Genomic DNA, 72089 nt, shown 5'->3' with positions numbered 1-72089 from the left:
CTGAGAGAACCGCGTCTCCTGCAGGCAGACCACGTCTACGGCCTGGGACTTCAGATGATGGAACACTTTGGACCGTTTAGCAGGGGAATTGAAGCCATGAATATTTTGGGAATAGATCTTCAGGGGTCTCAGAGCCATATTGGACACAGAAGGGTGAGCCGCAGCAATGAGTGACGAGCAGAGATCGCACCATCAAAGATCATGCCCATTCGACGGGCCCCAAGTCCGTGAGAAAAAGAAAGGAAGAAAAAGAAGAAAAAGGAAAAGAAAAGTGTGAAGAAAAACTGAAGCATAAGCACATAATGCCTCAGAGGTACAACACATAGTGGGAGCATCCTACCAAGGAGGATACACATGGGGGGTGGCCCTACCACTGGGCACATGGCTGCACCATGAGATCTAATGAAACATCCAGGAGGGGGGAGTGCAGCCGTCAAAGCTGCTGGGGGGAAATGGGAGTCTGTTAAAGATAAAACAATAAAGAAATAAGCCAAGAATACGTACATATAATGCACGCATACAAACAAACATACATATACAGACACACATACACACACACATACATTCATACATATGCGCACGCACACACACCCACATACAAACGTACATACATATACTCACACACACATACATACACGCACACATGCATTTATACCCGCACACACATTTGTGGTCACATACGCACTCACACACGCACTGGCATATACATATGTACGCATGCATACACAATACAGTGAAACAATTCGGAAAAGGGGGAGGGAGGGATAGGGAAAATTTGGGATAATAAAAACATGAACAGTATCCCAATAACTACGGTAACATAGCACAAATTGAGAGCAGAAGTGAACTATGACATAAAAATATACATTGCCCCAAAAGAAAAAGAAAAAAAAAAAAAAAAAAAAACTCCATACACACATGTCCCCGCATATACACACACACACACATACACATATGTGCACACATATATGTATACGTACACAGACATGCACACATACATACAAATCAAAAAATAATAATGACAATAAACAAATAATAAAAAAAAAAAAAAAATAGAAGCATCCACCACTGAAAATAAGCCACTGAAATACAGACCCACCCAATCTTAAACCACCAACCATGTGGGCCCACAGGTCAGAAGCGTCCCAGGCACAAAACTTGCTGCAGAGAAAAAGACAAACAAATATAAAAAAATAAAAACAAATCAAAGAGCGCAAGTCTCCAGCATTGACATAGTGCCAAGAAAACTATGATAAGGTGTTAATCAACCATTGAAATACAAATGTGTAAAGGTGGCAAGACCCGTGGATAAGGCAGTGGAAAAAATGAAATAAAAAATAATACCAAAAAACAAAAAATAAAAAATACACTCAAAAAAAATAAAAATAAAAAGGGGGAGGGGGGGGGGGCGGAAGTCCCGGGACATTCAATCCGGTACCAGTATGAATGGTGTAGTTCACGTCTCAAGTAAGGAGGAACCCGGGAGGGCATCATAGGTCAGAACTGTTCACACCATACAAGATGAGGTCCCAAACAAAATTGAAATTGAAAGGTATAACCAAGGGGCGTAACGCCCAACATTAGGCAGTCCAGACCGGTATACCGGCAAGGTCGGGCGATTCCCAACCGGCGGCCAAGCCGCACAAAAAAGTGAAAGGAAAGGCTTACCCACTCAAGTCTCAACCTGGGTTAGAACACGGCAATCCTGATTGTGGAGGGGTACCAGGGAGGGAGCGCTGACGGCTTCCAACTTTCTCCCAAATACGACCCAACGGGCTGGAAGGAGGATGTGCACTGGAATGCTGCGCCGGACTGTTAACCCGCGGGGGTAAAAGGTGCAGCGCCTCCAGAGTTGACTTGGCCTCCTCCGGGTTGTGAACTGTGTGGTTCCGACTTTTGTGGGTGAAGGTGAGCTTGAATGGAAAGCCCCATTGATATTTGATTTGATGATTCAGAAGGGTCGATGTGTAGGGTTTCATCAGACGTCGTTTTTGTATGGTGGAGGGTGCCAGATCTGCAAAAAGTTGATAGGGATGGTTCTGAAAGCAAAGATCACGTTTGTCCCGGGCCGCCCGCATAAGTGTTTCCTTTGTGCGGTAAAAAGTAAACTTTATTATAATGTCCCTGGGGGGGCCATCTGTTTTTTTCGGCCCAAGAGCTCTGTGAATACGATCAAATTCAAGACGCTCGATCGGCAAGGCGGGCACCAACTCCTGGAAAAGTGCCGTTGCGGTGGAAGTGAGGTCAACAATGGACTCAGGCAGGCCGCGTAGACGTAAATTGCCCCGGCGGGAGCGATTTTCAAAATCCTCCAGCTTCAGCAAAGCTATGTCGAGATCCTTTCTCAGATCAAAAATGTCCTGCTCATGGTTGTCAATTACAGTAGCAGCGGCGTCCATCTTGTCTTCCAGGACATTGGTACGAGCGCCCAGCTCCCTGATTTCTCTGGTCAAATGGGCTGCCAACTTAGATGTGGCTGCTGAAAGTTCACCCTGCAGCATCACTTTAAACCTGGCCAGTAAGTCGGCATCCCGCAGGGCTGGCGGCGGAAGGTCGGGTGATAGTTCTTGCAGGCTCTCAGACTCGGACAGAGCGTCCGGATCCCCGAAGAGGGGCGGCGGGGAAGACTCCATACTACAGACCGCGGCTTCCGGATCTCCGGCCAGCGAGAAGGCCGCAGCTCCGCGTGAGTTTGTGGATCTCGAGGCGGACGCTCTGGTGTTCATGGTCCGTCTCACCATATGCGACCGCGGGGTGGAGGGGAGGCAGAAGGTATCGAGGAAGGGGGAATAGGGCTCTCCTGGATGCTAAAATTATAGCTGATGTGCCCGGCAGTGGAGGAGCGAGGTTAGCACGCAGCCATCTCCGTTCGCTGCTCACGAGCGCCCTGCCAGTGACATTTAAACAGTAATCAGTGGTTATTTTTAGCTCTGATCGCTGTATAAATGTCACTGGTCCCAAAGAAGTGTCAAAAGTGTCTTATCTGTCCGCCGCAATGCTAAAAACCGTGGATCGCCGCCATTACCAGTGTAACACCTGGTTACTTTTCAGAACCGGTGCTAGTGTAAATTTAGAGGGGGTCAGAGAGTTAAGTGAGTCTGACCAGGTTAATTTGTTTAAATTTGGAGCATCTGGCCCAGCTTTGGCTGTGCTGTGGGTTCATGCTGTAGTTTCTGGTCACACCCCAGTCCGACAGGTGGCAGCAGCGGAGTCAAGGGTTTGGATGCTTTTTCCCGGCAGCCTATCAGGAGGAGGCTTCCTCGCTGTGCATTCTGGGGAGGGGTATTTATGGGGCAGACGCCATTTTCTTTGGTCTTCTTCCCGTGAGGCGCCGACCATTAGGGTAACGATTCCACGGCACCCCGGCAAATGGCCTTCCGGGCCGGGGGGTGCGTGTTACGCAGCGATCCTGGTTCCGGGACCACGTTGGTGCATCTGATCTGCCGCTGGGGACCAGTGAACGACTGGGACCCCAATCTGCTGAGGTCCTGAGCTGTCCGTCCTGATGGAGGAAGCTGTCCGGTGGAGATTCTGCCTGAGGAGTGCCAAGAAAGGCTGGTATTCCAATAGGGGCCTGACCATCCATGGGGGACCAGGAAAACCGGGTACTGAGAGGCTGGACGTTGTTCGCCTATCAGTCGGTAACCTAACTAAAACTACCTGAAGGAGATCCGGGTGTTGAATCTAATAGAGAGGATTCTGCACCATTTTGTTTCTTCAACCATTGGGAGGGTCTGTGGCAGAGACTTAGCCCCAAGTTCCAAGTGACATTCTGGCTGCCAGGCTTGTGAGAGAGGCATGTCCAGGTGTGCTAAACCCATTCCGGCTGGAGTGGCGAAGTAAAGTGTCGTTGGAAGCAGGACTGTTTCCCATCTACATACACCTGAATCTGTTGTTCACCATTTCTGCTATCCCTTCACCTTTTAATTTTTTGATTGTTTTTACCCGGCTGGGTAATAAAAGCACAGAAAAGACACCTATTGAGTGGACATTCCATTTACTACAACTCTCATCAAGTACCCTAGACGGCGGAGATACAGAGGTAACGTGCCACCCAAAACAAACCAGCAGCTCCTTCGGGGGGAAATAAAAATGCCATAAATCTATCCCCTATTTTGTAGACCCTATAACTTTTAGATCAATAAACGCATATTGCGATTTTTTATACATATGAATGCCACCTTTATTTACATATGAATGCTCCCGTTATTTACATATGAATGACTGTTTTTTACATGTAATCACAGGGTATGCAAGTGAGTCATCTGTACACAACAATAGGGCAGAGCTGGGCAGCATTAATAGCAGAACTTCACACTAAGATATCAGGACACAGCACAGGACTAAAACTTCAAGGGACAAGGACATTTAAACTGGTATAGTTAGCAAGTATGAGGCAGCTGCTTTGGGCACCACAGCAATGACAGGGCCCAGGGCAGCTTCCCCTTTTGCCCTGCCTTAAACATGGCCCTGCAGTCTGACCCCAAGCTGACATCACTTCCGCCCTATACCCACGGAGTCCCGGAAATTCTTCTCCAGTTCTGTGAGCACCTCCAGCGCCCATGGGACACCTATGCAGATTTTGCATTTGAACTGTATTTAAAGCGGGGGTTGACCCAAAAAAAAAATGTAACATTACATTCACCTGAGTTGTCAGAATGACAATTGGCTGTTTTTTTTTTTATTTTATCCCCGTACATACCGTATTTTCACTGCCGCTTCCGGGTATGTCTTCTGCGGGACTGGGCATTTCTAACTGATTGACAGGCTTCCGACCGTCGCATACAGCGTGTCTCGAGTTGTCCAAAGAAGCCGGACTGCGAGTCGGCTCTATACGGCGCCTGCGAAACCGACGTTCGGCTTCTTTCGGCAACTCGTGACGCGCTGTATGCGACGGTCGGAAGCCTGTCAACTCGGCTGAATGTAATGTGAAATACATTTTTTTTGGGTGAACCCCCGCTTTAATGTGAGTTCTAACATTGTTTATAAACTGCCCACTAGATGGCGCTTTTCCCGTTCTATACACACAAAAGCGGTGGGGTAAATTGCATGTGATTCGGACAGAAATCGCACCACATTCCTGTTCAAATTGTATGCTCTCTTTTGCATTGCGATTTGCGCCCTTTTTTTTGTATTTATGCAAACCACATCGCAAAGTGGAAGGAGAGCAATAACTACAGGTAGATATTGATGGTCGGACTTTGAGGCCAAGGAAGTATGTTAAAAATAAAGTTTTAATATCATCAATATAATACAAAAAAGAACATAGTCATAAAATACAAATACAACAAATGACCACTGTATACAAAATCCTTAGAAGTCGCCGACGCACGTTTCGCCGTGGGGCTTCTTCAGGACGATGACAAGGATTTTGTGGAATAGTGTGTAACAGAGAACAAGTAGTTATATAACAGGTCTCTCGATGTATGCATCCATAGGGCACGTATAGCAAACGGTATAGCACAACCGACAAGGAACTTGTCCTCAAATTTTGAAAGGATCTTGTAGTGACTTTGAGGTCAAAACAAATTTCAAACTTGAATTAGGCGTCACAGGTATAGTTACACATCATCTGTACTAAAATGAATGACCCTGCAGCCAGCTGGGACACCAACCTTCTCACAAACGACAGGATAAGATACCATCCGCACAAAGCAAGTCCCCACTATACTGGTTCCTGTGCTGGACATCAAAATTCGAGCCTATAAAGGTAGTATCAAGCGGCTGTCCGAGGGTCAAATATGTGTCCCAGGGTGTACACCTACGTTACACACTCATCGCAAAGTAATCGGTACTCAGCATTGGCGAATACTTAACTGAAAGTATTGGTACTTACCGATAAAACACTGGTATCGGTGCAACCCTAGTATATACATAATTACTTTGGTCCAAGCTGGATTAATGGGCCAGATCCACAAAAACCTGACGTAACTTAAAAAATCCAATTTAAGTTACACTGCCTTAAAGTTTCTACCTAAGTGCCTGATCCACAAAGCACTTATCTAGAAATTTCAGGCTGTGTAACTAAAATTCCGCCGGCGCAAGGCGTTCCTATTCAAATGGGGCGAGTCCCATTTAAATGAGGCGCGCTCCCGCGCCGGCCGTACTGCGCATGCGCGAAGTTACGTTACGCCGAGTTTTGAGGATCGCGACGGCTTAAAGTTGCGTCGGGGAAAAAAAAATGACAGCGGCATGCATTCCTGAGGGAGAACTCCATGCCAATTTTCAAAGAAAAAAACGGCATGGGTTCCCCCCCCAGGAGCATACCAGGCCCTTAGGTCTGGCATGGGTTGTAAGGAGACCCCCCCACGCCGAAAAATTGACGTAGGGGGTCCCCCTACAATCCATACCAGACCCGTATCCAAAGCACGCTACCCGGCCGGCCAGGAATGGGAGTGGGTAGGTACCCACGTGGTGGGTGCACGTGGGTAGGCACCCACCACGTGGGTACCTACCGGAGCATGATGGGACGGTGATGCCTATATAAATGTGATGCAAGGCGCGCTTCCATCATTACAGCGACAACAGGCGACGAGGCAACATCGGAAGAACAGAAGACCAGAAGACCCTGGCGTCACAGAAGACCGCGCCGGCTGCCTGTTTGAAATCGAGCTAACACACAAACATAGCAGGCAGCCAGCGCTGAAGAAGAAGGCACCGGAGAGCTGCACAAGAACCGGGGTTCGCCGAGTCAACAGCGGAAGAGGGGAGAAGATGGAAGAAGCCCCCCGGAGTCCGGAGAAGCCCCCCGGAGTCCGGAGAAGCCCCCCCGGAGAGCGGAAGACCCCCGGAGAGCGGAAGACCCCCGGAGAGCGGAAGAAGAAGCCCCCCCTGGTAATTGAGCTAATAACGAAGACAGGGGGGGCGTCCGGAGCAGAATAATAAAATATTTTAAAAAGCCTTGTGTTGTGTGTTTATTAACTTTTACTTTTTGCCTCCAGGTGAATGGATAGGGGTACGATGTACCCCATATCCATTCACTTAGGGTGGGGGGCCGGTATCTGGGGGCCCCCTTATTAAAGGGGACTCCCAGATTCCGATAAGCCTCCGCCCGCAGACCCCGACAACCAATGGCAAGGGTTGTCGGGAAGAGGTCCTGTCCTCATCAACATGGGGACAGGGTGCTCTGGGGTGGGGGGGCCCGCAGTGCGCCCCCCTGCCCCAGAGCACCCAACCCCCCCATGTTGAGGGCACGCGGCCTGGCACGGCTCAGGAGGGGGGGGGCGCTCGCTCGTCCCCACTCCTTTCCTGGCCGGCCGGGTAGCGTGCTTTGGATACGGGTCTGGTATAGATTGTAGGGGGACCCCCTACGTCAATTTTTCGGCGTGGGGGGGTCTCCTTACAACCCATGCCAGACCTAAGGGCCTGGTATGCTCCTGGGGGGGGAACCCATGCCGGTTTTGTTTTTACAAATTGACGTGGAGTTCTCCCTCGGGAAAGCATACCAAATGCCGTCGCTGGAATGGGCCTTTACAAGGTGTGACTAACTTTACACTTTGTAAAACGAGCCCTAATTTTACACTTGCAAAATAACACTTACGGCGCAAAAAGGAAGCTAGAAAGCTTTGTGGATCGCCTTAAGTGCTAATTTGCATACTAGCAACGGCATTTCGACTCGAAATGCCCCCAGCGGCGGATGCGGTACTGCATCCTAAGATTCGGCAGTGTAATTCAATTACACATGCCGGATCTTCTGTCTAACTTTGGAAAAAGCCTTTTGAGGATCGTTTCCAAAGTTACACACAGACTGAACAGCAGTTAAGTCGGAGTATCTCTTTTGAGGATAACCCCCAATGTAACTATGTATAAAATAATCATACCTGGAACCTATCTTTAAAAAAAATTTTTTTTTTTTTTTACTTTATTTTGGCATGTGGGCTTGGTGTGTATTTATATACCAAACCCACATCCTTTAAATAAAGTAAAGAAAATAAACAATTTTCCTAAACTGCTCCATTAGCAAAATTCAGAGCGACCGCTTTAGTAAAATTACTGCTGAAATCACTCCCCTTATCCCTACTGCTGATTGGCTATGGGAAAGGGTTAGGCGGATCAGAGGAGGATTAGATGTTATGCAACAAGAAAACATTAACCTGGAGCTGTAGATGGAACAAAATTTATGTTTTTTTAATATCTGCATCTGCTAAATCTGACCGAAAACATAAGAAGTTTAAAGCTTTCTGTAAGTTGGTAACCAGTTTAGTTTTACAATGGGAAGTTTTTATTAAGTGACGGAAATCAATTTTCCTCTACCTGAAGCCTTATATAATTTGCTTGTATAGCAGTATTACTGTACTTGGCATTTGGAGAGTTAATGTGTCATGGAACAAGGCAATTTAGGGATGAGAGACTCCCTCCTGACTTTCAGAAGTTAGAAAGGAAAACCAGGATTTCTGCCCAGATTGCTAGCTTGTGGAATAAAAACGTCCCTCAAATTCTGAACAGAAACAAGAAAAATGGAAGACCACCTAGGTAGACAATAATCCCAGATCTTTGATCTGCTTTACAAGCATGCTCTCACTTCCTAAGCACACCCAAACGTCATAATCCTATGGGGCTTTTTGTCCTGTAGTACACATGGAACACACTAGAGATAACTGGCATGGAGCCTTATTAGGACTCCAAGCTACAAAGCCCAAAAACCCCAACGCAGTCAGGTTACACCCTTGCAGCTTATATATTATAGCCTGTAGTTAGGTATTAGATAGTCAAAACAGCTATAAACAAGCAAGAAATAGATAGATAGATAGATAGATAGATAGATAGATAGATAGATAGATAGATAGATAGATAGGCTATAGACAAGCAAGAGATGGATGGATAAGCTACAGACAAGCAAGAGATGGATGGATCAGCTATAGACAAGCAAGAGATAGATTAATAGATCAGCTATAGGCAAGCAAGAGATAGATAGATAGATAGATAGATAGATAGATAGATAGATAGATAGATAGATAGATAGATAGATAGATAGATCAGCTATAGACGAGCAAAAGATAGATAGATAGATAGATAGATAGATCAGCTATAGGCAAGCAAGAGATAGATAGATCAGCTCTAGGCAAGCAAGAGATGGATAGATAGATCAGCTATAGGCAAGCAAGAGATAGATAGATAGATAGATAGATAGATAGATAGATAGATAGATAGATAGATAGATAGATCAGCTATAGACGAGCAAAAGATAGATAGATAGATAGATAGATAGATAGATAGATAGATAGATAGATAGATAGATAGATAGATAGATCAGCTATAGGCAAGCAAGAGATAGATAGATAGATAGATAGATCGATAGATAGATAGATAGATAGATAGATAGATAGATAGATAGATAGATAGATAGATAGATCAGCTATAGACGAGCAAAAGATAGATAGATAGATAGATAGATAGATCAGCTATAGGCAAGCAAGAGATAGATAGATCAGCTCTAGGCAAGCAAGAGATGGATAGATAGATCAGCTATAGGCAAGCAAGAGATAGATAGATAGATAGATAGATAGATAGATAGATAGATAGATAGATCAGCTATAGACGAGCAAAAGATAGATAGATAGATAGATAGATAGATAGATAGATAGATAGATAGATAGATAGATAGATCAGCTATAGGCAAGCAAGAGATAGATAGATAGATAGATAGATCGATAGATAGATAGATAGATAGATAGATAGATAGATAAGCTATAGGCAAGCAAGAGATAGATAGATAGATAGATAGATAGATAGATAGATAGATAGATAGATAGATAGATCGATCAGCTATAGACGAGCAAAAGATAGATAGATAGATAGATAGATAGATAGATAGATAGATAGATAGATAGATAGATAGATAGATCAGCTATAGACGAGCAAAAGATAGATAGATAGATAGATAGATAGATAGATAGATAGATAGATAGATCAGCTATAGGCAAGCAAGAGATAGATAGATAGATAGATAGATAGATAGATAGATAGATAGATAGATCGATCAGCTATAGACGAGCAAAAGATAGATAGATAGATAGATAGATAGATAGATAGATAGATAGATAGATAGATAGATAAGCTATAGGCAAGCAAGAGATAGATAGATAGATAGATAGATAGATAGATAGATAGATAGATAGATAGATAGATAGATAAGCTATAGGCAAGCAAGAGATAGATAGATAGATAGATAGATAGATAGATAGATAGATAGATAGATAGATCAGCTATAGACAAGCAAAAGATAGATAGATAGATAGATAGATAGATAGATAGATAGATAGATCAGCTATAGGCAAGCAAGAGATAGATCAGCTATAGACAAGCAAGAGATAGATAGATAGATAGATAGATAGATAGATAGATAGATAGATAGATAGATAGATAGATAGATAGATAGATATATAGATAGATAGATCAGCTATAGACAAGCAAGAGATAGATAGATAGATAGATAGATAGATAGATAGATAGATAGATAGATAGATAGATAGATAGATAGATAGATAGATAGATCAGCTATAGGCAAGCAAGAGATAGATCAGCTATAGACAAGCAAGAGATAGATAGATAGATAGATAGATAGATAGATAGATAGATAGATAGATAGATAGATAGATAGATAGATAGATCAGCTATAGACAAGCAAGAGATAGATAGATAGATAGATAGATAGATAGATAGATAGATAGATAGATAGATAGATAGATCAGCTATAGACAAGCGATAGAGAGATAGATAGATCAGCTATAGACAAGCAAGAGTGACATAGATAGAAATTAATGGAAAAGTATAATTCTATTTCCTTTAAATTTCTATTTTTCTTGAAACGTGGCACAAAATCAGGTATACGCTCATGTTCCTTGGCAGGGAAGGGTTACTGTTCACATTTCCTGTGTAATTCCCTCCGCTCTTGCTGGGCTGTAATTGCTTTCTTGATGTTAAACATTCCCAGGCTCCTATAACCTTGTAGCCTTCAAGCACTGGCCAAGCCTGTCCCAGGTGATCATGTGGGCGAGCCTCCTGTTTGTCAGGATAAAATCGCTCCTTCTTCCTGTCTAGAATGGTCTCAGAACGCTCGGCGCTGTTTCACCCTCTTAGTAATAAAAGAGCTGGAGAAGTACAAGATTCTTGGGCATTACTTTGAGGCAAGAAAAGAATGAATAATAACAAATTAAGGCCTTGTACGCCTGTATTTTCCTAGTTCACGTTCATTTCCTTTTCCAATAAACATAGCTAAGTACTGGATTTCCTTAACCCATTCAGAAATCCCAAATGGACTGCTTTACTTTTTCGCATTGATGATATTTGAATGCCTTATCTAGTGTATTCATATAAACAGTGGAGGATGGTACTCAGTATTTTGGGGGGCGGTGAACAAAACCCCCCCCCCTCACTCGCACCGCTGCCACTCACAAAAATGCCACCCCCTCACTCACCCGACGCTACCACTACCCGCAGGTAACGGGCGGTAAGGCGGCCTTACCTTAGGAGATGAGGAGGGGTAGGGTTGCTGCTCCTCGCTCCAGCCGAGGGAAGAGCCGGGGCTTATCTTACAGGCCGAACAGACGTAGCTTCTCTTCGAACAGGAAGTGGGTCCTGACTCTGAGATCCAATTGGCCGGGAGTCCTAAGACTCCCCTGCCAATCAGGAGCTGCTTCCTAATTGGCCGGGAGGAGAATCAAGAAGACAATAGCGAATATTATTCGCTATTGTCACATAAATTGGTAGGCTCAGGCCGAGTTACTTTGCGCCCCGTGCCCACCCTTTTTTTTAAGCCAATTAGAGCCTCAGGCTCTAACCATGTGCTTAAAAAAAAAAAAAAAACCCTAAGAAATCCATACGTCTGGTGCCCTGCATGTAGATTAGGGACCTGACGCACAGATAAGGGGGCGCCTCCCGTGCGCCCCCTATGGACGGGCCGTCACTGCACTTAAACAAATTGGATCTTAAAATTTGTGCCTGATTTTTAAAAAAAAAACAAAGGGGTTAGGGAAGCAATGTGGGTGCGGGATTGGAAGAATAAAGGGCAAAAATTCACTGCCATTGGGTGCAGCAGGCCCCTAAAGCTTCAGGTCCAGGTCTTGTGACCTGAAAACACCATGCATTGACATGGATGACAATGGCATCGGCAAAGGCAAATTGCTTTAAATGAAAACTGTGTTGACATCAGACATTGTGGCTCTGCTGTCATGCCCCCGGAACCAAAGTAATACAGAACATGGTGTTTCCAGCTGATAAGTAAGTGTTTAGATTTGGCCCCCTCCACGTGATCAAATCCCACCCACCCCCCACCTCCATCACTGTACTCTCTAATGGCTCAGTGATTTTATGAACCAGATTTAAACCTTTAGCTTAGGTCTGCTTTACTTCAAAAACACAGCAAGCCAGAAAAATCTATTTTATGCGGGCCTATACTGAAATGTTTAAACGCAATTCTGTGAAAGCTAAAAGCAAATGTCCTGTGTTCCATCCCTGTACCTAATCTATGTGGATTTCTAAATTGTTTACCTGAATTATGCATTCATGTGATCCTCTGCAGCGTCTTCTCCAATGGTGGGAACCTGCTGCTTTCTGACTCTCTCCTGGAACTTGCTGCTTTCTGACTCTCTCCTGGAACTTGCTGCTTTCTGACTCTCTCCTGGAACTTGCTGCTTTCTGACTCTCTCCTGGAACTTGCTGCTTTCTGACTCTCTCCTGGAACTTGCTGCTTTCTGACTCTCTCCTGGAACTTGCTGCTTTCTGACTCTTTCCTGGAACTTGCTGCTTTCTGATTCACTCCTGGAACTTGCTGCTTTCTGACTCTCTCCTGGAACTTGCTGCTTTCTGACTTTCTCCTGGAACTTGCTGCTTTCTGACTCTCTTCTGGAACTTGCTGCTTTCTGACTCTCTTCTGGAACTTGCTGCTTTCTGACTCTCTCCTGGAACTTGCTGCTTTCTGACTCTCTTCTGGAACTTGCTGCTTTCTGACTCTCTCCTGGAACTTGCTGCTTTCTGACTCTCTCCTGGAACTTGCTGCTTTCTGACTCTCTCCTGGAACTTGCTGCTTTCTGACTCTCTCCTGGAACTTGCTGCTTTCTGACTCTCTCCTGGAACCTGCTGCTTTCTGACTCTCTCCTGGAACTTGCTGCTTTCTGACTTTCTCCTGGAACTTGCTGCTTTCTGATTCTCTCCTGGAACTTGCTGCTTTCTGACTCTCTCCTGGAACTTGCTGCTTTCTGATTCTCTCCTGGAACTTGCTGCTTTCTGACTTTCTCCTGGAACTTGCTGCTTTCTGATTCTCTCCTGGAACTTGCTGCTTTCTGACTCTCTCCTGGAACCTGTCATAGGTAGCTAATATAACCTACATGTATATACAGCTAAACCTGCTAAGAACCTAAATGTAGTGCACGTGTTTATATGTGAGAGACAAAAGCAAAGTTATTCACTGTGATTTTATGCTTGAATGTCATATAACAGTTGTATGTTGTGTTCACAGAGGAAAAAGAAAAAATATGCCTTTAAGAATCATTTATTTATATGACAGTCAAGGTAAGCTCAAATTACACAGTAGATTTCATACCAGAAAGCATAGAGTTAAGCTTTTGTGACTCATCAGTAGCCTTGGCCAATCACAGCTAATCTCACATGGAGCAGAGTCTTGACCTATCACAGCTATCTTTGCATCCATTCTGTCTAGGAGGTTCCTAATATACATGTGCTGCAAATTCATTCCACATGAAGACAGAGAGCAGAGCAGACATACAGAGTTCATTTTTATGGAAGCAAGGGCCTAAATAGGTACGTTACACAAGTTACATATATGTTCTTATTGTAAATAGTGTGATCAGAACTGTATACTGATCTATTTGTGTGTTCACTTGTAGTTCCACCAAACAAAGTCATCTAACCGCCCTAACTGTAGTTCCACCGAACTAAGTCACATCCATCCATCCACTTTAACAAGCTAACCGAACTAAAGCAACCCTGCAAACCAAGTTGCAAACCACAGTTATACCTTTCAGAGAAATCCGAGAATGCTTTGATAACTTACAGAGAGAGAGAGAGAGAGTATAAATATCGAAGAAGAAATATATCCACCTTTTTATGTTGAATGACAAGATTGAATATTTGAACCGCCATTTTCTGTTATACTTATTCAACACGTGTTTTGTACATGGACTGTCTGCTGCAAAGCAGCAGTGTTATCTATGAAGAAAAGTGAAGTTAATAAAGAAGTTATTTTAAGCATTTGGTGTGCTCTTTAAACCTTACTGCTTCCATAGAACGGCAATAGAGGAATTTCAGAGTAATAGACAGTCTTGTTGGACTGAAAAGTCAGAGATATCACAATTCTTCTAATGCCACAGCGCATAAGGCACTTTATAGTGTTGCGCCTGCCACACTTGCTGCTTTCTAAATCTCTCCTGGACAGCCTTGTGTGATCCATACATGTTGGTGCGGCGCTCTCCTATTTAGGCTGCTAGGTAAATTTTGTTTTTGGCTACCCTGTAGTGAGTGGAGTTGTTGTTGTTGATCGATTAGGGTCTGATCAGGATTCCTGAGCTGAGAGTTTGATTGCCTCCCCTTTTTATCATGTCCTGACCAATCCCTGAAAGGAAGCATCCAGAAGGTGGCTGGGGAGGTGATAAATGTGCAGGAAGCCTGAGCAGATTGTCAGAGAGGGTTACAGTCTCATGAGGGGCTGTTGCCAATAGGAGATAGCCAGGCAGACAAGAGTTCACAGCTTGGGCCTCAGCATGTGTTGGGCTTTGGGCATGAAAATAATTGCCAAAGAAGTACCCTTGTTGAAGGGCACTGTCTTTGAGCCTTAGACTGAATGAAGGCTCCCTATTTTCTTCACAGAGGATTTGTCTTAGGATGCTGGGTGGCGGAGAGCTCCTGGGACACTGTGAGTAAAGACTTCACTGGGGCTCATAGTTGAGCAAGTGCCAGAGTGCACTGTTGGGACAACTGTTGCGCACAAGTTGCATTGTATAACATTCAGGTACGACTTTCATGCAACTTCTGAGGGCTAACATTGAAGTCTATGAAAGTTGCATGAAAGTCAGACCAAAGTAGTACATAAACTACCATTTTGACCATTTTGAGGAAGGGCAGATAATTAATGTAGCATTTTCTTCCTGGATCCATCTGCCCTTAGTTCAGGCGTGCAGGCAGGAGGGTGTCCTTGGCTTAGAAAACCCCTCCTCCTGATAAAAGAACAAAAAAGAAGACTTCTGGAATATACAGCATCATTTTAGCTTAGGACGTGAGTCTATTTACGCAATTTACCACGATCGTCGCCCTCATACGTCGAGATATGAATAGAGCCTCACACTTGTACGACTCTAAAGTTGAGCCGACTTTGGAGTGCAACTCTGGTGCAACTTTAATGCAACTTTGACGCAACTTTAAATGGGTGCAACTTGGATAGGACTTTGGCCTTGACCAGTGATAATGGACAACTGTTGCACACAAGTTACATTGTATAACATTCATTTACGACTTTCATGCAACTTCTGAGGGTTAACATTGTCTATGAAGTCTATGAAAGTTGCATGAAAGTCAGACCAAAGTAGTACATAAACTACTTTGACACTGCAGCAACTTTAATAAGTCACACATATATGAATGGTTATCATTGGAAAACATGGGGAACGACTTGTCATGCAACTTTGATGTCCAAAGTTGCATGACAAGTCACACAAGTGTGAATGGAGCCTTATGTTAGTAAGACTGTCACTTGTAGCAAAGTAATTATGTGCGACAGATTGTGTGCAGCAGATACAGTATGTAGGCTCAGATTCTTTTTAACCATTTCCATTTATGCCATGCCTAGAATTTAGTGCTGCATGTCTTCTCCATCCCAGGGTGTCCCTCTTACTTAAGGTCCACAGTTGGGAAATATGGATTATTATGTGAGGATTTTGTATGTTTTGAGTTCTGATTCAGCTTCACGTTGGAAATGCTTGTGAAAGAGTGAGTAAAAAGCAGTACCATTGCTGCGTTGTTCTGACAAACTCATTTCCACATCCATCGTGTGCTAGGCAGATGATAGCAAGAGAACATCATTCTATTTATCGGGAAGGAATTGAATGATCCGTGTCTCGGTTCACACTGCAGCAATGCGGGAACCCTGCAAATCCACTGCGGGTCCCGCATTGCATGTCTCCCGGTAGCCAGTGGCGGTGTGTCCATAAGGGGCGCATGGGCCCCCTCTCTCTTGGCACCGCTCTTTTCGGGCACCTGAATTACAGCGGCGGGGGTATTTTTTGGAAGCACCTGATTAGAGCTGTAGGTTCTAATAGGCGCCCAAAAAGGTGAACAGTGGGCGCAATGCATTCGCTGTTCGCTCAGCGTTGTGTTAGCAAAGCAAAGGAATTTGCTTTGCTAACACAGAACCACCTCTCAGCCAATCAGGTGCTCGGGTCTGTTACCTGTCACCTGATTGGCTGAAATGTCAGGCGATGTGATTGGACGCCTGATAGAGAGGACGGAAGAAGACATTGAGGACGTGCAGGACACCGCCGCTGATCCAATGCAAGACAGGTAAGTGCCAGGCGATGCACACTGGCAGCATTTGATGGGGCACAGTAGCGACAATTGATGGGCACACTGGCAGCATTTGATGGGGCATACTGGCAGCATTTGATGGGGCACAGTAGCGGCAATTGATGGGCACACTGGCAGCATTTGATGTGGCACAGTGGCAGCAATTGATAGGCACAGTGTCAGCAATTGATGGGCCCACTGGCAGCAATTGATGGGCACACTGGCAGCAATTGATGGGTACAGTAGCTGCGTTTGATGGCACAGTGGTGGCAATTTATGTTTTTTTTTTTTTTATTTGAGCACCAGCTGCCACTTTGGTCCGAATGCGATGCGAATTCAGCTATGCTATCTATATGGCTGAATTTGCATCGCACGGACATTGCTTGTGATTTGCAGCACGGTGCGAATCACATGCAATCTCGCACCATGCAGCAGTGTGAACTGGCCCTGTATTTCAAACCAACTCCATTGAGCTGGTTTGACCGGCAGAAAACAGAAAGGAAGGTCATTGACATTTACAAAAACACTTCATAAAACCGGGCCGCATTTACAACATCAAAGGGTTCAAAACAAGAACTGTCTGTGTTCCCCCATAGCAAACAATCAGCTTTGAACTAGATCCAAATGTAAACACTAAATTCCCAAATAAGCTTTTAAATGTTTTCTAACAATTTAAAATCTGCAGCTTTCATTAAAATAATACCTGGTAACCCGTTCATGAAAGTTCTTGTTCAGACACCCTCTGTTATGGGGTCAGAACTGTCTCCCAGTTGTTCTTTTGTATTGTCATATGTGCCTCTGGAGGGGGAAAACTATATTTTATGGTACAAACATTGTCAATGGTTCACATTGCTTTAGCAAGCTAAATTTCATATCAAGAGTTCAGATCTACTTAAAGGGGTTGTAAAGGGGAAAAAAATGTTTCCCTAAACAGCTTCCTTTACCTTAGTGCAGTCCTCCTTCACTTACCTCATCCTTCCATTTTGCTTTTCAGCCCAGGTTCACACTGGGTACGATATGGTTCGATTTGAGATGCGATTTCACTTGTGAAATCGCATCTCAAATCGGCGGCATTTGCCGGCAATTGTCGGCAATGACACCATCCTAATCGGTGTGACGCCGCATCTGCGGCGCTGCACCGATTTCAAAAAGTAGTTCCTGTACTACTTTTTTGCGATTTAGGGCCGCGATTTACATAGACATCTGTGCAGAAACCTGCACAGATGTCTCTTAAATTGTGGCCGAAATCGGGACTGCCAGCGGGAGTGAAATTGTGCGAGTTCAGCTGAACTTGCACGGCTTCACTCCCGCAGCCCAGTGTGAACCAGGGCTAAATGTCCTTATTTCTTCTGAGAAATCCTCACTTCCTGTTCTTCTGTCTGTAACTCCACACAGTAATGAAAGGCTTTCTTCCTGGTGTGGAGAAAGCCTCTTGAGGGGGCGAGCAGGAGTGTCAGGACGCCCACTACCACACAGCTCCTTTCTCTATCTGCAAAGTAGAGTGTCCTGACTTACCTGCTCACCCCCCCCCCCCCCCCCCAAGAGGCTTTCTCCACACCAGGGAGAAAGCCTTGCATTACTGTGTGTAGTTACAGACAGAAGAACAGGAAGTTAGGGTTTCTCAGAAGAAATAAGGACATTTAAAAGCAAAATGGAAGGATGAGGTAACTGAAGGAGGACTGCACTAAGGTAAAGGAAGCTATTGAGGGGGGAAAAAATCCTTTACAACCCCTTTAAATGGGATTTCCCATTTTACATATATTACAGATTTATCCATCCCTCTCTTGTAAATCTGAAAGGTAAAACATAAAATCAGTTTTAATGTTGTCGCTTACTCTAAATGAGTCCCCAGTAGGCCTGACTTCTGATGTCGATTGTTGGCAGGTAGCTGGAGTTGCAACTCATGGAAGACAGTCATTTAGATACATGCCCCCCCCCCCCCCCCCCTACTCATATTTATCATGCATTCTTGGAATAAAGGCCATTCACAAACTGAGTTTAACTGATTTTCAAAAGCCTGCTCACTGGTCCTTACATCATTTGTAAGAGTTAAAACCCCAACTACAGCCCCCCCTACCCTCTAAGAGGAAGGGGGTTCTTTTACCCCCTTTGGGATTCTAACCTCTCGTAAGATATTCACAACATTGGCTATAAGACTTATGCCGCGTACAGACGGTCGTTTTTTGTGATGAAAAAAAAACGACGTTTTAAATCATGAAATAAAACAACGTTTTTGAAACATCATTTTCAAAAACGACATTGCCTACACACCATCGTTTTTTCACAATGCTCTAGCAAAGCGAGGTTACGTTTCACCACTTTTTTCCATTGAAACTAGCTTCTGGGCATGCGCGGGTTTAAAAACGTCGTTTTTTGGTACACACGGTCAATTTCTGTGAAACAAAAAACAACGTTTTGAAATACGACACAAAAAATTCGAGCATGTTCGAATTTTTTTTTGTCGTTTTTCAGAAGACATAAAACAACGTTTTTCCCCACACACGATCATTTTAAATGACGTTTTCAAAAACGTCGTTTTTTTTCATCACAAAAAACGACCGTCTGTACGCGGCATTAGTGGTGCTCACTTTACCCATTCCTTTGGATATACACTATATTGTCAAAAGTATTGGGACACCTGCCTTTACAAATACATGAACTTACATGGCATTTCAGTCTTAGTCCGTATGATTAAATATTGAGTTGGCACAACCTTTGCAGCTATAACAGCTTTAATTCTTCTGGAAAGGCTGTCCACAAGGTTTAGGAGGGTGTCTATGGGAATGATTGACCATTACCCTGTCACATTAAAGTGGAGTTCCAGCCAATATTTATGTTTATTAAAAGTCAGCAGCTACAAAAAGTGTAGCTGCTGGCTTTTAATAAACAGACACTTACCTGCTCCAGCGTTCCAGCGATGCGCCGGCCGGGGCTCCACTCCTCTCCCCCCCTCCCCTGCCGGCGTCATCATTGTCACTGTGGGCACCCGGCCGTGACAGCTTTCAGCTTCACGGCCGGGCACCCACTGCGCATGTGCGAGCGACACTGCGCATGCGCGCGTGGTGCGGCCCGGCGCTGCGCTGTTTGATTGGACAGGCGATCGCCTAGGACCTGTCACGTGTCCTAGGCGATCGCCTACAGGGAGGGGCTGCCAAACGGCGATTAAGCTTAATCGCCTTTGCAGCCCCTCGGTGGAAGGAGGAAGTGGGACAGGAAGTCCCCTTCTCCTGAAGCCCCCACTCCCCCCCAAAAAAAATTACATGCCAAATGTGGCATGTAAGGGGGTGAGGAGTGGGATAAGCGGAAGTTCCATTTTTGGGTGGAACTCCGCTTTAAGCAACATAATTAGGGTTACATCAATACTAGTATCGGTGCAGATACAGAGCATTTGCACAAGTAATACTCGTGCAAATGCTCTGATGCTTAACTCAATAGCTCCAGGCTCCAGCAGTGAGGGAGTTGGAGGTCTGTTGGAGGCGTCACACGCTCATTCCTAGAAGTCAGTGGGCGGAGAAGACAGAGGGAGTCAGTGGCGTGTTGGAGGCATCAGAACACCACGACGACCACCCTGTATGCCCGCAGTAAGGCTTGTTAGTCGTTACACACAGCCAAGTTATGTTACACACAGCCAAATCAGTGATGCCTTTCAGTGCCCATCAGTGCCGCCTATCAGTGTCACCTATCAGTGCGCATCAGTGCTGCATATCAGTGCCACCTATCAGTGCTGCTTATTAGTGCCTTCTCATCAGTGCCACTCCATCAGTGCCCTTCAGTGCCACCTATCAGTGTTTATCAATGCTTCATATCAGTGCCACCTATCAGTGCTGCTTATAAGTGCCTTTTCATCAGTGCCCTTCAGTGCAGCCTATCAGTGCCCATCAGTGCAGCCTCATCGGCGCAAATCAGTGAAGGAGAAAAATGACGTATTTACAAATTTGCGCTTTAAAACCTGTCACATGATAAAAGTAATTGTTAATCGGTATCGGCGAGTACTTGAAAAAAAGTATCGGTACTTGTCCTCAGTCTTTAAAAAAGTGGTATCAGTGCAACCCTAGTCATAATTCTAACTTCAAATTCAACATATTTGATGACATTGGCATTAAGAAAGGTAGAAATGGGATATGATAATCTCCATCTACTTACTTGTTAGTTGTAGTTAACTGATTCCATGGCGCCTTAGTTTTATATCACAAGACCTAAGCTCTACAATAGGCCTCTGTATTGACTAATCTAATTTTTATTCTGGTAAATCTTTTTGAGTGAAGGATCCCCCATTGCATGAATATCGATGAAGAGTTCTTGAAAACCAAAGCAGAGGGCTGAACAATACTGAGGATTTTGTGGGTAAAGTACAGTATATATAATTATAAACGTACCAAGACAATATCATATCAGCTATTTCACAACAGCATGTTTTCATATCAAATACAGTCTCCTTCTTTATATACATTTATATTCTTATAGGACATACAGTTGCAATAAAAAGTATGTGAACCCTTTTGGAATGATATAGATTTCTGCGCAAATTGGTCATAAAATGTGATCTAATCTTCACAACAATAGACAATCACAGTCTGCTTAAACTAATGACACACAAAGAATTAAATGTTACCATGTTTTTATTGAACACACCATGTAAACATTCACAGTGCAGGTGGAAAAAGTATGTGAACCCTTGGATTTAATAACTGGTTGAACCTCCTTTGGCAGCAATAACTTCAACCAAACGTTTCCTGTAGTTGCAGATCAGACATAACGGTCAGGAGTAATTCTTGACCATTCCTCTTTACAGAACTGTTTCAGTTCAGCAATATTCTTGGGATGTCTGGTGTGAATCGCTTTCTTGAGGTCATGCCACAGCATCTCAATCGGGTTGAGGTCAGGACTCTGACTGGGCTACTCCAGAAGGCGTATTTTCTTCTGTTTAAGCTATTCTGTTGTTGATTTACTTCTATGCTTTGGGTCGTTTTCCTGTTGCAACACCCATCTCCTGTTGAGGTTCAGCTGGTGGACAGATGGCCTTAAGTTCTCTTGCAAAATGTCTTGATAAACTTGGGAATTCATTTTTCCTTTGATGAAAGCAATCCATCCAGGCCCTGATGCAGAAAAGCAGCCCCAAACCATGATGCCCCCTTCACCATACTTCACAGTTGGGATGAGGTTTTGATGTTGGTATGCTGTGCCTCTTTTTCTCCACACATGGGGCCAGATCCACAGAAGAATTACGCCGGCGTATCTATTGATACGCCACGGAATTTCAAATTTCCCGCGTCGTATCTTTGTTTTGTATCTACAAAACAAGATACGACTGCATTTGGGCTCGATCCGACAGGCGTACATCTTAGTACGCCGTCGGATCTTAGGTGCATTTTTCCGGCGGCCGCTAGGTGGCGTTTCCGTCGAATTTCGTGTCGAGTATGCAAATTAGCTAGATACGGCGATCCACGAACGTACGTACGGCCGGTGCATTTTTTTACGTCGTTTGCGTTCGGCTTTTTCCGGCGTATAGTTACCCCTGCTATATGAGGCGTACTCAATGTTAAGTATGGCCGTCGTTCCCACGCCGAATTTTGAATTTTTTGTCGTTTGCATAAGTCGTTCGCGAATAGGGATTTGCGTAGAATGACGTCACCGTCGTAAGCATTGGCTTGTTTGGTTTAATTTCGAGCATGCGCACTGGGATACCCCCAGGGACGGCGCATGCATAGTTGGAAAAAAACGTCATTTACGTCGGGTCAAGACGTATTTACATAAAACACGCCCCCATCACATACATTTGAATTGCGCGCCCTTACGCCGCCAAAGTTACGCTACGCCGCCATAACTTACGGTGGAAATCCTTTCAGGATACCAAAAAAATGTAAGTTACGGCGGCGTAGCGCAGCGTAGAGGAATGTGCCGATCTACCTGGATCTGCCCCATAGTGTTGTGTGTTTCTTCCAAACAACTCAACCTTGGTTTTATCTGTCCACAGAATATTTTGCCAGTACTGCTGTGGAACATCCAGGTGCTCTTGTGCAAACTGTAAACGTGCAGCAATGTTTTTTCCTCTGTGGTATCCTCCCATGAAATCCATTCTTGTTTAGTGTTTTACATATCGTAGATTTGCTAACAGGGATGTTAGCATATGCAAGAGACTTTTGTAAGTCTTTAGCTGACACTCTAGAATTTTTCTTCACCTCATTGAGCAGTCTGCGCTGTGCTCTTGCAGTCACCTTTACAGGACGGCCACACCTAGAGAGAGTAGCAGCAGTGCTGAACTTTCTCCATTTATAGACAATTTGTCTTACCGTGGACTGATGAACAACAAGACTTTTGGAGATACTTTTATAACCCTTTCCAGCTTTACAATTTACAAGTCAACAATTCTTAATCGTAGGTCTTCTGAGAGCTCTTTTGTGCGAGGCATCATTCACATCAGGCAATGCTTCTTGTGAAATGCAAACCCACAACTGGTGTGTATTTTTTTATAGGGCAGGACAGCTGTAACCAACACCTCCAATCTCATCTCATTGATTGGACTCCAGTTGGCTGACACCTCACTCCAATTTGCTCTTGGAGATGTCGTTAGACTAGGGATTCACATACCTTTTCCACCTGCACTGTGAATGTTTACATGGTGTGTTCAATAAAAACATGGTAACATTTAATTCCTTGTGTGTTATTAGTTTAAGCAGACTGTGATTGTCTATTGTTGTGACTTAGATGAAGATCAGGTCACATTTTATGACCAATTTATGCAGAAAGTCATATCATTCCAAAAGGGTTCACATACTTTTTATTGCAACTGTACATTCTCTCCTTTGGTATATGATGTTTCTAGACTGTGTACATCTGTTCAAACAACACACTGGAAGCCAGTGACATGAATAAGTATGTGAAACATCTGCTTCTGAGACCCACTGCTGTACAACAGCTGCTTATATATCCATGTCCAGATAAACGGCAAGAGATTAAAAATGATATACAGTATATACGTGTTTGTGCTAAATACTCTTACATATTCTTATGGAGGACATTAACCATTAATTATTATTTATTATAGAAGAATACATAAACACCCACAGGCAAAGATTTTTAGAGGAAGAAAAGGTTCTGTTTACTGGGGGAACCTTCCATGTAGGACTATAATTCATATTGCCACCATACTACACCTATGATATCATCCCTTTCTGCAAGCCCCATCTCTTGTGTCTTCTGATTTTTTTTGGTAGAAATTGATGCTAGAATGCACATTTGGAAGCTGACCAAAAACAGGGTCAGATGGTTTAAAGCATTTTTTTAATAAATAAAAGGTGCAGTTGTCCTTTAGGCTGGGTATACACTGGTATGACATGACAGCCATCCTACTTTGGATCTGACTTTGCCCTGCGACTTGAAGCCGGCATACGTCCGCCCCATGACGTCACCACCCAGGGCACGATGGGACAGTGACGTCATAAGGGGCGGGGTCACCGGATGACATCACCCGGTGACAATGCCACTTGCCTATATAAGTTGTTGCAGACCGCGCACATGGCATAACAGCGGGAGAGAGCGTGATGTCAACATCTGAAGTAGAGAAGAGGGAAGACAACGGAGAAGACCGGGCCACCGCTAGTAAAAGAGCAGGCAAAAGATAGCGGAGGAGCCCGGCAGAAGGCACCGTAGAGCAGGAGAACAGGAGAGCCGGAGAAGAGGCCGAAGAGAGTGGAGAAGTCGGAATAGACCCTCGAAAACAAAAAAAAGACCCCTGGAGCTGCCTAATAAATTACTTTAAAGGCCTGTCTAGTGTGTTTTTTTTTATTAACACTTTTCTCCCCCAGGTGAATGGGTAGGGGTACGATGTACCCCATACTCGTTCACATAGCGTGGGGGACTGGGATCTGGGGGCCCCCTTATTAAAGGGGGCTCCTGGATTCCCGCAGACCCCGACAACCAACGGCCAGGGTTGTTGGGAAGAGGCCCTTGTCCTCATCTACATGGGGACGGGGTGCTTTGGGTGGGGGGGCCGCAGGGCACCCCCTGCCCCAAAGCACCCACCCCCCCCATGTTGAGGGCATGCGGCCTGGTACAGTTCAGGGGGGGCGCTTGCTTGTCCCCACCCCCTTTCCTGACCATTCTGGCTGCGTGCTTGGATAAGGGTCTGGTATGGATTCTGGGGGGACCCCCACGCCGTTTTTTCCTCTTAAAATCCATAGCAGACCCAAGGGCCTGGTAAGCTCTTGGAGGGGGAACCCATGCCGGTTTTTTATTTAAAATTTGGTGTGGAGTTCCCCTTCAAGATCAGATGAAATAATGAAGGGAACCGGATGCAGACTATGCAGGGACCAGAAGGAGAAGGAGTAAGTTCATAATACTACTTTGCTCTAATTGAAGTTTTTGCAGCTGTACCTCTGAAAAGGGCAGCATGGCGGTAGGTGTAATGAATACTAAAATGATATGATCTTTCTTATGATAATTCCTTGAGTTCTCCTTTAAAGCCCAAAAAACAAACAAACAAACAAATACTTGGGGGCAGACCCTAAAAAATGCATTAAAGATGGTGGAGCCATAAGTCCAGGTCCCTTGGGATTAGGCACTGCACCCAATCCCCCCCCCCTCCCATATAGAGGAGTGTATTTATCCCATAGCATAGGACCCACTAATAATGGGGTACTTTGACGCAGTAAGTGGGCTTAAGCACCATATAGCCATATGGTGTGACCAAATCCCCAATTTTTTTTAAAATGTTTAGGTGTTTTAAATAGCCTTGCAGGAGTTTAATGTCCTTTTTGTAGTGATGCCTGTAGGAGGGAAAGACGAGTGGGGCTTCGTTCCCCCGCATTGCTGGACCATGGAACAGGTCATGCCGCATACACACGATCAGTCCATCAACACAACGACGTGCTGAAAAAAAACGAAGCTCAATGCTTCCAAGCATGCGTCGACTTGATTCTGAGCATGCGTGGATTTTTACCGATGGACGTGCCTACAAACGATCGTTTTTTTCCCATCGGTTAGGAATCCATCGGTTAAATTTAAAACAAGTTGGCTTTTTTTTTAACCAATGGTTATATAACCGATGGCGCCCACACACGATCGGTTTGGACCGATGAAACCGGTCCATCAGACCGTTCTCATCAGTTTAACCGATCGTGTGTACGCGGCATAAGTGTCTGATTATTAAAAGTCAGCAGCTGCAGTATTTGTAGCTGCTGATTTTAACATTTTTATTTTTTTATTTTAGTAAGAACTCCGCTTTAAGGTAAGTGAAATGGGAATTTAAGTGTGAGGGAGGTTGGGGTGAATATAATCCTAGAGATGGATGTAAACTCTGAACTGGAATTAGAAGGTAAGCCTAAAAAAACTCACATAGAAGTAACATGCAAAATCCAGAATATTGCTGCACTCCTTGGTATCTTTATCGAAGCATTAAAATCAAATCACAGGTATGACAGAAACAAGAAAGGTAACGCGTTTCATGCTAAAGTCAGTGCTTACTGAAACCTCATATACACATACATTGCATGAAATATATATATATATATATATATATATATATATATATATATATATATATATATATATATGCATGATAGAAGCATGCTGTATACTTTTTCCTAAGAAATTACAATGTAAATACCTTTTCTTAATCAGCTCCAGCTGCTCTGTGTCAATAAGCAGCTGGTGGGAGTGAGCTCTCTCCCGTCAATGGTATGTGTGTAGCGCTACCCCCGAAGGAGCTGCTGATTTGTTATTGGGATCAGCATACTGAGTTACCTTAGTGTGGCGTATGGGTGCAGTTGGAGAACAAAGCAGTGAGCGAAGGTCCAGACAGTGAATAAAGGGTTTTCCAATGCTTTATTCCAGGCCAAACACGGCCAACATCAACATTAAATGGGAAGAGCAGGTTGATGAAGAAAGGGGAGACCCTTGCAGTGTCAGGCCCGGGTATTAATTGAGCAGTCTTAGCTCAATAGAGTACCAAATTATTATTCGTCGCCACTCTATTTGGAGTGGGTAAAGTGCCCCCAGACAGACCCCTCTCACAAGCCTGGCAGCCGAAGTGTCACTTAGGATTTGCTGGGAGGAACAGATCTCTCTCACAGACCTGGCTCTAGGGCCTCTGCCACAGGCCAATTACTTTAGGTGAGCTAGATGGATAAATGGAGCAAATCCTCCCAGTAGGTTTTAGCATAGGTCACCGCATGACAGCAAAACGTACCTGTCAACATTCCGGTCACTCGATTGGTTCGTTCAAGCCCTGTTGGACAACCTGCCTCCGGGTTCCCCTCAAGCCGACCCCCCAATCGAACGGCACCCAGCCTGAGATCCTCTCAATAGAACTGGGGACCCAGTAAGTCACTGGAGTCCCTTTTTACCACCAGATGAGGGTTTGTGTAGACTGGAATTCTGGCCTGGTGGGCCGCGCTGGCGGAAACTTGCGGATACCTATCACAGATATACCCCTCCCAGCAGGCTTTGCGAGTGAGAATCTTCTCTGATTGGCTGCTGGGGAAAGTTGCTCTGCCAGAACCCCTCTGGTGCCAACTGCTGGCCAGGGATGGTATTGCATCCCTGGAGCACAGACTGATCCAGTGGACGTTTCTGGAGTGACAGAAGTCCCAATTTTAGCAAATTGTGAATGGGAGCAAGGTAACTCTCCCATTCCCCACTAACTTTAGCGTAGTGCCCATACTAAAAGTAAGGGGGCGCTACATGTGTAATTCAGTACCGTTGTCAAACCCCTCATTGACACAGAGCAGTCAAAACTGTGCTGTCACGTGACTGCTCCAAAGCTATTTAAAGTGGAACCCTGATCAAAAACTGCGAGGAGGCAGGCAGGCTCTTTATTGCACAAGAGACATGCAATTTCTCTTCTTTAATAAAATACACCTACCTGCCTGCTCACTGTCTTTTCCGGCATGTAAACTGAACTGTGCATGCGCAGCTTACATCACTAGCACGGCCCCTGTGTACCAGGAAAACTGACACCTGCGTCAGTGAGGGATGGGGCCCATTGAAGGAAAGTTGCATTTAGCTCCACTTTAAGGGCTCGCTCACACCAGATGCTTTGAGACTGCGCTGGGTATAAGACAGGGCAAATAGCCTTGTTTCCTATCAGGCAAGTTTACATCACTGCATTGCAATGGTGTTCACTGACATGCAGTATTTTTTTCAGTACAGAATGGTGTGCACTGGGCTGCGGCAAGTAGAACTTAAAGTGATTGTACAACCTCAAAAATACCCAGTGAAGTGACTGACCTGGTGATACACAGAGATGAAACCACATAAGTTGTACCTGTTTATCTGCAGTGTTCTCTTCTCCACATCCGTTTAAAGTGCTGAACTATAAAGCTTGTCTGAGAGTTCAGAAGAAAAGTGGGTGGAGAGCTGAGGTTACACTCTACAGAGCTCAGTGAGAAGAGTTCTGAGAGCTGATTGGAGGGAAGGGACACATCCCCCTCCACACCCTGCACAAAGGATAAGAGCTGAGGCTGTCAATCGGCTGGAGGTCCCTCCCCAGTCACCATTTTTTTCTCTCAAAAACTTGTCAGAAGTGACTCATACTAATAGCAGAGGGAGGAAGCAGTAGAGAGAAATAATACAGTGCTCCTATTGAGACAAGTACACACTATAGAGGGATGTGCTTTGTTCATATTTCATATCTGAGGTTTACAACCATTTTAATGAAATGCCTCTTTGTAACATTTAAAAATAAATATGCATAGAGAAAAAAAAGGAAAAAATGTAATGGTGTGTTGCACCGAGATTGGCATTTCACACTTTTTACACGACCAGCAGCCATGCATTCAATGCAGCTGCTCCTGTAAATGAGCCCTAAAAAGGTATTTACACTGTGATTTTCATAGAAACAGTATATGGATAATAGGAATGTTTTGGGGCTTTAAATTAGGTACATGGGACCATACAGCTCCATCCCTAATCTATACAAAAAGAGGGGGGGGGGGTTGAACTTTAGATGAGGTATATGACATGGCTTAATCAATTGAGTCAATGTTAAAAAATGTATGTTTATTTTATTAAGAACGATGAGTACCAGTAACAACAGGTAAATACATAGACATATCATTGACATGTTGCAGACCATATATACATCAAAATCATAAGCAATAACATGGCACACATGCATGGTAAAAACAGATGTCCTCCATATCAAAAAATCACTTGAAAAGCAAGATATTAGATATAAACTGGATGAAAAATGGGCATTTCAAATAATCTGGACACAGTGGGCTAGATTCTGGTACATCCGCGTATCTCTGCGGCGGCGTAACGTATCCGATTTACGTTACGCCTCCGCAACTTAGACGGGCAAGTGCTGTATTCTCAAAGCACTTGCTCCGTAAGTTGCAGCGGCGTAGCGTAAATCGGCCGGCGTAAGCCCGCCTAATTCAAATGTGGGACAGGGGGGCGTGTTTTATGTAAATGTTGTGTGACCCGACGTGATTGACGTTTTTCACGAACGGCGCATGCGCCGTCCGTGGAAATCTCCCTGTGTGCATTGCTCCTAATTCGCCGCAAGGACGTATTGGTTTTGACGTGAACGTAAATTACGTCCAGCCCCATTCACGGACGAGTTACGCAAACAACGTAAAATTTTCAAATTTCTTTGCGGGAATGACGGCCATACTTAACATTGGTACGCCGCACTTACGCCACCATATAGCAGGGGTAACTGTACGCTGGGAAAAGCCTAACGTAAATGGCGTAAATGTACTGCGTCGGCCGGGCGTACGTTCGTGAATTCGCGTATCTAGCTAATTTGCATACTCGACACGGAATTTGACGGACGCGCCACCTAGCGGCCAGCGTAAATATGCATTTACGATACGACGGTGTAACACAGTTACGCCTGTCGGAGCTAAGGGAAATCTATGCGTAACTGATTCTAAGAATCAGGCGCATAGATACGACGGCGCAATTCAGAGATACGACGGCGTATCTGGAGATACGCCGTCGTATCTCGGTTGTGAATCTGGCCAAGTTAATCTATAGTATCCAAACGTGTTTTGTGGATTGGTACCAGATGCATTGTTGTTATATTGGCTCTATATAGAGCTGTATTAAAGCAACAAGTGTTTTTTTTTTTTTTTTTTTTTTTTTTATACTGGCTTTTGAAATTTACAAAATGCAGACATTTAATTAAAGGTTTAGCACTTGAAAACACTTTTTGAAAGATAAAAAGATGGGGCCAGATCCTCAAAAGAGATACTCCGACTTAACTGCTGTTCAGTCTGTGTGTAACTTTGGAAACGATCCTCAAAAGGCTTTTTCCAAAGTTAGACAGAAGATCCGGCATGTGTAATTGAATTACACTGCCTAATTTTAGGATGCAGTACCGCATCCGCCGCTGGGGGCATTTCGAGTCGAAATGCCGTTGCTAGTATGCAAATTAGCACTTAAGGCGATCCACAAAGCTTTCTAGCTTCCTTTTTGCGCCGTAAGTGTTATTTTGCAAGTGTAAAATTAGGGCTCGTTTTACAAAGTGTAAAGTTAGTCACACCTTGTAAAGGCCCATTCCAGCGACGGCATTTGGTATGCTTTCCCGAGGGAGAACTCCACGTCAATTTGTAAAAAACAAAACCGGCATGGGTTCCCCCCCAGGAGCATACCAGGCCCTTAGGTCTGGTATGGGTTGTAAGGGGACCCCCCCTACGCCGAAAAATCGACGTAGGGGGTCCCCTACAATCCATACCAGACCCGTATCCAAAGCACGCTACCCGGCCAGCCAGGAAGGGAGTGGGGACGAGCGAGCGCCCCCCCCCCCCTCCTGAGCCGTGCCAGGCCGCATGCCCTCAACATGGGGGGGTTGGGTGCTCTGGGGCAGGGGGGCGCACTGCGGGCCCCCCCACCCCAGAGAACCCTGTCCCCATGTTGATGAGGACAGGACCTCTTCCCGACAACCCTTGCCATTGGTTGTCGGGGTCTGCGGGCGGAGGCTTATCGGAATCTGGGAGTCCCCTTTAATAAGGGGGCCCCCAGATACCGGCCCCCCACCCTAAGTGAATGGATATGGGGTACATCGTACCCCTATCCATTCACCTGGAGGCAAAAAGTAAAAGTTAATAAACACACAACACAAGGCTTTTTAAAATATTTTATTATTCTGCTCCGGACGCCCCCCCTGTCTTCGTTATTAGCTCAATTACCAGGGGGGGCTTCTTCTTCCACTCTCCGGGGGTCTTCCGCTCTCCGGGGGTCTTCCGCTCTCCGGGGGGGCTTCTCCGGACTCCGGGGGGGCTTCTCCGGACTCCGGGGGGCTTCTTCCATCTTCTCCCCTCTTCCGCTCTTGACTCGGCGAACCCCGGTTCTTCTGCAGCTCTCCGGTGCCTTCTTCTTCAGCGCTGGCTGCCTGCTATGTTTGTGTGTTAGCTCGATTTCAAACAGGCAGCCGGCGCGGTCTTCTGTGACGCCAGGGTCTTCTGGTCTTCCGATGTTGCCTCGTCGCCTGTTGTCGCTGTAATGATGGAAGCGCGCCTTGCATCACATTTATATAGGCATCACCGTCCCATCATGCTCCGGTAGGTACCCACGTGGTGGGTGCACGTGGATAGGCACCCACCACGTGGGTACCTACCGGAGCATGATGGGACGGTGATGCCTATATAAATGGGATGCAAGGCGCGCTTCCATCATTACAGCGACAACAGGCGACGAGGCAACATCGGAAGAACAGAAGACCAGAAGACCCTGACGCCACAGAAGACCGCGCTGGCTGCCTGTTTGAAATCGAGCTAACACACAAACATAGCAGGCAGCCAGCGCTGAAGAAGAAGGCACCGGAGAGCTGCAGAAGAACCGGGGTTCGCCGAGTCAAGAGCGGAAGAGGGGAGAAGATGGAAGAAGCCCCCCGGAGTCCGGAGAAGCCCCCCCCGAAGAGCGGAGAAGACCCCCGGAGAGCGGAGAAGACCCCCGGAGAGCGGAAGAAGAAGCCCCCCCTGGTAATTGAGCTAATAACGAAGACAGGGGGGGCGTCCGGAGCAGAATAATAAAATATTTTAAAAAGCCTTGTGTTGTGTGTTTATTAACTTTTACTTTTTGCCTCCAGGTGAATGGATAGGGGTACGATGTACCCCATATCCATTCACTTAGGGTGGGGGGCCGGTATCTGGGGGCCCCCTTATTAAAGGGGACTCCCAGATTCCGATAAGCCTCCGCCCGCAGACCCCGACAACCAATGGCAAGGGTTGTCGGGAAGAGGTCCTGTCCTCATCAACATGGGGACAGGGTGCTCTGGGGTGGGGGGGCCCGCAGTGCGCCCCCCTGCCCCAGAGCACCCAACCCCCCCATGTTGAGGGCACGCGGCCTGGCACGGCTCAGGAGGGGGGGGGGGCGCTCGCTCGTCCCCACTCCTTTCCTGGCCGGCCGGGTAGCGTGCTTTGGATACGGGTCTGGTATGGATTGTAGGGGGACCCCCTACGTCAATTTTTCGGCGTGGGGGGGTCTCCTTACAACCCATGCCAGACCTAAGGGCCTGGTATGCTCCTGGGGGGGGAACCCATGCCGTTTTTTTCTTTGAAAATTGGCATGGAGTTCTCCCTCAGGAATGCATGCCGATGTCATTTTTTTTTCCCCGACGCAACTTTAAGCCGTCGCGATCCTCAAAAACTCGGCGTAACGTAACTTCGCGCATGCGCAGTACGGCCGGCGCGGGAGCGCGCCTCATTTAAATGGGACTCGCCCCATTTGAATAGGAACGCCTTGCGCCGGCGGAATTTTAGTTACACAGCCTGAAATTTCTAGATAAGTGCTTTGTGGATCAGGCACTTAGGTAGAAACTTTAAGGCAGTGTAACTTAAATTGGATTTTTTAAGTTACGTCAGGTTTTTGTGGATCTGGCCCTAAAAGTGCATTTTATATACAACTATATAGATCAGACCAAAATATGGGACAAATGAGGAGGAAAGAGCGACATTGTTCCAAATCAGGGACAGTCCCTCCAAATCAGGGACAGTTGGGAGCTATGCCAAAGTGCATTGTGCAAAGATGTACAGTATACAACGTGTAGGAGCAGTGGGGGGAAGGGGGGCGGGGGCGCAACACCTTATATGTATGTTTATTAGCTGTTGCCCTCTTTTGTTTATATTTTTTTTTGCAGCCATTATGACACATCATTAAAATTTTGTAAATAAGAACTACCTGAATCTGATGTATCTACCTTCCAGGAAGCCTCCCCTTTTTGGGTGTGGAACGGCCATGCTGCATTATGCTCCTCTGTGGCAAACGCTGTCGCCATCTTCCGTTCTGCATCTTGCAAATCCACCGTTGTCCTTCCCGCTGGGCCGTGGTTTTGCGGAACTGTTCTACAATAAACTGTTACTGACGCTGTATGTTTCAGATGCTGTATGTTTCCTGCTCTTATGCTGACAAGGACTGTTTACAACCATACATTGATCCGCGATAATTTTATGACCACTGACAGGTTAACATTGATTTACAATGACATCTGAAATTCATTGGGATATATTAGGCAGCAAGTAAACATGTTGTCTATGAAGCATACTCATTTTAGAAACTAGAGCTTATGGAGATTATAGGCACATACACATCAATTCAAAATGTTAAAAAACATGATAATCTTGATTTAACAATGTCATAAAATCTTACATGGTCATCAAAAGATCATCAATCTCCACAGCCAGAAGTAACTACAGTGGGCAAAACTTGACCACGGAGCAATGAACAAAGGTGGCCTGGTCTGATGAATCACGATTTCTTTTTCATGATGTGGATGGCCAGGTGTGTGTGTGTCATTTACCTGGGAAAGTGATGGCACCAGGATGCAGTATGGGAAAAAGACAAGCCGGCGAAGGCAGTTTAATGCTTTGGGTAATGTTTTGCTTGGAAACCTTGGGTCCCGCCATTAATGTAAGGTTACTTGACACATACAACCTACCTTAACATTGTTGCTGACCAAGTACATCCCTTCATGGAAACAGTATTCCCTGATGGCAGTGGCCTCTTTCAGCAGGATAAAAAAAATGTTCAAGAATGGTATGAGGAACACAACAATGAGTTTGAGGCATTGACTTCGCCTCCAAATTCATACGTTTTTCAATTCATTTAAACAAGACTGATCCTTGCAGGCCCCACCTCACAACCTACACGACTTATGCCGTATACACACGATCGGACATTCCGACAACAAAACTACAGATTTTTTTTCCGACGGAATGTTGGCTCAAACTTGTGTCGCATACACACGGTTGGATTTTCCGACAACAAGCTCACATCGAACATTTGTTGTCGGAAATTCCGACTGTGTTTATGCGGCATTAGGCTCCATTCACACTTTGCGAATTGGGCATAGTCAACATGAATTGGGCATAGTCAACATGATTTTGCCTGTGATTGCTGGTGCCATTATACCTTAATATCACCCCAAATACAATGTGATTCTGCTGCAATTGTTGCACAGCAGGATTGTGCGTCAAATTGTGCCTTTCAAAATCGCGTGAAGCTTGTTGTGCATCTTTTAAAGTAGTGTGGTTCAAATGAATGGACTGAAATTGCCCTGCACCCAGATTGCATGCAAATCGCAGAGGAATGCTGCTCACTGGGGAGGTAAAGGGGCATGTTGAAAGTCCTGCCTACAACTGTGGTCATTGGGGCAAATCCTCAAAAAACCTGCCTAACTTAACTTTTAGCAGTTAAGTTACACTGGCGGAAAATTTCTACCTAAGTGCCCGATCCACAAAGCACTTACCTAGAAATTTTCGGCTGTGTAACTTAAGTGCCTCCGTCGCAAGTCGGTCTTCTCATCCAGGGGGCGATGACAATTTAAATGAGGCGCGCTCCCGCGCCGGACGTTCTGCGCATGCGTGTGACGTCATTTTCCCCGACGGGCAGCGCGCAAAATTACGTTACGTCGGGCTTTGTGGATTGCGACGGGACAATAAAGTTGCGTCGGGAAAAAAAAAAGTTACGCGGCGAAAAATAAAATTTGAAATTTAAAAAAAATAGCGGCGATCGAAAAAAAGGTATGTTTTTACAAGGTGTTACTAGTTTACACCTTGTAAAAGCATCCCTAATTTTACGCATGAAAAACGTAACTTACGCAGAAAACACATAGCTAAAAAGCATTGTGGATCTGCCTAAGTACTCATTTGCATACGCAAAGCGGCATTTCGACTCGAAATGCCCCCAGCGGCGGATGCGGTACTGCATCTTAAGATCTGACAGTGTAAGTGTCTTACAGATGTCAGATCTTGGGCCAGATTCACGTAGCGCAGCGGATCTATAGATCCGCTCGTTCTACGTGAATTAAGATCCGCTCCCGCAAGTTTAGGAGGCAAGTGGCTAATTCACAAACAACTTACCTCCAAACTTGCGACGGCGGATCCTAAATCCCCCGGCGGAATTCAAATTCCGCGGCTAGGGGAGTGTACTATTTAAATCAGGCGCGTTCCCGCGCCGATTTAAATGAGCAGGCGCTGTCCGCGAAATTTCCCGGCGTGCATTGCTCCCACTGACGTCGCTAGGACGTCAGTGGTTGCGACGCTTACGTAAACGACGTCCGTCCGTATTCGAGAACGACTTACGCAAACGACGTTAAAAAATTCAAATTCGACGCGGGAACGTCGGCTATACTTAACATTGGCTGCGCCTGATAAAAGAAAGGGGAGGTATATGACGGAAAACCGCTACGGAAACTATGTAAGAACACTGCGACGGGTCCGTGTACGTTCGTGAATTTGCGTATCTCGCTGATTTACATATTATTTATCGTAAATCAGCGGGAGCGCCCCCGGCGCCATTTTTAAATTGAAAAAAAGATCCGACAGTGTAACACAGTGTAACACTGTCGGATCTAGCCCTATCTATGCGTATCTGATTCTATGAAACAGGCGCATAGATAGGACCAGTTTACGTCAGAGATACGATGGTGTATCTGTAGATACACCGTCGTATCTCTTTGTGAATCTGGCCCCTTATGCCTATCTTTGGAAAAATCCTTCTGTGGATCAGTTCCAAAGATAGGCACAGGGATACGCAGGCGGAACAGCAGTTCCGCCTGCGTATCTCTTTTGAGGATTTGGCTCATTGAGCCTATCATCAGCCTGTTCTGCAAAGGTGAGCAAATTGCCCCTTACATTGGTGGTCAGTGTAAATTCCTTCTTACATTTGTGGTCAGTGTAAATTCCCCCTTACATTGGTGGTTACTGTGAATGCTCCTATTACATTGGTGGTCAGTGTAAATTCCTTCTTACATTTGTGGTCAGTGTAAATTCCCCCTTACATTGGTGGTTACTGTGAATGCTCCTAATACATTGGTGGTCAGTGTAAATCCCCCCTCACATTGGTGGTCAGTGTAGAATCCACAACTATATAAATAAAGATTTCCAGCTTTTCTCTACACAATTCAGAATTTGCCACATCGTACTACCTCCCAACTAATACCGAGCCACTGAGAGCCTGGGCCAGCAGCTATTGCCCCCTCCACAACCCAGTGGTCCTGCTAGTGCTGGAGGGGCAGAGTACACAGCTGTGAATGATCCTGGTGTTTGATCGCTCGGTTCTCAGTCTGATGCCTCGTACACACGACCGTTTTTCTCGGCAGAAAGAAAACAATGTTTTTCCCGATTGGATTCCTCTCAAGTCTGCCTTGCATACACACGTTCAGGCCAAATACCGCCCGTCCAAAGTGCAGTGACATACAACACGTACGACGGGACTATAAAGGGGAAGTTACATTCAAACGGCTGCTTAGGTTGATCCTCGTCTTAGTAAAAGTTTGGTGAGAAACGATTTGCGCTTTTCATGCGCTGCATTAAACGATGCAATAATTTGCAGCGTGACGAATGTGATATCTCCATTAGGAACGCCAATTTTACCAGAAAGAGCGCTCTCATTTCATACTTGATTCTGAGCATGTGCATTTTTTTTCCCCTCGGAAAAGCATACACACGACCGGTTTTCCAGACAGGAAAAAGTCCGCTGGGAATCCCGACGGAAAAAAAGAAAGCTGGTTCTCTTTTTTTTTCCGGCAGTTTTCTCGACAGGAAAACTGCAATGGAGCATAGACATGTCCGGGAAAACCTCTCATGGGAAAACTGGTTGTGTGTACAAGGCATTAGAGCTGGTGTGGGACAGATGCAGCATCCACTTAGGTAAGTATGATTCTAAAATAAAAACAATTCCCATACTTCTCTTTTAAGACTAAAGATCCTTTTTAAATTGTATTGTAACTATAGTGTCTCCCTTTCCCAGATAGCAAGGATAACGTGCCACAAATTTGTGGCAGTGTTGAAATGTAAGGCTGTTAAAGCGGAGTTCCACCCAAAAGTGGAACTTCCGCTTTAAGCACTCCTCCCCCCCTTACATGCCACATTTGGCATGTAATTTTTTTTTTGGGGGGGGGGGAGTGGGTGACTACTTTAGAGAGGGACTCTAGTCTCACTTCCTCCTTCCACCTATGGGCCGCCTAGGCGACTCCTCCTCTCCCCCTAAGCGGCCCCTCCCTCTCGGCAATCTTCTGGGACATGTGACAGGTCCCAGAAGATTGCCTGTCCACAGGGAGAGGGCAGCGCGTGCCCAGCCGTGAAGCTGCAATCTGTCATGGCCAGGTGCCCACAGTTCCAATGGAAGCGCCGAGGACAGGGGGAGGAGCGGGGCTGTTAGTGTGTGTTTATTAAAAGTCAGCAGCTAACTTTTTGGAGCTGCTGACTTTTAATAAACAAAAAATGCCTGGAACTCCGCTTTAACTTGCTGCACATTTTCATTGGCAAGTTGTACACTTGAAGAGCACTTGAAGCACAAGTTCTAGGTGACACTTTTCCAAATTGTAGCAAGTTTGGGAGGCAAGTCTCTAGCAAGAGCAAAGTTGCAGTGGTGAGCAACGATGAGCTCCACCGTGTTCGCATCGTACACGTGCAGAGCCCGCCAGGAAGTGTGCACGGCGCTGCGCTAATCACAGCCAGGGAGACATTGTCCCGATGCTCGGCTTCAGAGATCAGGAAATGTCTCCCTGGCTGTGATTAGCGCAGCGACATGCAGACTTCCTGGCGGGCTCTGCACGTGTACGATGCGAACACGCTGGAGATCATCCCTAGTGGTGAGTCTACAGCAAGAGCTCTGCAAATCTACAGCATGAAAATTCAGTCACAGTGACCCCTGTGGTGGGATGACTGTTGCAGACCATAACTGAACCAGAACTTGCAGCACACTTGCAGAATGTTTGCAAAGAAAGTTGATCTGGAGTCATGCAATGTGGATTTGCTGCAATTGTGCAACAAACTTGTGAAGCCTGGCAAGTCTAGCAATAGCTTAGCAAGTCATTTCCAAACTTGGAGCAGATTGCTTTCTATCTGGGATATTTCGTGACTGTGAGTCCTCCAGCCTTCCAGCAGTGGGCCAGATTCAGGTAGGGGCGCGCAAAACTGCGGCGGCGTAACGAATGACATTTACGTTACGCCTCCGCAAGTTTTACGGGCAAGTGCTTGATTCACAAAGCACTTGCCTGTAAAGTTGCGGCAGCGTAGCGTAAAAGGGGCCGGCGTAAGCGCGCATAATTCAAATGATCCCGTAGGGGGCGTGGATCATTTAAATTAGGCGCGTTCCCGCGCCGAACGTACTGCGCATGCGCGGTCCCTAAAATTTCCCGACGTGCATTGCGGTAATTGACTTTGCAAGGACGTCATTGGTATCGACGTGAACGTAAATGGCGTCCAGCGCCATTCACGGACGACTTGCGCAAACAACGTAAAATTTTGAAATCGCGACGCGGGAACGACGTCCATACTTAACATTGGCTGCGCCTCCTAATAGCAGGAGCAGCCTTACGGCGAAAACGACGTATGCAAACGACGTAAAAAAAGAGCGCCGGCCGCACGTACGTTTGTGAATCGGCGTAAGTATGCAATTTGCATACTCTACGCTGACAACTACGGGTGCGCCACCTAGCGGCCAGCGTCAGAATGCGCCCTAAGATACGACGGCATTAGAGACTTATGCCAGTCGTATCTTAGGCTACAGTCGGCGTATCTAGCTTTCTGAATACAGAAAGTAGATACGTCAGCGCTAGTTAGCAATTACGCTGCGTATCTATGGATACGCAGGCGTAATTGCTCTCTGAATCTACCCCAGTATTTATGGGATAAATGAAACCTTCAGATTGCTGAGTTCTACCCAGGGACGTTACCACAGAGAATATTAAAGGGGTGTTCCAGCCTTTTTTTTAAGTTTATTAAAAGTCAGCAGCTACAAAAAGTGTAGCTGCTGGCTTTTAATAAACAGACACTTACCTGCTCCACAGTTCCAGCGACGCTCCGCTCCTCGCCCCCCTCGCATGCGCGAGCGGCGTGGCGCCGTCCGATTGGACAGGCGCTCGCCTACATGGAGGGGCTGCAATAAGGCGATTAAGATATTCGCCTTACCAGCCCCTCGGTGGAAGGAGGAAGTGGGACAGGAATTCCCACTCCTCCTGAAGCCCCCACTCCCCCCCCCCCCCCATGTAAGGGGGCAAGGAGTGGATTAAGCGGATGTTCCATTTTTAGGTGGAACTCCGCTTTAAAATATGGAGGAGGGGGGCTGAGAGTCAGGGAAAGTGTGTTAGTGAGTAAAGCACAGCATTGTGGAAAATGTAGTTCTCCCCCCTCATTCACTCCACTGTAGTTCTATACTGAGCACTGCACGCAGACGGCCTGCAACAGCACAGGGGCAGCCATTGCACAGGGAGGAGATGGGGAGGACAGCTAATAAAAAGTAAGTTTCTGTGTGTCTGTACAGCAGCTGCTTATGTCTGCTCCGTGAACACTCTGTGCACGTTGCTTCCATGTCTTTATTTTTTTACACACAAACCCCAGCAAAGGTGGAAATGTGCTTCAAGCGCAATAAAAACAAAACAGGCAGAACTTTCCCAATGACTGATGCAAAGTGGAAGTCCTCCTGGTGACGTCATCTTCTGGCGCCCCCTCCCTCAGGCACAGACGTCCGGGAGTGGGCGGGGCCGGCGTGGAAGGTTGCCCTGGGAAGTGGTGCGAGGCGGAAGGAGGAGAGTGAGGAAGGTGACAGAGCAGAGCCCGGGCTCCTCCTCACGTGTGTGGGGCACAGACAGGCTGGCAGAGCCATGACCTGTGTGCCAGGCACGGTGCCCCTGCACAGAGAAGGCAGACTGTCCTGTGTGTGAGGGAAGCCTTATCTCCAGGTACTTGTTGTGTCTGTGTATATGTCACTTCTGTATGTATATGTCACGCATTCAGGAAGCCCAGGTCTACACTTGTGTATATATGTCACTCCTGTGTGTTTGTATATGTTACACATTCTGGAAGTGTATGGGAAGAAGGAAGCCTAGGGTCAGTCCTGTGTGTATGTCACTCCTGTGTGTATATGTCACACATTCAGGAAGTGTATTGGAAGAAGGAAACCTAGGGTCACTCCTGTGTGTATTGTGTATATGTTACACCTGTGTGTGTTTATATATATGTCACACGTGTGTGTGTGTATATGTCACACGTGTGTGCGTGTATATGTCACACGTGTGTGCGTGTATATGTCACACGTGTGTGCGTGTATATGTCACACGTGTGTGCGCGTGTATATGTCACACGTGTGTGCGCGTGTATATGTCACACGTGTGTGCGCGTGTATATGTCACACGTGTGTGCGCGTGTATATGTCACACGTGTGTGCGCGTGTATATGTCACACGTGTGTGCGCGTGTATATGTCACACGTGTGTGCGCGTGTATATGTCACACGTGTGTGCGCGTGTATATGTCACACGTGTGTGCGCGTGTATATGTCACACGTGTGTGCGCGTGTATATGTCACACGTGTGTGCGCGTGTATATGTCACACGTGTGTGTGCGTGTGTATATGTCGTACGTACGTGTGTGCGTGTGTATATGTCGTACGTACGTGTGTGCGTATATATGTCGTACGTGTGTGTGTGTGCGTATATATGTCGCACGTGTGTGTGTGCGTATATATGTCGCACGTGTGTGTGTGCGTATATATGTCGCACGTACGTGTGTGTGCGTATATATGTCGCACGTACGTGTGTGTGCGTATATATGTCGCACGTACGTGTGTGTGCGTATATATGTCGCACGTACGTGTGTGTGCGTATATATGTCGCACGTACGTGTGTGTGTGTGCGTATATATGTCGCACGTGTGTGTGCGTATATATGTCGCACGTGTGTGTATGTTACATATTCGGGAAGTGTATGGGAAGAAGGAAGCCTAGGGTCACACCTGTGTGTATGTCACGCCTGTGTGTATTGGAAGAAGGAAGCCTAGGGTCACACCTGTGTGTATTGGAAGAAGGGAGCCTAGGGTCACACCTGTGTGTATTGGAAGAAGGAAGCCTAGGGTCACACCTGTGTGTATTGGAAGAATGAAGCCTAGGGTCACACCTGTGTGTATTGGAAGAAGGGAGCCTAGGGTCACACCTGTGTGTATTGGAAGAAGGAAGCCTAGGGTCACACCTGTGTGTATTGGAAGAAGGGAGCCTAGGGTCACACCTGTGTGTATTGGAAGAAGGGAGCCTAGGGTCACACCTGTGTGTATTGGAAGAATGAAGCCTAGGGTCACACCTGTGTGTATTGGAAGAAGGGAGCCTAGGGTCACACCTGTGTGTATTGGAAGAATGAAGCCTAGGGTCACACCTGTGTGTATTGGAAGAAGGGAGCCTAGGGTCACACCTGTGTGTATTGGAAGAAGGGAGCCTAGGGTCACACCTGTGTGTGTGTATTGGAAGAAGGAAGCCTAGGGTCACACCTGTGTGTATTGGAAGAAGGGAGCCTAGGGTCACACCTGTGTGTATTGGAAGAAGGGAGCCTAGGGTCACACCTGTGTGTATTGGAAGAAGGGAGCCTAGGGTCACACCTGTGTGTATTGGAAGAAGGGAGCCTAGGGTCACACCTGTGTGTATTGGAAGAAGGGAGCCTAGGGTCACACCTGTGTGTATTGGAAGAAGGGAGCCTAGGGTCACACCTGTGTGTATTGGAAGAAGGGAGCCTAGGGTCACACCTGTGTGTATTGGAAGAAGGGAGCCTAGGGTCACACCTGTGTGTATTGGAAGAAGGGAGCCTAGGGTCACACCTGTGTGTATTGGAAGAAGGGAGCCTAGGGTCACACCTGTGTGTATTGGAAGAAGGGAGCCTAGGGTCACACCTGTGTGTATTGGAAGAAGGGAGCCTAGGGTCACACCTGTGTGTATTGGAAGAAGGAAGCCTAGGGTCACACCTGTGTGTATTGGAAGAAGGAAGCCTAGGGTCACACCTGTGTGTATTGGAAGAAGGGAGCCTAGGGTCACACCTGTGTGTATTGGAAGAAGGGAGCCTAGGGTCACACCTGTGTGTATTGGAAGAAGGGAGCCTAGGGTCACTTCTGTGTGTATTGGAAGAAGGGAGCCTAGGGTCACACCTGTGTGTATTGGAAGAAGGGAGCCTAGGGTCACACCTGTGTGTTTTGGAAGAATGAAGCCTAGGGTCACACCTGTGTGTATTGGAAGAATGAAGCCTAGGGTCACACCTGTGTGTATTGGAAGAAGGGAGCCTAGGGTCACACCTGTGTGTATTGGAAGAATGAAGCCTAGGGTCACACCTGTGTGTATTGGAAGAATGAAGCCTAGGGTCACACCTGTGTGTATTGGAAGAATGAAGCCTAGGGTCACACCTGTGTGTGTATTGGAAGAAGGGAGCCTAGGGTCACACCTGTGTGTATTGGAAGAAGGGAGCCTAGGGTCACACCTGTGTGTTTTGGAAGAATGAAGCCTAGGGTCACACCTGTGTGTATTGGAAGAATGAAGCCTAGGGTCACACCTGTGTGTATTGGAAGAAGGGAGCCTAGGGTCACACCTGTGTGTATTGGAAGAATGAAGCCTAGGGTCACACCTGTGTGTATTGGAAGAATGAAGCCTAGGGTCACACCTGTGTGTATTGGAAGAATGAAGCCTAGGGTCACACCTGTGTGTGTATTGGAAGAAGGGAGCCTAGGGTCACACCTGTGTGTGTATTGGAAGAAGGGAGCCTAGGGTCACACCTGTGTGTGTATTGGAAGAAGGGAGCCTAGGGTCACACCTGTGTGTATTGGAAGAAGGAAGCCTAGGGTCACACGTGTGTGTGTGTGTGTGTGTGTATTGGAAGAAGGAAGCCTAGGGTCACACGTGTGTGTGTGTGTGTGTGTGTGTGTGTGTGTGTGTATTGGAAGAAGGGAGCCTGGGGTCACTCCTTTGTGGGTCAGGAATGCTCACCTGTCCCCAACCTGCAGACAACATGCACTGCTCTTCATCAGACACACGCAGGGTTTCCATAATTCTTAATGACACTCTCACACAGCGACTAATGTGGCGCTAGGGTTGCCACCTCATCCCTTTATACCTGAACACATATGAATTACGCAGGTTCTGAGGCTAATTTATTGCAGATAAGTCACCAAGTGAGTTTAATTACCACCTTTACCGCTTGCTGCCCAGCCGCCGTCGTTATACTGCGGCAGGTCGGCCAGTTCCCGCAAATCTCATTAGCTGTACGCCGGTCCCTTTATTGATGTGTGTGGCTGGTGGCTGTGATGTCCGCCGGCCACCCACGATCGCTCCACAAATAGCCAGAACGGGGTTCTGTAAATGTAAACAAACAGATCCCCGTTCTGACAGCGAATTACCGAGTGATCGTCTGTTCCTAGTGATCAGGAACAGCTATCTCTCTGTACTCCCAGTCAGTCCCCTCCCCTCACAGTTAGAAACACCTCCCAGGGAACACATTTAACCCCTTGATTGCACCATAGTGTTAACCCCCTTCCCTGCCAGTGCCATTTACACAGTAATCTGTGCATTTTATAGCAGTGATTTCTGTATAACTGTCACTGGTCCCAAAAAAGTGTCTGCTCTGTCCGCCGCAATGTCGCAGTCCTGCTAAAAATCACTGATTACTAGTAAAACATTAATAATAATAAAAATGCCATAAATCTGTACCTTAGTTTGTAGACGCTATAACTTTTGCGCAAATCAATCAATATACACTTATTAAATTTTTTTTTTTTTTTACCAAAATTATGTAGAAGAATACATATTGGCCTAAACTGATGAAGACATTTATTATTATATTTTTTTTCCAGATATTTATTATAGCAAAAAGTAAAAAATATTGTTTTTTTCTTTTCAATATTGTTGGTGTTTTTTTTGTTTAAAGCGCATCAAAATCAGACCAAAGTAGTGCAGGGACTACTTTAAAGTCGCATAGATATGAACGTTACTCATTGGAAATCATGGGGTATGGCTTGTCATGTGACTTTGCAGTCACAGGACATGTCGCATAAGTGTGAAATGGGCCTTATCTGGCCTTTACAAGCAGCTGACGTTAGTGTTAAAAATCAATTCAAATAAAAAAATAACATTTAAAATTAAAGCGCCCTCATTCCCATGTGCTCATGCACAAATAGGTCCTGCATGCATATGTAAATGGTGATTGCACCACAAGTGAGATATCGCCACAAACGTCAAAGCGAGAGGAGTCCTTTTAGTGCCAGACCCCCTGTTTAACTTTAAACTAGTAACTTGTAAAAGCGTTTAAAGCGTTGCCTGTGCATATTTTTAGGTACTGTAATTTGGCGCTGTTCCACAGGTGGATGCAATAATGAGTGATACATTTATTTACTCAGCGTAAAATCTTTTATACTCTACCAAACAATTTTATTAAAATGTATTTTTCTCAAAAAAATTTGCATTTGAAAAACTGCTGCGCAAATATCGTCTGATCTAAAAATATGCAATGCCCACCATTTTATTCTGTAGGGCCTCTGCTAAAAAAAAAAAAAAAAACACATAATGTTTGAGGGATTGAAGTACATTTCTAGCAAAAAATTTAGGAGAGGAATACCAAAATTGGCACGGACTGCAAGTGGTTTTAAGGGTAACTCCACTTTCATGAAAAAATAATGTAACAAGTAAAAAAAATTAAATAATGTAGCATATACAATTGTAACACAAGACACATTGTAATTGGATGTTAGTAAGATAATACGAAACATACAATGTTTAATTGCCATTATCACCTCTTTTTGTGTATAAAGATCATGCCACTGTATTTAATTTTATATAACTGCCAGGAATTGCACAAGAAAGTGCTTCAAACTTGAAAAATAAGCTAGAGGAAAACTTCTACTAATTGCAGGTGCAATGATGTTTAGGCTCCTGCAAAAAAATAAAAAAAATAATAATAAATGCTCATATTTTTTTTCACCTGCAAAATCATGTGCATTTATCTTAAAAATGTACCTCCAGATGCTTGCTTGCTGTTTATTTTCAGAGCTTCTGCTGATCTCCAAAACTCTAGCATTTTATTAGGCAATTATGAACAAATCAAATAACTGTCCTGCTCCATACACTATTGACCAGCTCTGTAGTTGGTAGTCTTCTTGTTGGGGGGTTTTAAGATCTCTAGGTTCTCTGAAGATAAACTGAGCTTGCAGGCAGGTACCTCGGGCCACCTTGCAATAGAAGGTGAGCTCACAGCTTTCCTTTAAAAATGATCTTCGTTTTACCTATACTTTTTGTTTTTCTTTAGATGAATCTACGTTTCCCCCGAGCTCTAGTGGGACAATGCAATCCAAGAAAACTCTACAAAGCAAAACCCATTTCAGGACCATTGCCCCAAAAGTTGCACCAAAGATTGTTTCCCCCTGCCCTCCATCTTTCTCGCCCTCTGTGGCAGACATCACTGCCTCTAATGTAAAACCTTTGATTATGCAAACTCAAAACTATGCTTTAATGAAAGTCACTGGCCAAGATGGCACTTTTTCCTTAGTAGCTTTGCCACAAGTCTCTCCATCAATGGGAGGACAAGTCATTCAAACTACTGGCATACCTTTGCAGGAAAATTTGAAATTGCCCATTCCAAGGTACCAGCCTAACCGAAAGTTATTGTCCAAAAAGTCAAGTGTACTAAACAGAACAAAATTAGAAAAATCTGCTGTAGGTAAAATTGAAGACAATAAGGAGAGCATTATAAAACCAGATCCTAAAGAGTCGTCGGCACCAATACCTGCTTCTGTGACCACTTCTGAAGGGGTTGTCTCTCAAAGTGGCATGTTTCCAGGTGGTGGAACACAAGTTTCTAACGTAACAAACTCAGACTTGCCATGCATTGATAAAGCGGCTCCTTCAATTATACCTGCAACTAGTCCTGCAAAGCTCAGTGCTGTCCTTGAAAGTAAAGCTGTCCCGAATGACAGCGGGACTCCCGTGAAATGCAAAAATGCCAAAGTGACTGATTCAACAAATCCTGCAGCAGTTCTCTCTCCGGTGGTTTTTGGCAGTCCGGTTCATCTGCTTTCATCTGTGCCAAGGGGAAAACTGCCCATCTTGCCTTACTCAAAAATCAAGAAATCAATTATTTCGAATTGTAAACAGCCAGCAGGTCCTTCCAAGTCACCGCAGCCAAATGTAGTGCAAAGTGGAATGCAGTTATCGGCAAGTGATGTCAGGGCTTCTCCATCAGTCAGTATATCACAAGTTCCCATGATGGGTAGTCCATTCAAACCAGTCCCTAAACTCAATGGTGATTTAAACCAACAGAATTGTGTCCCAAGTAAGAAAAGAGTGAAAAAACGAAAAGCTTCAAGTGAACTTTTGTGGTATCAGAATAAAATGAGACTGGTTGGAAATCGGCTCATTATGTGCAAGGAAAGGGTCAGATCTCAAGCTGCGGAGGCCAGTGAAAAAAAGAATGCAATAGTGAAGAAATACAGGAGCATTATGCCAAAGCCTTTTGTTGACATTCAGGGCTTGGCATCACTCAGCGGCTCTTCCTCTGTACTACAATCTCAGACAGGCGAATCTGTCCTTAGAAATCGGATGATAGGTGTTAGAACACATAGGTGGAGGCAGAGCGACACTTTGGCAGTGGCTGAAAATAACTGTAAATTGTCTTCCTTGTCTGCAAAACCGTTCTATAAATGTCACATTTGTGATCATAGCTTTCAGTTTAAACACCATCTGCAAGACCACCTAAACAGTCACAGCAACAAGAGACCCTACCATTGCCGATTATGTCGCAAGGCCTATGTGCATTCAGGCAGCCTGAGCACACATATGAAGCTCCATCACAGTGACAGCCGCCTCAAAAAGCTGATGTGTTGTGAGTTTTGTGCCAAGGTGTTCGGACACATCCGTGTATATTTTGGTCATCTCAAAGAAGTGCACCGCGTTATCATCAGCACAGAGTCATCTGCTAAACAGGTGGAAAGGAAAAGTCAAACTCACAAAAAAGAAGCACATCTTTTAGATGGGTAAGTGTTCATTATATATGCATTCAATTTGGAATCTTAAAACCCCTAACTTGGAGACATGGAAAGTTGAGTTGTAAGATTCCAGTGTCTGATATGTGTTCAGTAATGGTTTTGTAAGGAGTCATAAAATCCCCAAATAACTTTGCAAATAGTCAAGTGGTTAAAATGTATGTATACCCAAAACTTTTTTTTTTTAAGCATCAGTAAACCCACATAATGGACATTTTATCAATAAATTGTATTACATGCTGTTCATACTCGGTCACTATGAGATTTGTTTTCTGTGTTCTGCAAAAATATTGATTGATGCTGTTCTGTCAAAGATTAACTGAACTCTGGAAGCTGTGCCCAAAAAAAAGGCAGACAAATGACAAATGATTAGTATTGTCTGTCAGCTCCCTGCAATTGATCTTTTCCGCAATACTGACTTGCCTGTCTTTTTCTACATGGAGTCTCTGTATAGAGTGGGCATTTTGGTAAAGGAGCAAGGCTTTGCCTCTTAATATCAGAACCTCCAGTAAGGAAACCGTAAGTAGCACAGTAGTGACATTCCCAAACTTCCTGGGACTAGCAGTGTCTTAATATTACACTCCAACATACAGTTTTGAATTCAAGGCAAAATATAACTTTTTTAGGACGCTTTCTTTTGGTGGTATCTCCTTCACTGATGTGCACTGAGGAGGCAGCACTGATGGGCACTGATAGGCTAAACTGGTGGGCATTGATGAGGTGACACTTATAGGCGGCACTGATGGGCTTCACTAATCGGCACTGATTGGTGGCACTTGTGGGCGATGGTGGGAACTGATTGCTGGCACTGGTTGGTGACACTGGTGGCGCTATAATGTAATCAGGGCACTGATGATCAGTGCCCTGATTACATGTTTTGTTGTCACCTGCGAGGAGATGCTGTTGATCGGCTCTCCTCGCCACATACTCTGTTAGTGTGAGGCCAGGAGCACCGATTACCTTCGTGTTTACATGTGACCGGCTGCAATTGGACACAGCCAATCACATGGTTAAAGAGCTGCTGCTCTTTACATAGATTGGGGTCGTGCAGTGTCCAAGCAACACAGTGCAGCTGCCACGTGCGAGAGTGGCCATTCTGGGACATCGTCCCAGAACAAGAGCTGCACCGCCCTGCCGCCATTTGACGGTGGGTGGGGGCAAGTGGTTAACATGTGTAGAAAGCCCTATAACACAACAGATCTTTACTTTTTGATTTAAACCCTTACCATACAGTAATTAGAGTATTTATCAAATTGATCTATATATTGCTGAGAGATTATTGGAAATGATGTACAATCACTTCAAAACCAGAATGTATATTCATGGAATTACTTGAAAGTTCTTGCTCTAGTTAAACAAACCAGCTTTTGCTAAATAAATTTAAAAATAGAGTAGCTTTCAAAGAAAGCTGAACTCCAGTCCGACATCTCGATACACAGATCAATTGTAGTGATGCTTTGACTGCTGAAGGATTTGTAATTCTGTTCATCCAGTCTTGAGATTTTTAAGTTCTGTCTGTCAGTGTAGTAAATCTGATTTTTATAGTCATACATTACAGTACACAGCAGAACATTCTAGAAAACCTAGGGATGAGCTTCTACCTTCAGGAGACTGGACACTGTCAAAATAAAAGCTGTTAAGGGCCGCCCAGTATAACCCTTTCCACTATTTTGCTAGGAGAACATGCATCTTATCTTTTGACATGAGAGAAACAAATGCTTTTACTTTTTATTGAGACTTTTTGTACAAGATTCATAAGTTGCTGTCAATCAACAGGCTAATTTTTTAAGCTGATGCTTTCGCTATTCCTTGACTTTGCCATGGGGGCCATAATGATACATAGGAAGAAGTGGGGGGGGGGGGGGGCAGCGACATCTGTTTGCTTTTGTTGCCATCTGGTACTAGAACATTTCAGATGTTTGGGCTGAGAACATTGTTTCCAGGGGCTACAAACTGTCATTTTCGGTCTCTCAGTACCTTGCTTCATGTTGTCAAGTTTGCCAACATCCCCATGAAAATTGGCATATCTTTGTGCTTCTGTAATGCAGCTCTTCTCTTAAGGGGTCAAAACTATTGTTCTGGAAAATAAATGATTTCAGTGTTTCAACTCAAATCTTTTCACTAAACCAGGGGTCTCCAAACTTGGCAAAGGACCAGTTTACTGTCATTCAAACTTTAGAGAGGGCCATACTGTGGCCAGTGGGAGAAGAAAATGTCCCTGAGTTCTAGTACCCCATTGTTTGTGTCAGTGGGAGGAATAGTGCCTCATCGTTGGTTTCAATGGGAGGAATAGTGTCCCATCATTGGTATCTATGGGAGGAATAGTACCCCATTTTTTATGTCAGGTGGAGGAATAGTGCCCCATTTTTGGTGTCGGTGGCAAGAACTATACCCCACTTTTTGTTGACAATGCACACTCCAGTAGAACTAGATCAGTTAGTGCTTCATGGCCTTTTCAGCAGCTGGCATTTTGTTTCTAAGATTTTCAGGGCAGACATCTGGTCTTTTGCCCACACCTTTCTTATTTCATAATTTTTTTTACACCAAGTGGCTGGCTGTTCATGCCTTGGCTGATGCTAGCTTTGGTCGTAATGTCCTTCATGCAACGCTGTTGGCTTCCTTGAGCCACCCTTGATAATTGTTTTGTTTTTACCTTTTTTGTGGGTCCATTAGCCTTTCTGTTGCTCATCCCTCATTTGGACTGCTTTTGGAGATCCCTATGTTTCAGAATACAATCCTGTGTCCCCTAACGTACAACAAAGAAATTATGATTTTTTTTTTCTTTTACCAACGGGGGGCGGGGATCGGGCCGGCCACCCTGCCTCTTCTGGCCCTGGGACAGCGTGGCCAGCACACTCCAATAGCCATGAAACACCACTGCCAGCCCCCTCCCACACACCGCTCGCCCCGTGCCACTATCGGTGTAAATCTAAGCCCTCAAATACCTCCACCAATGCCGCACGTTCTGGCTGCTCTCCTCCTCCCGCTCCGCCCCCTCCTCTAGTGTAGCTTTTGATTGGAGGAGAGCGGTCATGTGACCGTCAATGAAAGAGAGGAGAGCAGTCGCATGACCGGGTCCACAGCGCCAATAGAGGTTTTCAGAAGCTCCGATCCACATCGTGTGACACAGGAAGAGCACCGCATGAGAAGGGGCTGGCAGCGATGCCCTCTATACTCCAGAACATGCTGGCAATCTAGACTGGGGGTCTCCTGGGAGTGCAGGGGAGGAGGAGGGGGCTTTATAATGAAAGAGGTCAGTGTACAGTGTGGGGGCCTGTGTACAGTGTGGGGGCCTGTGTACAGTGCGGAAGTCCTTGTGTTATGCATGGGGCTGTGGAAAGATTTTTTCCTGAAACTTCCCCTGTGCGTGTTATACGCCGATAAATACGGTATGTTCCTTCAGGAGAATGGACACTGGCAAAGCAAAATCTGTAAGGACAACCTAGTTAGTATAACCCCTCCCTCTACCAGCATGCCTTGGTTTATTAGCAAGCAATAGTCGGAGTGGATCATATGAACAGAGCGGAGGGACCTGTGTTCTGTAATATACTGCCAAGAAAATAATTTTTTACCGGTAAGAGAAATACTATTTTTGTATACTGTGGTTGCCTGCTAAAACTTAAGTTTTTGTCCCTCCCACAGCCTGTGACTGGACAGTGAAGGAGAAGCAGAATGTTGATCAGCTAATTTGTTTTGTCACTCTATCTCCTGCTATCAGTAAGCACCTTTTAAGCACATGGGCACTGTAGAATATCTTTTTTTTCCCGCTCTAAACCAGAGCTCTGCTATTCAGTAATTGCATATAGCTTGTGACAAACCAAGATTCTTGCACTGCTTGTATCAAGAAAATAAATGTAATGATATTTTAATCAATACAGAATTGCATTCATTTGTGTCTTTTATATGTGCAGGGACAGGAATCCGAATGAAGATGATGTTCTTCCTGGACAACCAGATGAGATTCAACTGCAGATAAAATGTGGACGTTGTCATTTCATCACCCCTACCTTTTCAGACATGAAACTCCATATGTTTTGTGCACACGGAGATGAATTTAAAGAAATATTACCAGATGGCGTCTTAGAGAATAGACAAGGTGCTCAGGAGGAGGTGGTCAAACATGCAACTCACCACTGGAAGTTGCTGAGTGAGAGGCGGAACGTGGTGAAGTGCTCTAAATGTGATGAGGAGATTTTTGGTGTCAGCAGACTGAGGAAACATGTATGTGTTTCAGACTCTACTCTCGGTGAATGTAAGGAAACTGAGATCACTCCATCAGTGGAAGGACAGACTGAAGACCTTCCATCTGGATCTTGCACTGAAATTAAATTTCACTGTGGAAATGTTTTTAACTGCCTGTTGTGTAAACAAGTATTTGAATTGCAAGATAAGCTCTTTGAACATTGGGAGACAAAGCACAACTGTGATGATCCCTTCTTACTTTGGACACTTTTTAGTTCTTTTGCCAAAAATGATTCCAAATAGTCTTTAAGTCATTTTACTTTTGTTTGTGGAAAGCCACACATGCACTTTGGATCCCGAATACCAACTTGGTTTTGAACTGTGAGATTGTGTTTTTTTTTTATTTAATGTTTCAGCTTTAATTTGTTCATTTAAACAGTTTGCGTTTAGTAAAGGCAAAATGTACTTTTTATGGCTTTTTATATACATTCTGGAAATTGGTTTCATAGCAAGCCTGACACCACAATAGATCAGTTGTAAAACTGATTTGTAACCTTTTAGTTCCAGAGACATGCAAGGCTGACCTGTTATCTGTAGTTCCACAGACTGGTGGTCTGTTTCCATCTGGTGGCTGCACAAGCCTGATATCTATGGGTGTTGCCTCGCCCTTGCTGATATATACCACTACACAGTCGGACCCCCTCCTAGCCTGGCTATGTGCCTCTCATGCTCACAAGAGGCATGCAAACGGTCTTAAGCCCCATACACACTATCAGTTTTCCTGCTGGTTTTCTCTTCAGGTTTACCAAAACCATGTAGTACAAGGACCTGCCTGATTGCATTCAAATTGAAACGCTTAAGGTTTGACCTCATATTAGATGGTTTTGGTAAACCTGAAGAGAAAACCATCAGGAAAACTGATAGTGTGTATGGGGCTTTATTCTTAGTACCTTGTCCAGAGAAAGTTTCTTGTACCAGAGTTTTGTTTCTAGCCTCTCAGTGCTCCCAGTGTTTTCAGTGGTCCCAGGCCCTTCCCCTGCTTTCTGGTACCTCCATAATCCTGTTTCTGTATTCCCAGCACCCCTGTTTTGGAAGACTGTTCACGTCTGTGTATGCAGTGCTTCAAGATACTCAGTCCTGTGTTCCCAGTGCTGCAAGCGTCTGTGTGCTCCCAGCTCACTTCTGTGTTTATGTGCTCCTGCAGACTGCTTTTCTCCTGTTCATTCCTCAGTCTTTAGTGCAAAAAGAATCCTTTTTTTTTTTTCTGACTCCAGAATATTCCTGTAAATGGCCAGCTGTAGCCTGCAGAGTTCTGTTTTAAGGGCTGTAACCTAGGCGCTGTCCTGCAGAAAAGCCCATCATACCTTGCAGAGGTATGATGGGCTTTGCCACCACACCTCAGGAACACCCCCATCAAGCACACAGGCTTCATAATGTGTCCACAAACTGATTGTCATGCTTCAGGAAGAAGAACCTGGCAGAAGGCCACATCGTGCTTGGGGTTGTTTAATAGATAGGAAGATACAGACACTTTGTTTTTTTTCCTGTTGAATTTCTTGAGACCAATTACTTCTGTATCCACTGCTGAACGATGGCAGTGAGAGGATGTGGATAAGCAGTAAAAGAAAACTGGTCATATTATTTGTTATTCAGGCCTCCAAAAAAATGTGAAACACATTTTATTATATGTGCGTCTGTGTGATGATTTTCTCAGCTTCTTCAGGTCCCAGTAGAGAAACTTTTATGATGAGTAACTCCTAAGCTGCGTGTCTCTATAGATGACTTTGGTATAGTAAGCAGTAATCGGTTTCCATATTTTCTACTATTCTTTTGGTATAGCACTTACATATTACAGCACCAAAGCACAAAGTTTTAAGCTAAGATTCCCTCTTTCATATATTCTTCCAGTAAAATTAATGGTGTGAATAATAGGATTTTTGACTTGCTAGTAGAATCCGTTTCTTTGTATGGGACACTGGAACATTAGTCTTTACCATGCGATATATGCAGCCACATTCAGATTGGAAACTGGCAAGAAAAGAAGGCTGCAGGGTCATCCCCCTAAATAACTGTAACACTCCCAGCTAGCCTCAGTTTTGAGAGCTAGCTCTCTCAAAACAGTGAATGAGTAATATGTCAACTTAAGGCCCCATTCACACATTTGCGCTCTGGGAAAATACGTAGAAATGTGTGTTTCTGTGCGCATTCCAGGAAACGCGGCTCTCACTTATGGTACCATTATTTCTTAATGACACCTTAAGCGCAGCTAAGAATCGCATGACTAAATTTGCACTATGCATGGTAAACAAACAAAACATTCTACTCCTGAAAAAGATACATGAGCTACTTCGGCACATTTGTCATGCGTAGGGCACCACATTCAAGTAAATGGGCTACCATGCACTATTGCACAAAAAAAAAACTCACTAATCCGTGTTGTGCAGGTGTGGATGGGGCATAAATTAAGATATATACTGGGAGCAGTGCTTCATAAACACAAATATACACATTTGCAGTGCGCTAAACATTAACCATTAAATAAAATGTTTATAAAGTGATTTCATATTTTTTTATGCTCCATAAACTGGAGCATACAGGTGAAACATCTTATTTTCATATCCAATGTGCCACAAGTCGCAATAAGTCAGTGTTCCACCATAATTGTAGTGCTAGAGCACTCCAATGTGAAAAGTCAAGTGACTTTAATACACCCTCCACAAGCGTCCATACTAAAATGCACCCCCTCCACTGCACTTACTCCCTGCTTGACCATGCTCTCACCAGAACTGCAGACCCCTTAACATAACCACTTCCAATATTTCTCTTCTACATATAAAAATATGCATTCTTTTGCTAGAAAATTATCTGGAATTACAAAAGCCCTAGAGCACATGTGTCAAATACAAGGCCCATGGGCCAAATCTAGCCCGCCAGGCCGTTTCATGTAGTCATCGCACCCAGGGCTTTTTTTTTCAGCAGGGAGTTCCGCCACCTCCAGCTCTCACCCTTCTCTCCCAGCTCACCACTATCAAATGCAAACTGAAGCTTTCTGTGTTTACATGAACAGCTTTTCACTCACCGATCTCTGCTTGCCCTGCACTCACAGCAGGTGCAGTGTGGGATGGGGCATCGTGGTAAGCTGCACTATGTTCCTCATCCATGCCAGGTGCAAAGATGTTGATTAATGATTTCCCTGCAAGTGAGAGAGAGGTGGAGCCACCTACACTGCCAGGAGGTACTAGGGCTGGGTAGGTGAGATGCAAGGGAATGGGAGGGGGAGAGAAATAAGGGCTGTGGAGATGTGTGCAGAGGTGGGGGATGTGGAAGTGTTGTACAGGAGTCAGAGTTGTGGAGGGGTGGAAGTGACAGGTGGACAGCCTGTAAAAGAGAGCAGAACCCTGCACACTCCTAAAATCTGCACTCTGTATGTAGCTCACGCTTCAACCCTGTACTCTGTTCCACATGAACACACATAACAAACTCTTGGTATTTATTGCCTCTTTAAGATCTTCCCACTGTTAGTGTAATTTGTTCACACCTACCATTCATTGCGGTTTGGCGGGGGAGGCATGGTTGAGTTCCTGCACCTTCTCTCTGAGGAAAAAAACACTGGATAAATGCCATTTTATTATGTCACACGGTATATGCGCAGTGGTTTTTTAAACGCAATTTTTGGGCAGAAAATACACTTTAATGAAATTTAGTTATAATGTATTTTTTTGGTAAAAGTAAAAAAAAAAAATGTTACACCAAGTAAACATATACCTAACATGTCACACTTTAAAACTGCGTTCCCTCATGAAATTACGCCAAAGGATAGTGCCTAAAAATCTCCTTAGGAGCCACTTTAAAAGCCTTTATAGGCTACCAATTTAGAATTACAGAGGAGGGCTGGAGCTGGAATTATTGCTCTTATTCGACGTTCACGGCCATACCTCACGTGTGGTGTGAACACCGTTTACATATGAGTGCGGGACCTACATGCACGTTTGCATTTGTGCGTGAGCATGGAGGGGGGGGGGGGCGGCGTGCTGTATAAAAAAAAAAAAAATTACGTTGTACCTTTTATTTTTTTTATTGAACTTTATTGCTATCACAAGGGGTGAACAACATCTCTTATGATAGCATGGGACATGATAGGACCTTGGGGGAAATATCTTGGGGAAAGGGGGGGGGGCCTTCTTTCACCACCTGTAAAAGTAATTGAGCTTTGCAGGAAAGTGCTGGCCCTTAAAAATATCTGGATCATTGCTGCAGCGATTGACTGATATCACCATTCCCATCCAAGTACGTGTGTGTATGTATGTATTGTATATATACAATGGTGGACTGGAAGCAGTCATTAAGCAGGTCTACATTTGCTTGTTATATAACCTCAACAGTAACCTCCTTTGGTTCACTCCGTCATCTCAATACTGGTATAAAGTAGACAGGGAAAATACATTCCAAAATGCTGTTTACCTAAAGCTTAAAATATAAAAAAAATCAATGCAAATGCACTCGCATGTCAATTTGCCTCTCCTGTCCCCCTATTTGCATATCACAATGCTGCCTGTGAGAATCCTACAGGATTCTGGTGTGCATTGCAAATAGTGGAAATTATATATTGGTTCAAAGCCTTGCCTAATTAATTTCATCATCTGTGGACATTGTTGGCCTTCATTTTGTAGCAAGCAATAGAAAGCTTCTAAGAACATAAGGGTGGAGCTTTGTCCCGTACTGTATTCCTTCGTTGTACACTACAAGAGACAGGATCATGAGACATCCAAAATCAGAGAGGGCTCATACAGAAAACAAACACCAACCAACCTGTGTAACAACTGGATCAAGAAAGGCTCAAAAGATTGAGTGCAGCTTGTAGTGCCTTACGCTGGAAACTGGCATTAAAGGAGTGCTTAACATCAACCTGGTAGAAACTTGTGAGTGCTAAACATCAACCTGGTAGAAACTTGTGAGTGCTAAACATCAACCTGGTGAACAGAAGCCCAGTAGGCTGCCTTGCAAATCTGAAAATGCTAAAAAGCCCATGAATCATTAACAGATCTCGTAGAGTGTGCCTTAACAGGAAAAGAAGAAAGCTTATCTTTTTCAACAAGCCTATTTTAACCAGAGTGCCATAGCAGCCTGGGGTGCCTTCTGGGTCCTTCAGAGGTGCATTGGCAAAATGCCTAAGGCGGGGTTCACACCTATGCAAATTGAGTGTGGCTTAAACCGCATCCATTACGCAGAACATTTCTAAATACATTGTTTTCAATGAGGCTGGTTCACATAAGTGTGAGGCATTCGCACTGCGCATTGCCGAAAAAACGTGTGCGTATTTTAGGCCTTGCGGTGCGGCTCAGGTGCGAATTCAGGCCCATTATCTTCTACGCAGCTGATTCGCAGATGTGTTCTCTTCAGGATTTCTCTCATTCAGCTCAATACACTTCCCCCCTCCCTTCTCCCAGGTCTCCAAATTTGCAGCTAATCTGCAGCTAAAACGCAGTGGATGTGCTGAACAGTTCTCTTATCTCTCTGCAGAGATAAGAGAGCTGAAATTCGCACCGCACAAGTGTGAATCTGGCCTAAAAGTTGTTACAGATTGCCCCAAAATTGGCAACAAGCCAGCGAGTGCATCAAACTTTTTGTTTACACAGAGCCACAGGTTTTTATTGTACACATTACTGCAGAGTTTTTCAAGCGCTTTTGCATTAAAAAAAAAAATGCCTGAAAAGCTCACGAAAACTGCTTTCCATTCAAATCGATAGATCCTTTCACACTGGGGCGGTGCGCTGGCGGGGAGGTAAAAAAAACTCCTGCAAGCAGCATCTCTTCATTAAAATGAACGGAAAGCGCCTGAAAACCTCTGCAAATGCACCACAAAATGGCTGTGTTGTACTGGCAGTTTAGAAGCAGTTTTCCTGCTCCGGTCTTCTGTTATCAGCATGATAACTTCTGACAAGTTCTCGAACACGTGATAAATCCAGGCTGAATTTTGTGTCGGGGTGGCTGATTAGCAGAAAGCTGCTTTACTCACAGGACAGCTTTGAAAGTCTCTGCCTATATGGGAGGTGTACCTTTCCTCCAATCAGCTGTCTTCCAGTGTAATCCAAGACTTCTCTCACAGTGCAGAATGAGGAAATGAAAATTCTAACACGATCTGCACTTTCTAAACAGTATATAAAGCTGAAGACAGCAGATCTACATGTAAAACTTATTTTGGGATATTTGTTTCATCCCTGTGTATCATCTGAGGCTGTTCACTTCACTGGGTATATGTGAGGGTTTACATCCACTTTAAGCTTATTTCAGAGAGAAAGGGTCCATCACCTACGACACTAGCAAAAAGCTGAGGTTTGAATGGAGTTAGAGGGGTTACCCTGTATATAGGGGAAAGGGGGAGTTCTGCAGCCTTCCCTTTTTTGCTAGTGTCCAATCACCTGAAGCCAGCTGCATATAATCCATGGCAAGGACTACAGATCCTTTGTCCCATACTGTACGACTAAGAAAAAGGCATGCCAGTTCGAAATTTCGCCTAAATGATTGTTTCTGCCTGCTATTCAGCAGTTGTGTATAGAGGGGAGTCTGTTCAGAAAGTAGAAGCCACCCGTATCAATCCTGCATTAGGCTAGTTATTGGAAGAATAACTAGCCTAGTATTCAGGGTGGTTCACCGGTATTACTGCCAGTGGCAAAGCACTTGCCAGTAAGCCTGTGACATTGTTCTTCCTCTTATAACTGAAAGAGAACCCAGGCTGGTCCCTGGTTACTGTCTCATAAACTGTTTTGCCTTTCTTACACCCAGGAGTGTTTACCTTTGCATTATGTACATTTACTAGTGCTGGAGTATTTGGTGTTACAGTATGCTTATGAAGAGCGCTAAATGTCTGCAAGTTCTGACCCAGAGTAAGCTGTAGCAGAAAAAGGATGTTTTCTAGCGTAACAAACATGTTTTGTAATTGTACCTTTGTAGGAGGAAATGTATTTCTGGTACAGAATAACAAAGGGGTTTAAATGTGACTACAAAGCGAATGAGTCTATTAAAATAGTGTGCTGGGGGCGTGGCCTGGACATGGCTGAGTGAAGCTGCGTTTCTCTTGAGCTCCCGGCCTTGTCCTCCCCTATACCGGCTAAAAACGCAGAAAAGTCGGCATGCAATCAGCCAGAAAGCGCAGCATTAAAGCCAACACCCGGGTGACCAGATCCAACACACCGGCGAGGGATTTACACCGATATTTCAAGCCACAGCAGCAGCCCTCACCTGGAGCCAGGGCGACGACACCACGAGGCACAGCTCAGGCAGCCCTGGCCGCCGCGCGGGAGAACGAGGAGTGGGCCCTGTCCCCTACTGATCCAGAACCCCCATCCGGACAGGAGGGGATACCGAGACCCCCAGACCTACACATGGACTCCCCATCCTCCTCCCCCGGAGGCTCGTCGGCGGAGCGGGAGATCAGGGCCTTACTGCAGGCCCTACCCACGCGGTCTGACATAGAGGCCCTGATCCTGAAGTTGGAGGAGACTCACCGACGGGATTTCCAGGAGGTCAGAGCAGAGGTATCCTCATTGACGGAAAGGGTGACGTCGGGCGAAGTGTCGTTCGCGACCCTGGAGCAGCGGGTCTCGAGTCTGGAACAGGCGAGAGACCACCACAGAGATGCGGCGATCGCCCTACAGCTCCACCTGGAAGATGTGGAAGACCGGAGCCGACGAAACAACTTACGGCTCCGGGGAATACCCGAGACGGTCGGAGCAGAAGACCTGGACGGAAGGCTCCAGGAACTGTTCCGCGAGGTTCTGGAGGAACCGCTGGCAACGGTGGAAATAGACAGAGCGCATCGCGCCATGGGCCCCAGAGCGGAGGATCAAGATAGGCCCCGTGATGTGATCTGCAGGCTGCTAAGATATGCCCAGAAAGACCGCATCGTCCGAGGAGCATGGGAGCACGGCGCGGTGTCGGTAGATGGGGCCCCGGTCACGATTCTGCCAGACCTTTCCAGAGCAACACTCCGCTGCAGAGCGATGCTGAAACCAGTGCTGGAGCTTGCCAAACAACTGGGCTTCACCTACAGATGGGGCTACCCGCTCGCGGTGACATTCAGAAAGGACGGATCGGCCTACACGCTACAGTCCCCTGCGGATCTGCCTGGATTGTTTCGATTCCTGGGAGCGGGACCGGTGCCGATACCCGACTGGCTGCAGATCCTGCCGCGTGCACCAGGGAGATCCGGACCCTCCAACTACAGAGTGGCAGCGCAGCCTCGCCAGAGAAGACAGGGCGGACGACGACGGCGGGCACCATCAGGAGATGCTCAACAGGGGTAACGTGAGTAGGCCTTGAGCCGCAGCCCACCGTTCACTTCCCATCCACATACCCCCGCACACGAGACACATTGCCCCTAACTCTCCCGGGGAACACCCGGACCCCCCCATATATATGTTGGCAGTATTGCCCGTTGTGCCACCTGACTGTAACGTCCCCCCCGGTCCGTGATTACATGGCACCCCTGCACCAATTCGACCGCGGATCGCGGGGAAGACCCGCAGATACTGTAGGTGCTAGTCTCACCCCCCAGCACGAGAACACACTTGGCCTGAGGCGGAGGGAGGGGGGAGGAGGTTGGCAACTACCCATGTTGAGTACCCCTGTAGACCCAGACTAGACCGGGCCCCTGCCCCCTTGAAGCGAGCACTGACTACGGAGATGAGCGGCTGTCGCGCTACAGTTGCACGCAGATTGAAGCCCGTGTATGTTGGAGCTAATATCCCCCTGTGACATGCTCCTGGGCGCATCGAAACTCACCGCCACCAGACAAGGGGGGGATTTGGGTGCCAAACTGAGGGGTGCCGCGGAGATGCCCCCCCCCCGGCCCCTCTGGCTTACAGCCGCGCTGAGACACCCCTTGTGACTGCGGGGAAGACACGGGCGGCTTACCTACAAGGACTCAAAAGGCAACGTACTTTGTCGCTTTAGAGGATGGGGCCTAGATTCGGAGTTGGGGGGAGGGGGGGGACGATGGCATCCTGAACAGAGGTTGAACACCGGCACTAAAAATCACAAGGGGGATGATGATTACTGTACAGGATTTTGTTATACAGAGTAATGCATAAATGCTGGGGACGGTGCTGCATGGGGACCGAAGGGGGGGGGGGGGTGGCACGGCTGCCTGCTTAAATGTTCTCACCCATTAGAGATGTTAGTGATTCCGTGATGTCTTATGTCGGTTCTTCCCCCAGTGAGGGGGAGCTACTAAGCAACCCTTACTGGGAGACATGTTGGGCCGCTTCACAAGTTTTGTTTAGATGAATGCCTTAAGGCCCTCTACTTACTTACTTTATTGTTTTATTTCCCTGTGGTTGCCTCTCTAGAATTGATATGTTTACCTGAGCATGTGTATTGTATATGATTGCATTGCAGACTAGGGCCCCAACAGCATCAGCAGCCGAGGGCGGGGGGGACGGGGACCAGGGAGCTCGCTTTACTGGTCCTGTTTACCCACCTACCCACCTAGGCCTGCGCTCGATAACCAGTGTTTCACTGGTGAGTGCCTTTAGCTGTTTGAGCTAAACTAGATTTACCTCTCCGGCCACACGCACTTGTGTAGGCCTCCTAACCTAGATATCTTTCTATCTTAACTCGCCCTTAAGTCTCCTATCCCTCCTAAACCCCCCAGTCACACGCGGACGCGAAGACTGACCCTCCCCCCCTAACCACCCACACCAAGGGGCCTACCCCACACTGACTCGCGGTCATGGACAAACTAACCGTCATATCGCTAAACGCAAAGGGTTTAAACATCCCGGAAAAAAGGAGAATGCTCCTACACGATATGCGACGCCTGGGGGCGGACGTGATTATGATCCAAGAAACACACTTTAGGGAACGAAATCTGCCCCTGTTAAAAAACAGACAGTACCCCACGGTTTACCACTCCACCTTTGCGAAAGCAAAGTCACGAGGGGTTTCTATACTCCTATCAGCCAGGGTTCCATGGCACCATGGGGAAGTTGAGCTGGACACAGAAGGACGCTACGTATTTTTGAAGGGCAAAATTGGCCAAACACAAGTGACCCTAGCAAACCTGTATGCCCCAAATGACCATCAAGACTCATTTATAACTAGACACCTGAACAAGCTACTACGCTTCGCGGAAGGCCAGTTAATCGTGGGAGGAGACATTAACATCCCCTTGATCCCGACGGAGGACACGTCGACGGGTACCTCGTCTAGCTCCAGAGAAACGCGGAAACGCATTCACGCGGCGTTACATTCGGCCCAACTCGTGGACGCTTGGCGTCTATTTCATCCCGGAGAAAGGGACTATACCTTCTACTCCAAGCCCCATGGGTCCTACTCGCGAATAGACTACCTTTTTGTACCCCACAGACACCTAGACGCGATTACGGAAGTAGAGATAGGTTCTATTACTTGGTCAGACCACGCCCCAATTAAGCTGGTATATGCCCTGACAGCGACCCAATCACCTCAGAGACGGACTTGGCGACTCAATGAGAGCCTACTGCAAGACTCAGACACCATGACTGAAGTGATTAGGGAAATAGGACATTATTTCGACACCAACAGTACTCCTGATAGTGATGCAGGGGTGGTGTGGGAGGCCCACAAGGCGGTCGTGCGGGGTCTCCTCATTAAGCATGGGACTAGATTGAAGAAACATAGGACTGAACAGCTGGACGCACTACTAGCTAAACTGCAGCTACTGGAGGCCCAACACAAACAAGCCCCGACACCCCAAGTAGGCTCGGATCTGAACACCACCCGTCAACAGATCACTGACTTGCTACACTATAAGGCCAAGGCAGCAATGCAAATTAGTAGGCGCATTGTCTACGAGTCAGGGAACAAATGCGGAAGGATGCTTGCCCAAGCGATCCGCACACAAAACATGGCATCATACATTCCACACATAGTCACACGAGAGGGGAAGAAAGTCTCAGTGCCACAACAGATCTCACAAGAATTTAAGTCCTTCTACTCTAACCTTTACAACCTCCCCTCTACACAAGAGAACACAGACCCGGACTTGACATCTACATACCTAGAAGCCTCCCGCATGCCGACGCTAACGACAGACATGAGAGAGTCACTGGAGGAGCCAATTACCTTAGCAGAAATCCAAGCAGCACTGAAATCCGCCAAGCCAGGCAAAGCTCCTGGCCCAGATGGCCTTACCACCGCGTACTATAAATCCCTACTCCCGACACTGGGGAACCGGATAGTGAGCCTATTTAACACGGTGGGTTCAGAGAGCACGTTTCACATGGACACCCTGCAGGCGCAGATAACGGTAATACATAAAGAAGGGAAAGACCCTAGCCAGTGCGGCAGCTACCGCCCCATCTCGTTACTAAATACCGACATAAAATTGTTTACAAAAATAATTGCCACCAGACTCCAGCGGTATCTCCCTGACCTCATCCATCTGGACCAAGTGGGCTTTGTCCCAACCAGAGAGGCCAGGGACAATACGACCAAGGTGCTGAACCTGATACATGTAGCAAACAAGACAGGGAAACCATGTGTCTTTGTCGGAACGGACGCCGAAAAGGCGTTCGATCGGGTGAGTTGGCAATTCATGTTTCGCACCTTGAAGCATGTGGGAGTGGGGCGGAGGATGCTTAGCTGGATAACAGCGGCATACACGAACCCAACGGCCAGGGTGAGGGCGAATAGCACGCTCTCTGACACATTCCCGATTAATAACGGTACCAGACAGGGCTGCCCACTGTCCCCTCTCCTGTTCGCGCTGACCCTGGAACCCTTCCTACAACATGTGAGACAGAACCCGAACATCACCGGGATACAGGTAGGGGAGGGACATTACAAAATCTCGGCCTACGCCGATGATATGCTATTCTCCTTGACCAGCCCTTCGGTGTCTCTCCCGAACCTGATGCAGGAATTTGACTCATACGGTAAATTAGCCAACTTGAAAATTAACTTGACGAAATCCGAGGCGATGGGGGTAGGGATCCCCCAACAGCAGCTGATGCGACTTAAACAGGATTTCAAACTAAAATGGACAGACGTCGCTCTGACATACTTGGGGACACGCATCCCACCAAAACTCTCGGACATATACAGGCTTAATTTCCCCCCCCTACTTAAGAAGGTACAGCAGCTACTGACTGGGTGGACTACGGGACTTCATTCGTGGTTCGGAAGGAACAGTATTTTAAAGATGACCATCCTCCCGAAATTTGTATACTTACTGCAGGCACTCCCCATTCATATTCCGGCGTCATACTTTAAGCAAACGCAGACAGCATTTGGACGGTTTCTGTGGGCAGGGAGACGCCCCCGGGTACATAGGTCCGTGCTTTCCCTACCTAAATTGAGTGGAGGGCTCGCTATGCCAAACATAAAAACGTACTACCAAGCAGCACACTTAAATCGACTTATTGATTGGTGCCGTCACGGCCCACTTAAACTCTGGCCGCGACTGGAGCAGGCGCAGAGCGAGATCCTACCGAAGCGTGCCCCGTGGTGCCATAACATACAACAAAAGGACGTTCAATGCCACCCGCTCATAGGGAACACTATTGGGGTTTGTGCTAGGCTACTGGCAAAGGATCGTTTTGCGTCGGAGGCCTCGCCCATGCGCCCAGTATTGGGAGCCCCCAGCTTCACGCCAGGACTTGGGGATGCCAGATTCGTAGCCTTGCGCGAGTCGGGACTCTTTCAGGCCTCGCATTTCAGTGAATCGGGCAGGTGGAAGACGTCAGCTCAGCTAATGGACCACTCGGGAACCTACCAGCTCGACTTTATGAGAACATGCCAACTGAACCATTTCCTACGAACCATGACCCCCCCGGCCGCGGACCAGCCCCTTACATATTTGGAAGAGTTGTGTGAGGAGACGGGAGCGCTACCCCATGCGCTCTCGCTGCTACACACGTTGCTTGTCGAACCACCGGAGGGCCACCAGATCCCGAGCCTTGGGAAATGGGAGCGGGATCTAGGAAACAAATTCACATCCAATAGGAGACAGCATATCCTCATGTTCACGCATAAGTCCTCGATCTGTACCAGGGTCCAAGAGACCAATTATAAACTGCTGACGAGGTGGTACAGAACCCCGATTGTACTAAATAAGCTGTTTCCAGACACATCATATCTATGCTGGAGGTGCCAGACGGAAAGAGGTACCCTGATTCACATATTCTGGTCCTGCCCACGCATTAGACCATACTGGGGAGAGGTCAGGCGAGTTACTCAAAAATTCACGGATCGCAAGGTACCGGATGACCCGGCATATTTCCTCCTCCATGCGACGGACACCCCGGCGCGGATCTATAAAAAGTCCGTTGTCCGACATCTGTTGGCTAGAGCCTGCGTCCCACTCTGCTGGAAGTCAGCACACCCACCGACATTAGCCATGTGGCTGAAGAAGGTGGATGAGATTAGCTGGCTGGAGGATTTGGTACTGTCCAAACAGGATAGGAACGAGCAATATTCCCAAACGTGGCAAATGTGGAAAATGTTCAAGTACTCAGAGGAGGGCCAGGCCCTCAGAGGTGAATCACCGAACCCCCAGGCAGATTGAACGAATCACACTCACCCCCAGAACTCTCCGGACTGATCTGGGGAGCCCGTACCGAGAAACACTGCCAACTGGCGGCGGATGTCCATGATCGCGAGCCCCCCCCTACCCCATTCCCTCTTCAACTCTATACTCTTACTCCCTCTCTCTCTTTTTCCAGCTGGACTGCTCACCGAGCAGAGCCCGCACTCTTTCCTCTGTTCTCTCGACTCATTTCACTCCTAGAAAACGAGAAAAAGCGGGAGGCTGAGCCGCGAATACATGATATAATGTTGTAAAAAGTATCACAAGAATACTGTTGAGATGCATATCCACTGTATGCTGTTAATGTTATATGCGCCTGTTAGCATCAGCAGATGTACTGTTTGTATTGTGGTTCGTGCGGACCGTCCTCATGTGGTATATAAATAAACAATTTAAAAAAAATAAAAAATAGTGTGCTAATTTAGCTTTTGTTTTCCCTGAAGTAGCGTCATGCTTTTCATTTATGTTAACTAAATGTGAAAGCAATTGATATGGCCTTGCAAATGCTGAGTAGTTCTGTCTTGTCTGTGCAAAAAAATCTTTTTAAAGTGAAGTGTTGGTGACTTTTAGTAGGCTGAAGTGAACATTTAGTAATCATTTTTTAATAATGTGACATAGTAGCAACATCTTCGAACTTGATATCTGGTAATATTATCTTAAGCAAAGAAAGAAAAAACTTAAACATGGTTGCTGGCAAGTATTTTCACTGCCAGTGCTTAGCTCTCATTTTAAAAATTCTAGTTACCTGCCCATCATGCCAATCCATATACAGTACCTTGCAAAAGTTTTAGGCAGGCGTGAAGAAATGCTGTAAAGTATGAATTCTTTCAAAAATATATATTTTAATTGTTTGTTCATATCAATTTACAAAATGCAAAGTGAGCAAAAAAAATCTAAATCAAAACAATATTTGGTGTGATTACCCTTTGGCATCAAACCGGCATCGGTTCTTATACTTGCATACTTTGTACACTTGCACAGGAATTTTGTAGGATTAGTCAGGTATATGATAACCTATTAATCCCCAGCAGGGCTAGTGATCATCAGTTTCATATGTAGGTTGAAACAGTCATTAACGTAAACAGCTGTGTAGGGAGCTTGAGACTGGCTGAGGAACAGACAAACTCTGCTACTAAGGTGAAGTTGCGAAATATAGTTCCATGTCACAGGTCATACACCATGGCAAAACTGAGCATAGCAATAAGACACAAATTAGTTATACTACATGAGCAAGGTCTCTCTCAGGCAAAGATTTCAAAGTAGACTTGGGTCTTAAGATGTGCTGTTCAATCTAGTTTGAAGAAGCAGAAAGAACCAGGCGATGCTGAGGACTGTAGATGCAGTGGACAGTCAAGGAAACTTAATGCAGCAGATGAAAGAATCATCATGCTTATTTCCCTTTGACATTGGAAGATCTTCAGCAGTGCCAACAGCACAGAACTATCAAAAACCAGTAGGACCCAGATACACCCATCTACTGTTCAAAGAAGTCTGGCCAGAAGTGGTTTTCATGGAAGAATTGTGGCCAAAAAGCCATACATCTGACGTGGAAACAAGGCTACGTGACTAAACTATGCTCAAGAACATAGGAACTGGGGTGCAGGAAAATGGCAGCAGGTACTCAGGACTGATCAGTCAAAATGTGAAATATTTCGCTGTAGCGACAGGCAGTTTGTTCTCCGAAGGGCTGGAGAGCAGTACAATAATGAATGTCTGCAGGCACCAGTGAAGCATGGTGGAGGTTCCTTGCCAGTTTGGGTCTGCATTTCTACAACTAGAGTTAGAGATTTGGTCAGGGTCAATGGTGTCCTTAATGCTGAGAAATACAAGGAGATACTTATCCATCATGCCATACCATCAGGGAGGTGTGTGATTGTCCCCAAATTTATTCTGCAGTAGGACAATGACCCCAAACATACAGCCATTGTCATTAAGAACTATCTTCAGTGTAAAGAAGAACAAGGAGTCCTGGAAGTGATGGTTTGGCCCCCACAGAGCCCCAATCTCAACATTGTCTAGTCTGTCTGAGATTACACGAAGAGACAGAAGGATTTTAAGTCTAGATCTGTGGTTAGTTCTCCAAGATGTTTGGAACAACCTACCTGCCGAGTTCCTTCAAAAACTGTGTGCAAGTGTACCTAGAAGAATTGATGCTGTCTTGAAGGCAAAGGATGGTCACACCAAGTATTTGATTGGATTTGGATTTCTCTTCTGTTCATTTACTTTCTTTTTTGTTAATTGATCAAAAAAATTAACTATTAACACTTTTATTTCTGAAAATATCTTAATTTACAGCATTTTTTCACACCTGCCTAAAACTTTTGCACAGTAGTGGATGTCAACAGGAGAAAGTAAGCAGATCCATGGTTAGGTCTTTTCTCTGCCTTCACTAGCTGTTTGCTTGTTTTTGGGTTGTGAATGTAGTGAGGCCAGGGACAGCCAGACCACTATAATTTTCAGAAGGTCAGCAATAACAGACTCTTTTTCTTTCAGTGCAGTTCTCCTTTGAATCATTTGGGGAAACCAGTAATGAGATATTACTATCATAGTGCCCAGCTTTGTGGCCATAATAAAGCCAAAAATTAATGTAATAAAAAATAAAGCCACCAGGTTTTCCTTTCATATTGATTATGATGTTGTGGGACATGGCAAGGTCACAGGCCATTGTGGGAAAGTCTTGCCACTGGAGTCTCTCAAAAAGCTGGCATATGTTTTATTCAACCAATCATTAGTGAAAGATCAAACCCAAAGTATTGCATTTGGGTAGGATTAGCTTTTAATGTAATGCCAAAAATATGATTCATTATATGCAGTACAAATTGTGAGGCTGAGTATAACCTGTGTGTTTTGGAGCATATTGGATCTGAAGGTTAGCTGTACATACTGTATGTTGGCATAAAAAGCATATAAATGAATGATCACTCTGGCATATGGACCCTATAGCTCATTGGCTTTTTATACTAAGCATTAATCCACATGTGCTGTAAGGAATGTGCACGCACAATACTTAGCATAGTTGGAATTATTGACCAGACAGGCATAAATGGCACAGCAACTGTGCTGATTTCAGGTGGATTATTGAAAATCAAACTTGGTATTAGATAGGTGGTTGTGTGCGCTCTTACAAGTCCTACTAGATAATGCACTTCTACAGCAGCCACTGTATAACACTCTGCATATGCAGCTAATACATTTAGAATTTGGAGAATCGTTTTAACAAAAAGCTATAAAGTGATGAATATATACAGCAGGTAAAATAAGTATTGAACACGTCACCGTTTTTTTAGGTAAATATATTTCTAAAGGTTCTATTGACATGAAATTTTCATGAAATTGTCTAACAACCCAAGTTCAGAAATTAAGTTATGTGTAATAAAATGGAATGGCACGGGGAAAAAGCAATGAACACGCTCTCCTCTAGGCTGGAAAGCATGAGATTGAAAAAACATCATCCACTGATCTCATGCTTACCAGCCGCAATTGCGGCTTTTTTTACATCTGCGGCCCAAACGTGACATCATAACATTGCTCCCGGCATCCCACGGTCATAGAGATGACTGGTGACCAACTGGTCACTGGAAATCTCTATGGTCTTCATCCGGCTGCGGCCGCTTCTTTCTCCGGGTCCCCGATGGCACGGCAGAGCCCAGAGAAGCACCAGATGGCGGCGTGAGGGTGAGATGTCCCCTCCTGTCGCCTGTAAGAACGATCAAGCGGCGAAACTGCCCCATGATCATTCTTTTGGTGCACAGAATCGCCTGCTAAAAACAAGGATATCTGAATGATGCTTGCAGCTGCAGGCATTATTTAGATATTCCCACAGAAAATCAAGGATGTCATATGACGGCCTTGGGCTGGAAGTGGTTAATCAACTGTGATATCAGCCATAAACAATAATATAAACAAACAGCAGTGCTCCAATTTCAAAATACATATGAAGGGCAAAGTTCAGTGTGCAAAAAGTAGTGCAAATACGTATTCATATATTAACACATCAATGCAAATATGAGATAAAGAGACTTTTTCTTTGAACAAGCGTAATACATTGGTACAGAAAAGTCCATTTGGTGTATAAACATGAAAAAAAGGTGAAAAAGTGCCAATGGGAATGAATGTTGAGATCCATACAAACACCAACGATCAGCATACCCCTCTTACCAGTTGTAGTGGACCAAACATTATATTGGTCATTAGTGCATATGGCAACCCACAGGGACAATGGAGGGGTAGTAGTAGTTTGCCAAAATTGAGGAATAAGCTGCCTTGCGGCCGACAGAAAGAAACGCAGCAAGGTACCCTTCTGTGAAGCTATGGAGCCAGGTAACATGGACAGTAAAGCTATTTCTGGTGAAAGTGTCAGGGATCGATCATAGAGCTCGCTGTATATGGCAAAGACCTGAGACCAAGGGGGACACTTCCACCAAATATGGAGGTAGCTACCATCTACTGAGCCGCATCTCCAACACACAGGGGGCACAGATGGAAATATTTTATGTAAAGAGTGAGGGTCCCTGTACCATCGAGAGAGGAGCTTAAAGTTTTTCTCCTGAGACTAACAGGAGACAGAGGACTTGTGAGTGAAGTAGTACGATTTCTGCCAATCCGTTGTATGGAGTTCCCTTCCCAGATCCGTGGACCACTTCCTCGTGTAGGGGGTTGATCATGTGTCAATTTGTGCTGCAGTGTGTACATAGAGGAGAGCAAATGTCTTGGTGTTTCTGAGAGAGAGCACAGCTGTTCAAAACCTGTTAGGGGTCTGTGAATCTGGGACGAGGAAAAAAGGTCAGAGCAAAAGGAGGATATGCGTAGGGCCGTGAGCCAATTACCATGGTCCCTAGGCAGTACCGAGGAGCCGGAAACGGGGTGTATAAATGAACTCGCTATGGGCCAGGCATGACGGGAGTATCGTCCCACCGTGTGCGAACCCAGTCCCTGAGGTATAGAACACTCTTTAATGTAGGGAGAAGGATTATTTTGCTGAAGGAAACCTACATTGAAAAAAATATGGAGGCTGCCATTGCTGATCTGCTACTAAATGCACTAGTTCTACAGGGGTGCTTTAAAACATATGTAAATTATTTTTATTTATTTTATATGTATTCTTTTTAACCTTTTTATTTGTTTCCAACCTATGTGATAGCATAGGCATGTGATTAGCAGCTTTATTTTACTACTTGCCTTCCATGCTGTTTATAAACATACCTTGGTAGGCGAGCCATCAAACACTTCAAGTTTGGAGCAAATTTTTTTGCTAGAAAATTACTTACATTTCCCAAACAATTATATATTTTTTTGAAAGCAGATGCCCTGTAGAATAAAATGGTGGCAGTTGAAATTGTTTATGTTGAAAAACAACAGTAATCCGAAATTGTCCATAGACACTTTAAAAGCCTTTACAGGTTATTGATTTAGAATTAATAAGTTATGGCTTTCATAAGTTATTGCTATCACTCAGATGTTCATGGTGATACCTCAAATGTATGGCACAAAAATGTTCTATTTATATTCACCAATCCTTCAGTTGAAATGGCTAGCCAGCAATATTTGGTGGAAACCACCAAAATTATATAACATAAAAATAAGTTTTAAGTGCAGCACTCTTTTAGTAAAATTAGGGGAAGTTCCGTCACTAAGCAGCCCCCCCCCCCCCCCCCGTTTTACTCACCTGAGCCTGTTAGTTTCCCTGCCGGAGACGTGCTCCACCTCTCTGGCCGGGGCTCTCAGCTCTTGATTGGATAGATTGATAGAAGTGCAGCCATTGGCTCCCCCAGGGAGACCACTTCTTCAAGGGGGTTTATCGGTGCAGGGAGGAGCCGGGAGCGCCCTTGGGGGACCCACTCTGTGCAAAACGAACTGCACAATGGAGGTGAATGTGATATGTTTGTCATAAAAATAATAAAAAAAAAGAGGTCTTTCAACCCCTTTAAGGGCACCAGTTGTGTGCCTACAGGCTCGAGTGACAAAAATCATCTGGCTCTGCTTAAGCTTTATGTTCAAGTTGGAGCAGGGTGTTATGGCACGGGGTCCTGGACAGTGTATATAGTACTGAGGCTGTTGCTGTCTATTTCTTACAATTTTTAAACTTGCCTGTCTGCACCAGGACATTCAGTCATCCAGCAGCTGGAAAATCCCAAAGACTGTGTGCATGCTGTATTCTGCCATGTGGACAAACTCTGACAGTCCTGAGTACTCCAAAGTTTAACAATAATGTTTCTGTATTCGAAGATGAGTAAAAAATAATACTGAATTAATACTTTTCGTTAAGATTAATCATACACTTCATCTTTGCAGAAATATGCCAAAAGATGTGGACTGTAGATGAGAATCAGGTATGTTTTCAAAAGGTTTATACATTTTTTTACCCCAAAGCCATTATAGATTCTCTTTAAATGCAAATGTACTCATGAGTTTCTTTGATTTTAAAAAGAGCCTGAATAATAGGATTTTTGACTTGCTTGTAAAGTTATTTTCTCTCTCTCTCTTGGAGTACATGACAAGGCACATGTTATTGGTTACATAGTTAGGTTGAGAAAAGACACAAGCCCAACTAGTTTAAACAATAAAAGCGAAAAAATTTAAATCATACAACCCCATATACACAATCCTTCACCCACAGTTGATCCAGAGGAATTCTGGAGGTTAATTATTTTGCTTTACCCCAGGTGATTTGCAAAGTGCAAAGCTTATTTCAGCCCGCATAACCACTCCAGCACTGCCCCAGTTTTATTAGCAAGCAATATCAGTGAGAAACATGGGAGTTTCCTCTGATATACTCCAATAAAAATATTTTTACAGGTTAGTCAAAGGACACAAGAAATTGTTCATTGTTAGACCATTGGGACATCCAAAGTCAATTCCATGAGGGACTGTCAACCTAGTAAACGGTAGCTAATAGGGACACAAAAAACTCTTGGCTAGAGGAAAAATCAGCCAAGGCCTCTACAGGGCCACCTAGAGGACATTCGAGCATCAGATGCCAGAACAGATAGCAGTCTTTACTTCAGAGATAGGAGTATAATTTTTCCTCCTGTGATCTTCTGGATAAATGTATCCAAGGAATTGCTGTACAGGCACTCACCCTCGAAAGGCAAATGGTCAAGCTGTTTCTTGCAAGATAGCTCCACTGACCATGATTTCAGCCATAGCACATGCCTCATGAGAAATACATAGGATCCAGACGGGAGTAGTCAGATAGATTCTCCAAACCCATCTACACAGAAGCACAATGCTCGGGAAAGATCTCCAAGTGCTGACTAGCTGAAGAACCTACCTGAAGGGTCTTTGGTTACTTAGCAATGTACTTTGACCAAACCAATAACACGGCAAAGCCCTATAGAGGCAGTCATGGGCTGCATAACCGCACCCACCATTCAAAAGAACACCTTGAAGAGAGATTAAAAGTTTTTGTCCACATGATCCTTAAACACCATAATATCAACTGAAACTGTAAACGTCTTATTTAGGTAAGACACCGTGGGGTCCACAGCCAGAACTGTTCACTTCTTTTGGAAAGTGTGCTGCATTGGATATTGTTGCGGGAACCATTTTGGGGGCAGAATAATCTTGTCCAGGTGAGGCCAGTCCTTGTACAATGGCTTTTTG

At 45.4% G+C, this 72089-nt stretch overlaps 1 protein-coding gene across 1 annotated transcript; it reads left to right on the top strand.

The window, feature by feature from the left end:
* The first annotated feature begins 16938 nt into the window (after positions 1 to 16938).
* ZNF438 (zinc finger protein 438) lies at positions 16939 to 51305 on the top strand. Its single transcript, XM_040354298.1, has 4 exons — positions 16939 to 17016; positions 39511 to 39643; positions 45007 to 46729; positions 50650 to 51305. The coding sequence occupies exons 1-4, from the start codon at positions 16939 to 16941 to the stop codon at positions 51221 to 51223; spliced, it is 2508 nt and encodes an 835-aa protein (XP_040210232.1). The 3' UTR covers positions 51224 to 51305.
* Positions 51306 to 72089: the final 20784 nt, after the last annotated feature.

The sequence above is a fragment of the Rana temporaria genome, chromosome 5, assembly GCF_905171775.1.
Source record: "Rana temporaria chromosome 5, aRanTem1.1, whole genome shotgun sequence".
Classification (NCBI taxonomy): Eukaryota; Metazoa; Chordata; class Amphibia; order Anura; family Ranidae; genus Rana; species Rana temporaria.
The sequence above is the reverse complement of the archived record's forward strand: the minus strand, read 5'-3'. Positions and strand labels throughout refer to the sequence as shown.

Bases quoted from the DNA above. Each gene is read 5' to 3' on its own strand.
- ZNF438 (XM_040354298.1), top strand. From the start codon at position 16,939: ATGCAGCAGTGTGAACTGGCCCTGTATTTCAAACCAACTCCATTGAGC. The intron at 17,017-39,510 runs GTCATTGACATT...GGAAGGTGACAG, and splicing joins GGCAGAAAACAGAAAGGAAG to AGCAGAGCCCGGGCTCCTCC. The intron at 39,644-45,006 runs GTACTTGTTGTG...GTTTTTCTTTAG, and splicing joins GAGGGAAGCCTTATCTCCAG to ATGAATCTACGTTTCCCCCG.